Raw genomic sequence first — 72089 nt, 5'->3', positions numbered from 1 at the left:
ATTTGAACCGTTTTTTCTTTTTTTTTTTTTTTGAAATCCCTTGTCAACAGCACTCAACACTTCACGTGAATAAAGAGCTTGTTGTATTTCACAGAAACGATGTTTTCTAAACCCATGTTGACTGTGTCTCAATAGACCGTTTCCTTCGTGGTAACTCATAATGTTAGAACACAATATATGTTCCAAAATCCTGCTGCATATCGACGTTAACGATATGGGCCTGTAATTTAGTGGATTACTCCTACTTCTTGAATATTAGTGTGACCTGTGCAACTTTCCAGTGTATGGGTACGGATCTTTGTCGAGCGAACGGTTGTATATGATTGTTAAGTATGGAGCTAATGCATCAGCAAACTCCGAAAGGAACCTAATTGGTATACAGTCTGGACCAGAGGACTTGCTTTTTTAAGTAACCTAAGTTGCTTCACTACTCCGAGGATATTTACTTCTACGTTACTCATGTTGGCAGCCATTCTCGATTCGAATTCTGGAGTATTTACTTCGTCTTCTTTTGTGAGGGCATTTCGGAAAGCTGTGTTTACTAACTCTGCTTTGGCAGCACTGGCTTCGCTAGTACCTCCATTGCAATCCCGCAGAGAATGCACTGATTGTTTCTTGCGCTAACATACTACACTTACGAACAGATTCTATTTGGATTTTCTGCCAGGTTTCGAGACAAAGTTTCGTTATGGAAACTGACCATCTTTTACAGAAGCTCGAAATTTAGCGTGGACTTCAATGCGAGATGCTTATAACAATCTTGGGGATTTTGAGTCTTTTTAAATTTGGCATGTTTGTTTCGTTGTTTCTGCAACAATGTTCTAACCCGTTTCTTTACCAAGGAGGATCAGCTTCGTCGTTTGCTAATTTATTTGGTCTAAATCTCTCAATTGCCGCCGATACTGTTTCTTTGAATTCAAGCCACATCTGGTTTACACTTATATTATTAACTTGGAATGAGTGGAGATTGTCTCTCAGGAAGGCGTCAAGTGAATTTTTATCTGCTTTTTTGAATAGATATATTATTGGTTTATTTTTGGACTATTAGGGGGTTACAATATTCAATCTCGCTACGGGAACCCTATCTTCACTAATCCCTGTATCCGTTTTGATGCTCGTTATTAACACAGGATTATTTGTTGCTAAGATGTCAAGTGTGTTTTCACAAACGGATACGATTCACGTGGGCCTATGAACTAACTACTCGAAATAATTTTCAGTGAATGCATTTAGCACAATTTCGGCTGATATTTTATGCGTACCTCCGGAATTAAACATGTATTTTCGCCAACATATCGAGGGTACCACCAACTGTTACCGTATGAGGCTGGTGCGAGTTTGAAATCAAACTCAAGTTTTCTTTGAACCTTTCAGCAACTGCATCATCTAAATTGGGAGGTCGGTAAAAGGATCCTATTGTTATTTTATTCCGGTTGCCAACAATGACCTCTGCCCATATTAATTCACAGGAAGTATTTACTTCAGTTTCGCGACAAGTTAAACTACTTCTAACAGAAACAAACACACCACCGCCAACAGTGTGTAGCTTATCCTTTCAGAACACCGTTAGGTTCTTCGCAAAAATTTCGGCTGAGCGTATATCCGGCTTTTGCCAGCTTTCAGTGCCTATAACGGTTTGAGCATCAGTGCTTTCTATTAGCGCTTGGAGCTCTGGTACTTTCTCAACACAGCTACGACAGTTTACAACTGTTATACCAATGGTTCCCCCATCTACGTTGTTCCTGTGTTCGGCCTGCCCCTTTGTGCCTTAAGCCCTTCTTGTTATTTCCCGAGATCCTCTAACCTTAAAAACAGCCCAGCCCACGCCACACAGTCGCTGCTACCCGTGTAGCAGCCTCCTGCGTATAGTGGACACCTGACCCAGTCAGCGGAACCCGAAACCCAACAACACTTTGGCACATGTCGAGGGATCTGCAGCCTCTACGGTCGCAGAACCGTCTGAGCTTCTGATTCAGACCCTCCACTCGGCTCTGTACCTCAGGTTCGCAAGCGGTCCTGTCGATTATGCTGCAAACGGTCAGCTCCGCATTGCTCTTGCAAGCAAGACTGGCCGCGTTTAACACTTCTGTTAGCCGCTCGAAATCAGAGAGAATCTCTTGTGATCCATAGTGACACACATCATTGGTACCGACACCCACCTGCAGTTGGCTGCATCCTTTGCTCTTCATGGCATCCGGGAGGACCCTTTCCACATCTGGAATGACTCCACTCGGTATGCACTCGGACATTGGTTTTCTTTCCCTTCTTGGCAGCCAAGTCCCTAAGGGGCCCCATAACGCGCATAAAGTTGGAGCTCCGAACTACCGATAATCCCACCCTCTGTGATTGCCCGGATTTGCAGGCTGAGTGGTTTCAATTATTAAACAAATTAGCAATAATTAATTACAGTCGTAATAAGCATAATGACCACAGTTTTGTTTCGAAATTATGTTTTAACCACCAGATAATTTCATAATCCATAAGAAGCTGATGCCTCTCGTCCACAGACGTAACGATAACCATGGTTCACTGCTGAAAGCTGCTGCCCGCTGCGGGTTTCTTACATAATATGGGCGCGTAATGAAGCGCTGTGCCACAAGGTCATTCTTATTTTTTTACTTTATTTTTATGTTTTTCATAGAATTGCTCTTACAAAAAATGGCTCTGAGCACTATTGGACTTAACATCTGAGATCATAAATCCCGTAGAACTTAGAACTTCTTAAACCTAACTAACCTAAGAACACCACATACATCCATGCCTGAGGCAAGATTCGAACGTGTAACCCTAACGGTCGCGCGGTTCCAAACTGAAGCGCCAGGAACCGCTCGGTCACTGCGGCCTGCAATTGCTCTTACAGTGCATGGTGATTCAGTTAATTGTGCAACTGGCGAAGATGATAACAGAAAACACGCAGCGACACATTCAATGTAAATGATGAAGTTCCTAGAGATTTCATATATATAGTTATCCTTCACTGCTTCAGCGTTTACTAAGGAATTGGCATCGGAATGAAAAACAGTTTGAGTCACTCCAGTTTATCTTCCTTTCCCAGTATTGTATAATCATGATAGATCTAACGATAAATATGTGATACACGAGAATTGGTAGAATGTAAGACATATCTTGGTAGTGTATGATATTTGCTAATGATTTGGACAAATGCACAGGCTGCGCATTTAGTAACAGAAAGTGACTGTCGGACAGTATTATCACAGCTACAGTCCACCTGTAATGTAAATGAGTCGTGTGAACAAGGACCGACGCTGTAAATTTACCAATACTTTTCTGGATTCTAATATGGTACGAAACTTGTGGGAAGGTTACTGCTTAAACAAGACAATTTTGCATAACTCGGCACACGCAGTACTCTAAAAACTTTTACGCGTGTGGTGCGACACTATACTCCAATCACAAAAGATTACCGTTTCATTCGTATTTCCACTTCTTCTGCTGCAGGGCGACAGTACAATTTGTTATGAAAATTTTGCACTTACGTCTTTTTACTATACAGCGGAAAAACACTGCAGTTGGCAGTCAAAACACCGTCTTTAACAACACAACCACCTTTAACCAACTCTGTTGTGCGTTACAACCATTCAGCTTAATATTTCCCAATTGGAAATTCTAACGTGAATAGCTGTAATTAAAACTACACTCCTGGAAATTGAAATAAGAACACCGTGAATTCATTGTCCCAGGAAGGGGAAACTTTATTGACACATTCCTTGGGTCAGATACATCACATGATCACACTGACAGAACCACAGGCATATAGACACAGGCAACAGAGCATGCACAATGTCGGCACTAGTACAGTGTATATCCACCTTTCGCAGCAATGCAGGCTGCTATTCTCCCATGGAGACGATCGTAGAGATGCTGGATGTAGTCCTGTGGAAAGGCTTGCCATGCCATTTCCACCTGGAGCCTCAGTTGGACCAGCGTTCGTGCTGGACGTGCAGACCGGGTGAGACGACGCTTCATCCAGTCCCAAACATGCTCAATGGGGGACAGATCCGGAGATCTTGCTGGCCAGGGTAGTTGACTTACACCTTCTAGAGCACGTTAGGTGGCACGGGATACATGCGGACGTGCATTGTCCTGTTGGAACAGCAAGTTCCCTTGCCGGTCTAGGAATGGTAGAACGATGGGTTCGCTGACGGTTTGGATGTACCGTGCACTATTCAGTGTCCCCTCGACGATCACCAGTGGTGTACGGCCAGTGTAGGAGATCGCTCCCCACACCATGATGCCGGGTGTTGGCCCTGTGTGCCTCAGTCGCATGCAGTCCTGATTGTGGCGCTCACCTGCACGGCGCCAAACACGCATACGACCATCATTGGCACCAAGGCAGAAGCGACTCTCATCGCTGAAGACGACACGTCTCCATTCGTCCCTCCATTCACGCCTGTCGCGACACCACAGGAGGCGGGCTGCACGATGTTGGGGCGTGAGCGGAAGACGGCCTAACGGTGTGCGGGACCGTAGCCCAGCTTCATGGAGACGGTTGCGAATGGTCCTCGCCGATACCCCAGGAGCAACAGTGTCCCTAATTTGCTGGGAAGTGGCGGTGCGGTCCCCTACGGCACTGCGTAGAATCCTACGGTCTTGGCGTGCATCTGTGCGTCGCTGCGGTCCGGTCCCAGGTCGACGGGCACGTGCACCTTCCGCAGACCACTGGCGACAACATCGATGTACTGTGGAGACCTCACGCCCCACGTGTTGAGCAATTCGGCGGTACGTCCACCCGGCCTCCCGCATGCCCACTATACGCCCTCGCTCAAAGTCCGTCAACTGCACATACGGTTCACGTCCACGCTGTCGCGGCATGCTACCAGTGTTAAAGACTGCGATGAAGCTCCGTATGCCACGGCAAACTGGCTGACACTGACGGCGGCGGTGCACAAATGCTGCGCAGCTAGCGCCATTCGACGGCCAACACCGCGGTTCCTGGTGTGTCCGCTGTGCCGTGCGTGTGATCATTGCTTGTACAGCCCTCTCGCAGTGTCCGGAGCAAGTATGGTGGGTCTTACACACCGGTGTCAATGTGTTCTTTTTTCCATTTCCAGGAGTGTATCTTCACTTCTAGGTCGTCGTTTGTAGAATGATTAGTATAAATTTTAGAGTACGGTACGTTTCCTGTGTGAAAGAAAAAATGGAATTATTGTTACTTTTTACTCAGAACTTGCATTGTATATAAATTTTATTTACCACCTACTTAGATTCATGGCTTTACCTCAGACTATTCCTAAGCCGTGACGTCTATTTGTAGGTGATGATGTAGATATACAGCATTCTCAAAGGGAAAACATCAAATAAATGAGATGAAACACGTGGTCTCCACACACACACACACACACACACACACACACACACACACACATACACACAATGAACAGCTTCAATTATCCTGAAACTATATTCATTAAATGTAAAGATCGAATAGAAAGCCATTTACATATATGATTCTATTAAATATTACATGCTTTTTAACTCGTCGGCAAAAAGTCAAATAATAATTTCTCGGAGAGTGGCAACAATTTTAGATCGATCCTATTTACGGCAAAGTTAAATTCAGTTTTCGACACACATATTATAGTTGGATGTCAATTAAGCTCGAAGCTCACATTTTGCTAACGGGTGTGGTCAGTTATTCACATAAACAACTGAGACGAACAGTGTAAAAGAAGCCTCAAATACTTCCTGCGCGGCTGCATGCGGGTTCCGCATGTCACTTGCGAGAATCTCCACTCGGGTTTAACGCTCTGAAATGATTACCATTGCTCTTCTTGGTCACGGAGTCTATGTGACGGCTTGACTTTCATCCTCCAAAGCGATAACATTGAAGGCACGGCACACGCAACAATAAATGACAGTTGCCGATCGCTGAAGTCATATCCGCGGAAACGCATCCCTTCAGTCGAAGCGTGTCGGGAAGTGTTCCCGTCGCTGTGCCCGAGGCGAAGAGGAAGCCGTACTACGTGCCGTGGCACGAGCACGGAAAGATAAGTGATGTGTTGCGCACGGTATCAGGTAAGAGACGTAGCAGTGGAAAGCGCATTGATTACAAGTTGCAGAATTTGGATGCTGTGTTTACCCCCCCACTTTCATGACAGGCCTTTAATATGGACTCAGCAGCTTTGCAAGTTTCATTCAACGATATTACTTATTATGAGAGACAGAGATACTGAAGCACAGTGTAGTCGTTATTTCTTTGCTTGAAATGCGGGGCGGTTTGCGTGGTTTTGTTTGCTATGCTGTTCGTAAATACACGAAATGTAAAAGACATTATATATGACTATCAAAATTCCCTTAGTGTTGATACACATTTCGAAGTGCTAGAGTTTAATCACTGTAGCTTCCATTTTGTATCTATTTTGCGTTTCATTAATACTTTGCTGAACTGACGTGAACTTATAGCGCGTGCTACTCAACCGTTGTACGTTCCTGTTGGTAATTCGTTGTCGTACGTCGTAGCCAGTCTGATTTTCAATTCCTACTGTGTACTATCACCAGTCGCTTTGGTTTTTTTTCCGACTACATCTGCATTTACGAAATTGGGGCTAAAAATTGCTCCGAGTGAAAGATAGTACAAATCAACTTCGTGTATGAAACACAGAAAGTTACGAAGAAGCAGTGTTGCTCTTTATCCACATCCGATTAATTATTCACCTTGTTCACTTCCTACCATTTTTCACGGGAACTCTAGCAATAAAAAGGTCATACGCAGGGTAAGTGCACCTTTACCTTTTCTTATGCAACGGTAGTTTGACGTGTGAGATGCACATGTGGTTGACTTGTAATCTTTGTTAATGTCTATATCAGCAGACACTGGTTGTAATATCATTTGCCTAACATCAGTAATATTACAACGTTCGCAGCAAATATGAGTAAGAAATACTTTTTGTGTTTCATTTATTCCTAAATTTCAGTTTTATAGATAAAGTGAAGAAGGTTCTACATCCAAAAATGGGCCATACGATCAAGTCTGAACGTAATGGGTTGGGTATCCATGACCAAAAACTTAACATTAACTTTATAACCATAGTCAGCTTAACATTAACTTTATAACCATAGTCAGGAATGCGATCTCTCCATCCCCTCTACCCAATAGCGATTAAACAAAAATGCGTTACGCAAATTGATACACCTCACATCATCATTTTCCTTTCAAGAATTAGGCTATCGCCCCTTCCAAACCTAACAAACAGAATCATTTCAATCTTTTCTGAAGTCCTCCAACAACTCTTTTCCCATTATAATTGTAGTTCACGATTTTCTGTAGAACCTGGCATTCTCATGAGGTTTTGTATCTATTTTTCAAGATCCATTTGATTTTCATGTTGAAAATATTTCATTCTGTTCCATGATTTCCAATCACGTCACTGTTCTTTCTTTTCATGGTCTCCAAAGTTTCATTTACATAGTGTAACAAAGTAATCACCATCATCCAGCATCATTAATATCCTTAGATCTTTGTCACACTTTAACAAAGTAATCACTATCATCCATCATCATTAATATCCTTTGGGCCTTTGTCACCCTTTTAGCGTGGGGTCGGCCTTGATACCATTGATTTGGCGATGTTAGGGTTAGTGGGTGGCTGGATGCACTTCCTCTTGTACCCCATACTCCCCGTGATGGAATTGGTGTACCTCAGATGTATGTGTCTAGTGTTAGCCATGAAATAGTGCGAACGTTTTGAAATGTCTGCGAGTAGTGTATCTGAAACGTATGGCGTGGGGGGGGTGGGGTGGGAAGAGCCCAGTATCCACCTGGTGGGATGTGGAAAACCGCCTAGAAACCACATCCAGGCTGACTGGCCGTCGTCGGTAATCTGCCGGGGGGCTACGATCCAGAGCCGGGGCGCCTATGTGAGTCCAGGAAGCAGCGCATTAACGCCCTTGACTAATCTGGCAGGTCTAACGAAGTAATTACCATCACATTATAAAATTTCGTACTGGTTTCTTTTTGCACTTTAGGGGTCACTTTTCTGTTACTGGTTCCAAACACAGTTCGAAGGTGCATTAATTTGAAAACAAAATTTTCAGTATCGTCGCCTAAGTAAGATGTTTGAAACACTGGTTCTAAAAGCGAACTATCTAAGACACTTTCTGTCACACTGGATATTTTATTCGGAATGTCATTATTTTTGTTTCATAGCTAGAAACATTTATATTGCAAACTCATAGGCAGCTGTGATACGGGATATGCATGTAAATCATACTTAAGCTGAACTGCAAATCTAAAGTCTAGTGGCGGAACATATTCACCTTTTAAAAATATCATAACATGGAAATAAACTGCAGTGGTGCATCGGAATCTACTACTAGACCTCGTTAAAGGTTCAAAGCACACACCGTTTGAAGCGTTACTCCCCCTGGACAGATGTCGGCATTGTGCACTTTGTGTGAAGGTACAAGGCTCACAGCAAACTTGCAGTAGTCCATCAAAATCTAATACTGGTCTCCCAGGAAAGGTTCAAAGCACAGACTGTTTGAAGCGTTACTGCCCCTGGACAGAAGTCGGCATTGTGCATTTTATATTCAACCCCGATGAAATTTCTGTGTCTCATCGTCAATGTGATGGTTCAAGGGTTACAGTAATCCTGCAGTGCTGCTTCGGAATTTAATTCTGGTCTCAAAGGAAAGGTTCAAAGCACATATTGTTTGAGGCGTTACGACCCCTGAACAGAACTCGGAATTGTGCCTTTTGTATTCAATCCCGATGCAATTTCTGTGTTTCATCATCAATGTGAAGGTCCAAGGGTTACACTTAACTTGAAGTGGTGCATCGTAATCTACTGCTGCTCTCACAGGAAAGGTTCCAGCACGGACTGCTTGAAGAGTCTCTCGCCCTGGACAGAGGTCGTCATTGTGCCCTTTCTGCGATTTTTGTGTTTCATCGTTAATGCAAATGTCCAAGAGTTACAGTAAACCTCCAGTTGTGCTCCGTAGTCTACTGCTGGTGTCACGGGAAGGGTTCCAAAACAGACTGTTTGAGGCGCTTCTTCCCCTGGACACAAGTCGGCACTGTGCCTTTTATTTCATTCCGATGCAATTTCTGTGTTTCATTGTCAACGTGAAGGACAGACCAATGGTTACAGTAACCTGCCGTGGTGCATCGGAATCTATTACTGGTCTCCCAGGAAAGATACCTACTCAGATTGTTTGAAGCGTTACTCCCCTTGGACATAAGTCGGCATTCAGCCTTTTGTATTCAATCCAATGCAATCTCTGTAATTCATTATCAGTGTGATGCACCAATGTTTACAGTAACCTGCTGTGGTTCATCAGATTCCAATACTAGTCTCACAAGAAATGTGTAGTGGCTTGGCAAGACAGCCTAGCCACTAGGAGGTAGCCGAAAGGCACGCGTTTAAGCTCACGCAGGCTGACGTGAGGTCTGGAACAGGTAAAGTAATTATACTATTAAGAAAGGTACGTAGCTGCTGGAATACTTAACTTTAATCCATAATTAGTGAACATGGATCTGACGGTACAGGCATCACAAGATTAGCAGCAAATGATAATGGCGCCTTGCTAGAGCGTAGCAAATGACGTAGCTGAAGGCTATGCTAACTATTGCCTCGGCAAATGAGAGCGTAATTTGTCAGTGAACCATCGCTAGCAAAGTCGGCTGTACAACTGGGGCGAGTGCTAGGAAGTCTCTCTAGACCTGCCGTGTGGCGGCGCTCGGTCTGCAATCACTGACAGTGGCGACACGCGGGTCCGACGCATACTAACGGACCGCGCCCGATTTAAAGGCTACCACCTAGCAAGTGTGGTGTCTGGCGGTGACACCACAAAATATTCCATCTCAGATTGTTTGAGGCGTTACCCCCCTGGACAGAAGTCGAAATTGTGCCATTTTTATTCAATCCTGATACAGTTTCTGTTTTTCATCGGCAATGTAAAGGTCCAAGGGATACAGTTAATCTTTCATGGTGTATCGGAATGTAATACTGGTCTCACAGGAATGATTCAAACACAGAATTTTAGAGGCGTGACTCCCCCTGGCAGAAGTCGCCATTGTGCTTTTTTTATTCAATTCCGATGCAAATTCTGTGTTTCATCGTCAATGTGAACGACCAAGGGTTACAGTAATCCTGCAGTGGTGCATCGGAATTTAATACTGGTTTCAAAGTAAAGGTTCAAAGCACAGATTTTTTGGGGTGTTTCTTCCACCTGAACAGAACTCGGCATTTTGCTTTTTGTATTCAATCCCGATGCAATTTCAATGTCTTATCGTCAATGTAGATGCCGAAGGATTACTGTAAACTTGCAGTGGTGCATCGTAATGTGCTGCTAGACTCCGAGGAAAAGTTCCAGCACAGACCGTTTGAAGCGTTTCTCCCCCTGGACCGAAGTCAGCATTGGGCATTTGTATTCAATCCCGATGCAATAGCTGTGTTTCATCATCATGTACTATACCTGCCGAGATGCATCAGAATCGTATAATATACTCCCAGGGAAGGTTCAGATCACAGTTTGTTTGAAGCGTTACTCCCCCTGTACAGTAGTCGGCATTGTGCCTTCTTTATTTAATCCAGATGCAATTTCTGTGTTTCAACGTCAATGTGAATGTCCAAGATTTTCAGTAAACCTGCAGTGGTGCATCGGAATCTACTATTGGATTATCAAGAAAGGTACATAGCACAGACTGATTGAAACATTACTCCCCACTGGACAGAAATTGGCATTGTGACTTTAGTATTCAATCCCGATGCAATTCCTATGTTTCATCGTCAATGTTATGGTCGAAGGGTTACAGAAATGCTGTAGTGGTGCATCGGAATCTAATACTGGTCTCCCAGGAAAGATTCGAACACAGACTGTTTGAGGCGATACCCCCCATGGACAAAAGTTGGCGTTGTGCCCTTTTTATTCAATCCCGAAGCAAATTCTGTGTTTCACCATCAATGTGAAGGTCAAAGGGTTACAGTAAACCTGCAGTGGTAAATCGGAATCTACTACTGGACTCCCAGGAAGTGTTCAAAGCACAGACTGTTTGGAGCGTTACTCCCACTGGGCAGAAGTCGTCACTGTGCCTTTTGTATTCAGTCCGATGCAATATCTGTGATTCAATGTCAGTGTGAAGCACCAGGGCGCACAACTACAGTGGTCATTAGCGCCCTGACTAAGTAATGAATGCACTGCGAGGCACAAGGTTAAAACAGCAACTAAAAAGGACAAAACTATGAGAGACAAAAGATTGATAGAAAACAGTTTAATCAAATGTCCTTAGACAGGTCTATCAGGTGGATAAAACTAAGAATGCGAGGAGATGCTCCTGGGTCATCCGCTAAAATGGCATCCAGAGTACATGGCAATGTGGCGTACAGTCAGCAAGTGCTCACACGGGCAGAACCGCGCCGGCGCAGCCGTCAGCAGACGGCGATGGCTGAACCGGCAGTGTTGCATCGGAATCTATTGCTGGACTCCCAGGAATGGTTCCAAAGCACAGAACTTTAGAGACGTTATTATCTTTGGAAAGAAGCCGACATTGTGCCTTTTGTTTCAATCCTGATGCAATTTCTATGTTTCATAGTCAATGTGAAAGTCCACGGGTTACATTAAACCCGCAGTGGTGATTCCCAATTTAATACTGGTCTCCCAGAAAAGTTGACAATACAGACTGTTTGAAGCGTTACTCGCCATAGACAGAAATCGGCGTTGTGTCTTTTTTATTTAATCCCTACGCAATTTTAGCGTTCCACCGTCAATATAATGGTCCAAGGGTTACAGTAAATCTATAGCGGTGCATTGCAACCTACCATTGCACTCCCAGGAATGGTTCAAACACAGACTGTTTGAGGCGTTTCTCCACCTGGACAGAGGTCGGCATTATGCAATTTGTTTTTAATCCTGATGCAACTTCTGTGTTTCATCGTCAATGTGAAGGTCCAAGGGTTAAAGAATACCGGCCGTGGTGTATTGGAATCTGAAATTGGTCTCCCAGGAAAGTTTCCAACACAGTCTGTTTGATGCTCTATTCCCCCTGGACATAAGTCGGCATTTTGACATTTGTATTCAATCTCGTTACAATTTCTTGTTACTTTGTCAATGTGATGGTCCAAGGATTACAGTAAACCAGCCGTGGTCTATCGGTATGTTATACTGGTCTCCCAGGAAAGGTTCAAGGAACAGACTGTTTGAAGCGTTACTAGCCAATCACAGAATTTGACATTGTGCATTTTGTATTCAATCCCGATGCCATTTCTGTGTGTCACCGTATGTGTGTGGTCCAAGGATTGCAGTAAACGAGCCGCAATGCATCGGAATTAAATACCGGATCTCCAGGAAAGTTCAAAGCATAGACTGCGTGAGACGTTACTCTCCCTGAATAGAATTCGGCATTGTGCCTTTTTTATTATATACCGATGCAATTTTGCGTTTCATTGTCAATGTGAAGGTCCAAAGGTTACAGCAAACCTGCCGTGGAGGATCTAAATCTAATACTGGTCTTCCTGGAAAGTTTCCAACACAACCTGTTTTAAACGATACCCCACCTGGGCAGAAGTCGGCATTACGACTTTTGTATTCAATCCCGATGCAATTTCTGTGTTTCATCGACAATGTAAAGGTCCAAGGCATACAGAAAACCTACACTGGTGCATCGTAATCTAATACTGGACTCCCAGGAAAGTTTCAATAACAGACTGTTTGAGATTTTAACCCCCTGGACAGACGTCGGCATTGTGCCTTTTGTATTCAGTCACGATGCAATATCTGTGATTCATTATCAATGTGTAGATTCGAGTGTTACAGTGAGCCAGCAACCGTCTATCGGAATCTATTACTAGATTCCCATGAGAGGTTCTAACCACAAACTGTTTGACACCTTACTCCTCTTGACAGGAGTTGGCATTGTTACTCTTGTATTCAATCCCGTTGCCATTTCTGTATTTCATCGTCAATGTAAAGGTCCAAGGGTTAAAAAATACCAGCAGTGGTGCATCGGAATCTAACACTGGACTCACAGGAATATTTCAATCACAGACTGTTTGAGGCCTTACTCCCCTGGACAGAAGTCGAAAATGTGCATTTTGTATTGAATACCGATGCAATTTCTGTGTTTCATCGTGTATGTAAAGGGCCACGTTTTACAGGAAACCTGCAGTGGTGCATCGGAAACTAATACTGTACTCCCATGAGAGTTTCAATCACAGACTGTTTGGGGCGCTACACCCCCTGGACAGAAGTCGGCATTGTGCCTTTTGTATTTAACCTCGTAGCAAGTTTCATCGTCAATATAAGGGTCGAAGGGTTACAGTGAGCCTCCAGTCTTGTATCAGAATCCATAACTGGATTCCCATGAAACGTTCAAACCACAGACTGAAGCCGTACTCCACGTGGACACAAGTTGTCATTGTTCCTTTTGTATTCAATCACGATGTAATTTCTGTCTTTCATCGTCAATGTAACGGTCCAAGGGTAACAGAAACCCTGCAGTGATGCATCAGAATCCAATACTGGAGTCTCAGATAAGTTTCAGTCCCATGCTGTTTGAGGTGTTGCTCCCCCTGGACAGAAGTCGGCATTGAGATTTTTGTATTCAATCACGATGCAATCTCGATGTTTCATCGTCAATGTAAAGTTCCAAGGATTACAATAATCACGCAGTGGTGCATAGGAAACTAACACAGGACTCCCACCGAAGTTTCAATCACAGACAGTTTGAGGCGTTGCTCCCCCTGGTCAGAAGCCGGCATTGTTCCGAGTGCATTTAATCACGATGTAATTTCTGTATTACATCGTCAACGTAAAGGTCCAAGGTTTACAGTGAGCTTCCAGCCGTGTATCAGAATCAATTCCTATATTGCCATGAAAGGTTCGAACCGCAGATTGTTTCAAGCCATACTCCCTCTGGAAACAAGGCGTCATTGTTCCTATGGTATTCAATCACGATGTACTTTCTGTGTTTCATCGTCTATGGAAACGTCCAAGGGTTATAGAAAACCTGCAGTGTTTCATCGGAATCTAATACTGGACTCCCAGGAATGATTCAATCACAAACTGTATGAGGCGGTCCTCTACCTGGACAGAAGTCGCCATTGTGCATTTTGTACTTAACCTCGATGCAATCTCTGTGTTTCATCATCAATGTAAAGGTAAAAGGGTTACAGTAAACCTGCACTAGTGAATCGGAAACTAATACTGGACTCCCAGGAAAGTTTGAATCACACACTTTTGGGGCGATACTCCCCCCGGATAGAAGTCGTACTTTTTCCACTTGTATTCAATTCTGATGCAATTTCTGTGTTTCATACACAATGTAAAGGTCCATGGCATACAGAAAATCTGCACTGGTACATCGGAATCTAATACTGGACTCCCAGGAAAGCTTCAATCACAGACTGTTTGAGGCCTTACTCCCCCTAGACATGAGTTCTCATTGTTCTTCCCGTATTCAGTCCCGATACAATTTCTATGTTTTATCGTCAACGTGAGAGTCCAAGGGTTGCAGAAAACCTACAGTCGTGCATCGGAATCTAATACTGGACTCCCAGGAAAGTTTCAATTACTAACTGTTTGAGGCGTTACTCCCCCTGGAAAGAAGACGGCATTGTGCCATTTGTATTTAATCCCAATGGAATCTCTGTGTTTCATCGACAATGTAAAGGTCCAAGGGTTACAAAAAACCTGTAGTGGTGCACCGGTAAAGTACTACTGGATTCCCAGGAAAGTTTTAATCATAGACTGTTTCAGGCGTTACTCCCCCTGGATAGAAGTCGGCAGTGTGCATTTTGTAGTCATCCCGACGCAATTTCTGCGTTTCATCGTGAATGTAAAGGTAAACCTTCATTGGTGCATCGGAAACTAATGATGGACTCCCGGAAAGTTTCAATCACAGACTGTTTGAGGCGTTACACCCTCTGGATAGAAGTCAGCATTGTTCCGCTTGTATTCAATCCTGATGCAATTTCTGTGCTTCATCGTCAATGTGAAGGTCCAACGGATAACAGAAAACCTGCAGTGGTGCACCGGAATCTATTACAGGATTCCCAGGAAAGTTTCAATCACAGACTGTTTGAGGCGTTACTCCCCCTGGACAGAAGTCGGCATTGCTCCTCTTGTATTCAATTCCGATAGAAATTTTGTGTTTCATCGTCAATGTTAAGGTCCAAGGCTTACAGAAAAACTGCAGTGGTGCATCGGAAACGAATACTGGACTCAAAGGAATGTTTCAATCACAGACTGTCCCAGGCGTTACTCCCCCCGGACAGAAGGGGGCATTGTGATTTTTATATTCAATCACGATGCAATCTCTGTGTTTCATCGTCAATGTAAAGGTCCAAGGATTACAATAAACGAGCAGTGGTGCAAAGGAAACTAACACAGGACTCCCACGAAAGTTTCAATCAGAGACTGTTTGAGGCGTTACTCCACTTGACAGGAAACGGCAATATTCCTCTTGCAATCAATCACGATGCAATATAGGGTTACAGTAAACCTGCACTAGTGAATCGGAAACTAATACTGGACTCCCGGTAAAGTTTCAGTCATGGAATTTTGGGGCGATACTCCCACCGGACAGAAGTCGTCATTGTTTCTGTTGTATTCAATTTCGATGCGATTTCTGTGATTCATAGACAATATAAAGGTCCAAGGCATACAGAAAATCTGCACTGGTGCATCAGAATCTAATACTGGACTCCCAGGAAAGATTCCATCACAGACTGTTTGTGGCCTTAGTCCCCATTGTTCTTCCTGTATTCAGTCCCGATACAATTTCTATGTTTCATCCTCAACGTGAAAGTCAAAGGGTTGCAGAATACCTGCAGTGGTGCCTCGGAATCTAATATTGAACTTCCAGGAAAGTTTCAATCACAGACTGTTTGAGGCGTTATTCCCCCTGAACGGAAGGCGGCATTGTTCCAATTGTTTTCAATCCCGATGCAAAATCTGTGTTTCATCGTTAATGTAGATGTCCAAGGCTTATAGAAAACCTTCAGTGGTTCAACGGGATCTAATACTGGACTCCCTGGAATGTTTCAATCACAGTCATTTGAGGTTTTACTCCCCCTGCACAGAAGTCTTCATTGTGCCTTTTCAATTCAATCCCGATTCAATCTCTGTGTTTCATTGTCAATGTAAAGTTTCAAGGGTTACAGAAAACTGGCAGTGTTGCATCGGAAACAAAAACTGGACTCCCAGGAAAGTTTCAATCGCAGAATGTTTGAGGCGATACTCCCTTGGCCAGAAATCGGCAATGAGCCTTTTTTATTCAATCCCGATCCAACTAATGAGTTGCATCATAAATGTACACTCTTGGAAATTGAAATAAGAACACCGTGAATTCATTGTCCCAGGAATGGGAAACTTTATTGACACATTCCTGGGGTCAGATACATCACATGATCACACTGACAGAACCACAGGCACATAGACACAGGCAACAGAGCATGCACAACGTCGGCACTAGTACAGTGTACATCCACCTTTCGCAGCAATGCAGGCTGCTATTCTCCCATGGAGACGATCATAGAGATGCTGGATGTAGTCCTGTGGAACGGCTTGCCATGCCATTTCCACCTGGCGCCTCAGTTGGACCAGCGTTCGTGCTGGACGTGCAGACCGCGTGAGACGACGCTTCATCCAGTCCCAAACATGCTCAATGGGGGACAGATCCGGAGACCTTGCTGGCCAGGGTAGTTGACTTACACCTTCTAGAGCACGTTGGGTGGCACGGGATACATGCGGACGTGCATTGTCCTGTTGGAACAGCAAGTTCCCTTGCCGGTCTAGGAATGGTAGAACGATGGGTTCGATGACGGTTTGGATGTACCGTGCACTATTCAGTGTCCCCTCGACGATCACCAGTGGTGTACGGCCAGTGTATTAGATCGCTCCCCACACCATGATGCCGGGTGTTGGCCCTGTGTGCCTCGGTCGTATGCAGTCTTGATTGTGGCGCTCACCTGCACGGCGCCAAACACGCATACGACCATCATTGCACCAAGGCAGAAGCGACTCTCATCGCTGAAGACGACACATCTCCATTCGTCCCTCCATTCACGCCTGTCGCGACGCCACTGGAGGCGGGCTGCACGATGTTGGGGCGTGAGCGGAAGACGGCCTAACGGTGTGCGGGACCGTAGCCCAGCTTCATGGAGACGGTTGCGAATGGTCCTCGCCGATACCCCAGGAGCAACAGTGTCCCTAATTTGCTGGGAAGTGGCGGTGCGGTCCCCTACGGCACTGCGTAGGATCCTACGGTCTTGGCGTGCATCCGTGCGTCGCTGCGGTCCGGTCCCAGGTCGACGGGCACGTGCACCTTCCGCCGACCACTGGCGACAACATCGATATACTGTGGAGACCTCACGCCCCACGTGTTGAGCAATTCGGCGGTACGTCCACCCGGCCTCCCGCATGCCCACTATACGCCCTCGCTCAAAGTCCGTCAACTGCACATACGGTTCACGTCCACGCTGTCGCGGCATGCTACCAGTGTTAAAGACTGCGATGGAGCTCCGTATGCCACGGCAAACTGGCTGACACTGACGGCGGCGGTGCACAAATGCTGTGCAGCTAGCGCCATTCGACGGCCAACACCGCGGTTCCTGGTGTGTCCGCTGTGCCGTGCGTGTAATCATTGCTTGTACAGCCCTCTCGCAGTGTCCGGAGCAAGTATGGTGGGTCTGACACACCGGTGTCAATGTGTTCTTTTTTCCATTTCCAGGAGTGTATAAGTCCAGGGGTTACAGAAAACCTGCAGTGCTGCAACGGAATCTAGTACTGGACTCCCAGGAATGTTTCAGTCACAGACGGTTTGAGGCGTTACTCCCCCTGCAAAGCAGTCGACATTGTTCCACTTGTATTCAATCCCGATTATATTTCTGTGTTTCATCGTCTATGTAAAGGTCCAAGGGTTACAGAAGACTTGCAGTGGCGCATCGGAATCAAACGCAGGACTCCCAGGAAAGTTCCAGCCACAGACTATTTGATGCGTTACTCCCCCTTGATGGAAGAGGGCATTGTGCCTTTTGTATTCAATCCCGATGCAATCTCTGTGTTTCATTGTCAATGTAAAGGTCCAAGGCTTACAGAAAACCTGCAGTGGTGCATCAGAATCTAATACTAGACCCAAAGGAATGTTTCAATCACAGACTGTAGAGGCGTTAATCCCCCTGGACAGAAGTTGGCATGGTGCCATTTGTATTCAGCCCAAATGCAATTTCTGTGTTTCATCGTCAATGTAAGGGTCCAAGAGCTACAGAAAGCATGAAGTGGTGCATCGAAATCAAACACTGGACTCCCAGGAATGTTTCAATCAGAGACTGTTTGAGGCGATACTGCCCCTAGACAGATGTCGACAATGTGCATTTTGTATTGAATCCCGATGCAATTTCTGTGTTTCATCGTGAATGTAATGGGCCGCGTTTTACAGGAAACCAGCAGTGGTGCATCGCAAACCGGAAACTGATGCTGGACTCCAAAGAATGTTTCAATCACAAACTGTTTTAGGCGTTACGCCCCCCCCCCCCCCCTGGACAGAAGTAGGCTTTGTTCCCTCTGTACGCAATCTCGATGACATTTCTGTGTTTCATCGCCAATGTAAACGTGAAACGGTTACAGCAAACCTGCAGTGGTGCATCGAAATCTAATACAGGACTCCCAGGGAAGTTTCGCTCACAGACTCTTTGAGGCGTTGCTCCCCCTGGATAGAAGTCGATAATGTGCATTTTGTATTGAATCCCGATGCAATTTCTGTAATTCATCGCGTATGTAAACGGCCAAATTTCACAGGTACCTGCAGTGGTGCATCGGAAACTAATACTGGACTCCCACGAAAGTTTCAATCACAGACTGTTTGGGGCGCCAATCCCCCTGGACAGAAGTCGGCATTGTGCCTTTTGTATTCAATCCCGATGAAATATCTGAGTTTCACCGACAATATAAATGTCCAAGGGTTACAAAAAAACCTGTAGTGGTGCACCGGAAACTACTACTAGACTCCCAGGAAAGTTTTAATCATAGAATATTTCAGACGTTACTCCCCCTGGACAGAAGTCGGCAATGTAAATTTTGTATTCATCCCGATGCAATTTCTGTGTTTCATCGGGAATGTAAAGGTCCACGGGTTACAGTAAACCTGCATTGGTGCATCGGTAATTAATGATGGACTCCCGGAAAGTTTCAAACACAGACTGTTTGAGACGTTGCACCCCCTGGATAGAAGTCAGCATTGTTCCTCTTGTATTCAGTCCCAATGCAATTTTTGTGTTTCATCGTCAATACGAAGGTCCAACGGTTACACAAAACCGGCAGTGGTGCATTGGTATCTAATACTGCATTCCCAGTAAATTTTCAAACACACACTGCTTGAAACGTAACACCACTTGGACAGAAGTCATCATTTTCCTCCTGTATTCAATCCCGATACATATACTGTGTTCCATCGTAGACGAGAAGGCCCAAGGGTTATAGAAAACCGGCAGTGTTGAATCGGAATCACATCTAGTCTGCCAGGAACGTTTCTATCACAGACTGTTTGAGGCGTTACTCCCTCTGGACAGAAGTCGGCATTGTGCCTTTTGTGTTCAATCCCGATCAAATATCTGTGTTCCATCGTCAATGTAAAAGTCCAAGGGTTACAGAAGCCCTGCAGTGGTGCATCGGAATCTAAGACTGGACTCCGAGGAACGTTTTTATCACAGCCTGTTTGAGGCGTTACTCCCCCTGCACGGAAGTCGGCATTGTGGCTTTTGTTATCAATCCCGATGCAATTTCAGTGTTTCATCGTCTACGTAAATGTCTAAGGTTTACAGAAAATCCTGCAGTGGAGCATCGGAATCTAATAATAGACTCCCAGAAAAGCTTCAATCACAGATTGTTTGAGACGTTACTCCCCCTCGACAGGGGTCGGCATTGTGCCTTTTGTATTCAATCCCAATGAAATATCCGGGTTTCATCGTCAATGTAAACGTCCAAGGATTTCAGTGAGCCTCCAGTCGTGTATCAGAATCAATTACTGGATTCCCATGAAAGGTGCAAATCACAGACTGTTTGAAGCCATACTCCACTTGGACACAAGTTGTCAATGTTCCTCTTGTATTGAGTCACGATGCAGTTTTCGTGTTTCATCGTCAATGTAATGGTGCAAGGGTTACAGAAAACCTGCAGTGGTGCTTTGTAAACTAATACTGGACTCACAGGAATTTTCCAGATTGTTTGAACCCTTACTCCTTCTGGACAGAAGTCGTCATTGCTTCTTTTCTAATCAATCCCAATGCAGTTTCTGTGTTTCATCGTCATTGTGAAGGTCCAAGCGTTTCAGAAAACCTGCAGTGGTGCATCGGAAAGTAATACTGGACTGCCAGGAACGTTTCAGTCACAAACTGTTTGGGGCATTAATCCCCCTGGACAGAAGACGGCATTGAGCCTCTTCTATTCAGTCCCGATGCAATCTCTGTGTTTCATCGTCAATGTAAATGTACGACGGTTACAAAAAACCTGAAGTATCGCATCGGAACCTAATACTGGACTACTGGGAAAGTTTCAATCACAGACTGTTTGAGATGTTACTCCAACAGGGCAGATGTCGGCAATGTTCCTCTGGTATTCTTTCCCGTATCAATTTGTGTGTTTCATCGTCAATTTGAATGCCCAAGGTTACAGGAAACCTGAACTGGTGCATCGGAATCTCATATTGGACTCCCAGGAATGCTACAAAAACAGACTGTTTGAGGCATTACTCCCGCTGGACAGAATTCGGTAGTATGCCTTTTGTATTCAATCCCGATGCAATCTCTGTGTTTCATCGTTAATGTAAATGTCCGAGGGTTACAGTGAACCTCTAGTTGTGCGTCGAAATCTATTACTGGATTCCCATGAAAGGTTCAAACCACAGACCGTTTGAAGCCTTACCCCCCTCGAAAGAAGTCGTCACTGTACCCCTTGTATTGAATCCCAATGCAATTTCTATGTTTCATCGCAAAGTAAAGGTCCAAAGGTTACAGTGAGCGTCCAGTCGTGTATCGAAATCTATTACTGGGTTCCCATGAAAGGTTCAAACCACAGACTGTTTGAAGCCTTACTCCCCCTCGACAGAAGTCGTCATTGTTCCTCTTGTATTCAATCCCGATGCAATTTCTGTGTTTCATCGTCGATGTGAAGGTCCAAGAGTTACAGAAAACATGCAGTGGTGCAGCGGAAACTAACACTGGACTCCCAGGAAAGTTTCAGTCACAGACTGTTTGAGGCGTTACTCCCCCTGGACAAAACTCGTCATTCTTCCTCTTGTATACCATCCCGATGCCAGATCTGTGTTTCATAATCATTGTTAAGGTCCAAGGGTTACAGAAAACTTGCAGTGGTGCATCGGAAACTAATATTGGAATCCCAAGACAGTTTCAATCACAGGCTGTTTGAGGCGTTACTGCCCCTGGGCAGAAGTTGCCATTGTTCCTCTTGTATTCAATCCAGATCCAATTTCTATGTTTCATCGGCAGTGTAAACGTCCAAGTGCTACAATGAGCATCCAGTCGTATATCGGAATCTAGTAATGGATTCACATCAAAGGTATTTCTATGTTTCATCGCCAATGTAAAGGTCCAAGAATTACAGTGAGCCTCCACTCGTGTATTGGCAACTGTTACTGGGTTCCCAAGAAATGTCCAAACCACAGACTGAAGCCTTACTACCCTGGACAGAAGTCGTCATTGTTCCTCTTGTATTCAATCCCGATGGAATTTCTGTGTTTCATCCTCAATGTGAAAGTCCATGAGTTACAGAAATCCTGCAGGTTTGCATCGGAAACAAATATTGTACTCCCACGAAAGGTTCAATCACAAACTCTTTGAGGCGTTACGCCCCCTCGACAGAAGTCGTCATTTTTCCTCTTGTTTTCAATCCCGAAACAATTTCTGTAATTCATCGTCAATGTGAGGGTCCAAGGTTTACAGAAAACCTGTAGTGATGCATCGGAATCCACTATTGGACTCCAAGGAAAGTTACAATTACAGATTGTTTGAGTCGTTACAGTGAGTCGTTACAGTGAGTCTCGAGACGTGTATCGGAATATGTTACTGGATTTCCCTGAAAGTATATATACGAAGATATTAACTTGTTCTCGAAAGAAGAGTTACTGTTGAGGACCGTGATGACTAACAGAAAACCTCAGCTGCCGACAGGTGTTGTTGATATACCTCGATGTGGACAGCTGAAAATGTATGCCCCGATCGGGACTCGAATTCGGGATCTCCTGCCTACAGGGTAGACGCTCTATCCACCTGAGCCACCGATGTCACAGATGAAAAGCGCGACTGCAGGGCCTTGTCCCTTGCAAGCTCGCCGTGAGACTCACATTCATAATTGTCCACAATACTACATATGTATTGTTCCTAATAGACATTTGCCCACCCACTCATTACTCGCGCACGCTGTAACGATTCCTGTAAGAGTTTGGGCAATCTGTGAGCATTGTTCCTCTTGTATTCAATCCCGATGCCATTTCTGTGTTTCATCGTCAATATAAAGATCCAAGGGTTCCAGTGTGGTTCCAGTCGTGTATCGGAATTTATTACTGGATTCCCATGAAAGGTTCAAACCACAGACTGTCTGAAGCTTTACTCCCCCTGGATAGAAGTCATAATTGTTCCTGCTGTATTCAACCCGACGGAATGTCTGTGTTTCATTGTCAATGTGGAGGTCCGAGGGGTACAGAGAACCTGCAGTGGTGCATCGGAAACTAAAACTGGACTCTCAGGTAAGTTTCAATCACAAACTGTTTGAGGCGTTACGCCCCCTGGACAGAAGTCGTCATTGTTCCTCTTGTATTCAATCCCGAAGAAAATTCTGTGTTTCATCGTCAATGTGAAGGTCCAAGAAAGGTTCAGAAGCACAGTCTGTTCGAAGCATTCCCCCTTAAGAACAGAAGTGGGCCTTGTGCATTTTGTGTTCAATCCTGATGCAATTTCTGTGCTTCATCGTCATTGTGAAGGTCCAAGAGTTACAGTGAGCTAGTATTGGTACATCGGAATGTACTACTGGACTCCCAGGAATGGTTCCAAGCACAGACTATTTGAAGCGTTACTCCTTCTGGACACAAGTCGGCATTGTGTCTTTAGTATTCAATTCCGATGCAATTTCTGTGTTTCATCGTCAGTGTGAAGGACCAAGGGTTACAGTAAACTTGCAGTGGTGCATCGAAATCTAGTACTGGACTGTCAGGAAATGTTCAAAAGCAGAGAATGTTTGAAGCGTTACGTCCCCTGGACAGAAGTCGGCATTGTGCCTTTTGTATTCAATAACAATGCCGTTTGTGTGTTTCATCGTCAATGTGATGGTCCAAGGGTTACAGTAAAAATGTTGTGGTACATCGAAATCTATTATCGGTCTCCCAGGAAAGGTTTGAATCACAGACGTTTTGAAGCGTTACTCCTCTTGTCGGAAGTCAGCCTTGTGCATTTTGTATTCAATCCTGATGCAATTTCTGGGCTTCTTCGTCATTGTGAAGGTCCAAGGTTTACAGTGAGCCAGTAGTGGTACTTCGAAATCTACAACTGGACTCCCAGGAAAGGTTCCAAGCACAGACCGTTTGAAGTGTTACTCCACCTGGAAAAAATTCGGTTTTGTTGTGTTTTGTATTCAATCCCGGTATAATTGCTGTGTTTCATCGTCAATGTGAAGGTCCAAGGGTTGCAGAAAACCTGCAGTGGTGTATCGGAAGCTGATGCTGGATTTCCAGGAAAGTTTCAGTCAAAGACTGTTTGAGGCGATACACCCTCTGAACAGAAGTCGTCATTGTTCCTCTTGTACTCAATCCCGATGCAATATCTGTGTTTCGTCATCAATGTTAAGGTCGCAGGGGTACAGAAAAACAGCAGTGGTGCATTGTAAACTAATAGTGGACTTCCAGGAATATTTTAACCCAGATAACCCTGACGTCCTTCTGGAAGGACGACGTTACTCACTGTTGAAATTATTTATTTTTGCGAATAACGCATTGTTGCAACGGACTGTGACGCATTGTTATATGAAGTAGGCAGAGCCAGTTGCGCGGTGCGACAGTCAGTTTGACGGTGTCGTTAATAGTGAGTGAGAAACTGTGTCTTTAAGATAGGGCCGATTTTACCATGGACGAACTGACTGACCTCGTCATCGATGGGTATGTATATTTTCTTTCATATTGCGTCAATAATTCTGAAACTTGTCATATAATATCTTAAAGAATTAACCTATATTATTTATGGGCTTATATTACGACTGAAAGTTTTCGTCAGTTGTAATTCAGTTATGTTTCCAACCGTCCTTCCAGAAGGACGTCAGGATAATATGTTTTCATTTTGTATTCACAGAAAACGAAGTACACTGATGGAACTTTTGGACATGTTAGAATCAAAAGATGAAGAAATACCTAACACTGGTGTGAATGTAACATTACACCCTCCTCTAAATTTAACTGATGACGTAACAGATGAAGATTCTGGTGCTGAAGAAAATCCAAGTGTAGATAAATTACCAGCAAGTCAGCTCAATGATACTGCGCTTTGTGATTTGGCCATATTTATCAATGGTTATGCTGTCAATGCAACAAGGAAACAATTCTTCACCTCTGATGTTGTTCCAGGACCCTCCAGCAGTACAAAAACAGCAACAATAACAACAACAACCACAAACAAACCAGCAAGGCTATCGAAGAGTAAAGTTCTAAACCTCAAGAAATATAACTGGAAGAGGGGTGAAATTGTTAATCCAACACCTGTATGGCCTCTAATGTTCACAGTTGGAATGAAGAAAAGGCGAACACCACTTGAATATTTCCAACAGTTTTTTGATAACGAAGTGCTTCTAATGATGGTCACATGCACAAATCAGTACGCAGCCAAGAGAAATAGACTAGGTGATTGTTCAGAAGATGAGATGTTGGTGTTTATTGCAATACTTCTGCTAAGTGGATATGTAACAGTGTCACGCAGAAAGATGTACTGACAATCAGATAAAGACAGTCACAACGACCTCGTAACAAATGCCATGTCCAGAGATCGATTTACTTCATCTTTTCCAATTTGCATGTGTGCAACAATGACAATTTAGATAAATCAGACCGTTTTGGGAAAATCCGCCCATAACTCTGTATGCTGAATGATAGATTCGAACAATTTGGGCCTCACGTGCGGCATCATTCTGTCGATGAATCGATGGTCCCACACTTCGGAAATCACGGGTGCAAACAATTCATAAAAGGGAAATCAATCCGATACGGATTCAAATTTAGGTGTGGAGGCACAAGTGGTGGATATATTATTTGGCTCGAACCCTACCAAGGAGCTGGCACGTGTAGTAAGGATTATGAAACGAAAGGTATGGGGTACGGTGTGGTAATGACTTATGTTGACCAGTTACTTCCACGTGTTCCATATCGAATATACTTTGATAACCTCTTCACCAGCGTTGAACTTCTACATGACCTAAAAGAGAGGGCCGTGGAAGTAACCGGAACAATAAGAGGAAACAGAGTTAAGAATTGTACTCTATCACCTGTCGAAAAAATGATTAAAGAAAATAGAGGACCATATGAAGTTTGTTCTGACTCAGCATCCGGGATTTCCATTGCATGTTGGAATGATAACAATGTTGTTACTGTAGCCACCAACTTTGACAGAGTGCAACCACTACGCTCTGTAGCAAGATTTTCCAGGGAACAAAAGAAAAAGATTAGCGTGCCTCAACCTAACTTATTACACTCCTACAATACTCATATGGGAGGCATAGATCGAGCTGACCACAATGTATCCCTATATAGATGCTCTATAAGAGAGAAAAAGTGGTATTTCCCGATCATTGCACATTTCATAGACATTGAAGAGCAAAATGCCTTGGATCTTTACAAGCACAACGAAGAACCCATAGATCATCTGACATTTCGTCGTTGAATTGTCACTGCAATTCTTGAAACTCACAAAAGAGTCACTACAAGCAGAGGACGTCCTAGTAAGAGGGCAAAACTAGATTCTAGACATGATGGAAGAGAACATTATGTTGCTGCGTTACCAACGGATGAGGTAACAAAAAACAAAAAGCAGCTGAAATGTCGAAGTTGATACTAAAAAACTACTACTATGTGCATAAAATGTGATGAACCACTTCATGTTTGTTGCTTTTCACTTATCATGCTAGTGCATAAAATATGTGTATAGGTTATTTTCGTTGTTTTTTGTATTTGTTAGCTGTTTTAGCTTCTAATTCAAATTTATTTATGTTTATTTGAAAGTATAAAAACCGAAACAAGTAAATTGCGCAATGTCATATACTTTAAAAACATGTTCCCTTATTGTCCTAACGTCCTTCTGGACGGACGCCCATTTTTGGAAATAATAAATAAAAATAAATACTCAAAAGTGTTTTTACTTTCTTCCTTACAACCTTGTGAATGAATGTAGATAAGATATAACTCAATTTTGAAAAAAAAAAAATCAGGACCATCTGGGTTAAGTCTGCATTGAAGCTTTTGTATTTAATTCCGATGCAATTTCTGTGAGTCATCGTCAATGGGAAGGACCAAGGGATACAGTAAACCTGCTGATGTGCATCGGAATCTAAAACTGGTCCCACAGGAAAGGCTCAAAACATAGACCCTAAGAAAAGTTAGTCTTGTTGTAATTATATCGACATTGCGCCTTTTGTATTTAATTCCGATGCAATTTTTCTGTTTCATCGTTAAAGTGTTGGTCCAAGTGATACAGTAATCCTGCAGTTGTGAATCGGAATCTAAAACTGGTGACTCAGGAAAGGCTGAAACCTAAGACACTAAGATAAATCAGTCTTCTTGTACCTAAGTCGGCATTGTGCCTTTTGTATTTAATTCCGATGCAATTTTTGTGTTTCAGTGTCAAAGTGTAGCCCCAAGGGATACAGGAAACCTCAAGTGAAGCATCGGATCTATAACTGGTGACACAGGAAAGGCTCAAAACGTAGACACCAAGAATAGTCAGTCTTCTTGTACATAAGTCGGCATTGTGGCTTTTGTATTTCATTCCGATGCAACTTTTGTATTTCATCGTCAAAGTGTAGGTCCAAGAGATACAGTAAACCTGCAGTTCTGCATCGGAACCCAAAACTGGTGACTCAGGAAAGGCTTAAATCTTAGACACGAAGAAAAGTCAGTCTTCTTGTACTTAAGTCGGCATTGTGCCTTTGTATTTAATTCCGATGCAAGTTTTGTATTTCATCGTCAAAGTGTAGGTCCAAGGGATACAGTAAACCTGCAGTTCTGCATAGGAACCCAAAACTGGTGACTCAGGAAAGGCTTAAATCTTAGACACGAAGAAAAGTCAGTCTTCTTGTACTTAAGTCGGCATTGTGCCTTTGTATTTGACGATGAAACACAAAAATTGCTTCGGAATTAAAGTGTAGGTCCAAGGGATACAGGAAACCCGAAGTGGAGCATCGGAACTATAACTGGTGACACAGGAAAGGCTCCACGCATAGACACTAAGAAAAGTCAGACTTCTTGTACTTAAGTCGGTATTTTGCATTTTGTATTTAATTCCGATGCAATTTTTGTGTTTTTATCGTCAATGTGAAGGTCCAAGAGATACAGTAAACATGCAGTTGAGCATCGGAATCGAAAACTGGTGACACAGGAAAGGCTCAAATGATAGACAGTAAGAAGACTCACTAGTCTTGTACTTAAGACGGCATTGTGCCTTTTGTATTTAATTCCGATGCAATTTTTGTGTTTCATCGTCAAAGTGAAGGTCCAAGGGATACAGTAAACCTGAAGTGTAGCATCGGAATCTAAAACTGGTCTCACAGGAAAGGCTCATAACATCAACAGTAAGAAGACTCAGTCTTCTTGTAATTAAGTAGGCATTGTGACTATTGTATTCAATTCGGATGCAGTTGCACTGTTTGATAGTCAATGTGAAGGTCCAAGGGATACAGTAAACCTGCAATTGTGCGTCGGAATCTAAAACTGGTGACACAGGAAAGCCTCAAATCATAAACACTAAGAAAAGTCGGTCTTCTTGTACTCAAGTTGGCATTGTGGATTTTGTAATTATTTCCGATGCAATTTCTGTGTTTCATCGTCGATGTGAAGATCCAAGGGATACAGTAAACCTGAAGTGAAGCATCGGAATCTAAAACTGGTGACACAGGAAAGGCTCAAAACATAGACAGCAAGAAGACTCTTTCTTCTTGTATTTAAGTCGCCATTGTGCCAATAGTGTTTAATTCCGATGCAAACTTTGTGTTTCATCGTCTAAGTGAATGTCCAAGGGAGACAGTAAACCAGAAGTGAAGCATCGGAATCTATAACTGGACTCACAGGAATGGCTCAAACATAGACAGTAAGTAGACTCAGTCTCCTTGTACTTAAGTGAACATTGTGACTTATGTATTTAATTTCGATTTAATTTCTGTGTTTCATCCTCAATGTGAAGGTCCAAGGGATACAGTAAACCTGCTGTTGTGCATCGGAATCTAAAACTGGTCTCACAGGAAAGGCTCAAACCATAGACGGTAAGAAGACTCAGTCTTCTTGTAATTTAGTTGGCATAGTCCATTTTGTGTTTAATGCCGATACAATTTCTGTGTTTCATCGTCAAAGTGAATGTCCAAGGGACACAGTAAACCTTCAGTTGTGCATCGGAATCTAAAAATGGTGGCACAAGAAAGTCTCAAAACATAGAAACTAAGAAAAGTCAGTCTTTTTGTACTTAAGTTGGCATTGTGAGCTTTGTATTTAATTGCAATGCAATATTTGTGTTTCACTGTCAGAGTGAAAGTCCAAGGGATACAGTAAACCTGAAGTGAAATATCAGAATGTGAAACTGGTCTCACAGGAAAATGTCAAAGCATAGACAGTAAGAAGACTACGTCTCCTTGTACATAAGTCGGCACTGTGCCTTTTGTATTAAATTCCGATGCTATTTCTATGTTTCATCGTCAATGCGAAGGTCCAAGGGATACAGTAACCCTGCAGTGATACATCGGAATGTAAAACTGGTGACACAGGAAAGGCTCAAAACATAGACACTAGGAAAAGTTAGTCCTCTTGTACTTATGTCGGCATTTTGCCTTTTGTATTTAATTCCGATGCAATTTTTGTGTTTCATCGTCAAAGCGAAGGTCCAAGGGATACAGTTATCCTGAAGTGAAGCATCTGAACATAAATCTGGTTTAACAGGAAAGGCTCAAAGCATAGACGGTAAGAAGACTCAGTCTTCATGTAGTTAAGTCGGCATTGTGCCTTTTGTTTTAAATTCCGATGCCATTTTTGTGCTCTATCGTCAAAGTGAATGTCCAAGGGACACATTAATCTCGAAGTGAAGCATCGGATTCTGAGTCTTCTTACCGTCTATAATTTGAGCCTTTCCTGTGAGACCAGATTTAGTCTTCTTGTACTGAAGTCGGCATTGTGCCTTTTGCATTTAATTCCGATGCAATTTTTGAGTTTCATCCTCAAAGTGTGGTCCACGGGGGACAGTAAGCCTGAAGTGTAGCATCGGAATATTAATCTGGCCCCACAGGAAAGGGTCAAAACATAGACAGTAAGAAGACTCAGTCTTCTTGTACTTAAGTGGGCATTGTACCTTTTGTATTAAACTTCGATGCAATTACTGTGCTTCATCGTCAGTGTGAAGGTCCAAGGGATACAGTGAACCTGCAGTTGTGCATTGGAATCTAAAACTGGTGACACAGGAAAGGCTCAAAACATAGGCACTAAGAAAAGTCGGTCTTCTTGTACTTAAGTCGGTTTTTTGCACTTAGTATTCAATTCCGATGCAATTTATGTGTTTCATCGTCAAAGTGAAGGTCAAAGGAATACAGTAAACCTGAAGTGAATCATCAGAATCTGAAAGTGGTCTTGCAGGAAAGGCTCAAAACATAGACGGTAAGAAAACTATGCATTTTTGTACTTAAGTCGGCATTGTGCGTTTTGTACTTAGTACCGATGCGATTTCTCTGTTTCATCGTCAATGTGAAGTTTCAAGAGATACAGTAAACCTGCAGATGTGCGTCGGAATCTAAAACTGGTGACACAGGAATGTCTCAAAACAAAGACACTAAGGAAAGTCAGTCTTCTTGTAAGTTAGTCGGCATTGTGCCTTTTGATTTAATTCCGATGCAATATTTGTGTTACATCGTCAAAGTGAAGGTTTAAGGGATACAGTAAATCTGAAGTGAAGTGTCGGATACTAAAACTGGTCTCACAGGAAAATGTCAAATCATAGACAGTAAGAAAACTCAGTCTTCTTGTACCTATGTTGGCATTGTGCCTTTTGTATTTATTTCCAATGCAATTTCTGTGTTTCCTCGTCAATGTGAAGGTCCAAGGGATATAGTAAACCTGCAGTTGTGCATCGGATTGTAAAGCTGGTGACACCGGAAAGGCTCAAAAACATAGACACTAAGGAAAGGCAGTCACCTTGTACTTAAGTTGGCATTGTGCCTTTTGTATTTAATTGCGATGCAATTGCTGTGTTTCATCGTCAAAGTGAGTGTCCAAGGTATACAGTAAACCTGAATTGAAGCATCAGAATCTAAAACTGGTCGCACAAGAAAGGCTCAAAGCATAGACAGTAAGAAGACTCAGTCTTCTTGTAATTAAGACAGCATTGTGCGTTTTGTATTTAATGCCGATACAATTTCTGTGTTTCATCGTCAAAGCGAAGGTCCAAGGGATACAGTAAACCTGCAGTTGTTCATCGGAATCTAAAACAGGTGACACAAGAATGGCTCAAATCATAGACACTAAGGAAAGTCAGTCTTATTGTACATAAGTCGGCATTGTGACTTTTGTATTTAATTCCGATACAATTTTTGCGTTACATCGTCAAAATGAATCTCCAAGAGATACAGTAAACCTGCATTTGTGCATCGGAATCAAAGACTGGCTTCACAGGAAAGGCTCAAAACATAGAAACTAAGTGGGGTCAATCTTCTTGTACTTAAATCGGCATAGTGCCATTTGTATTTAATTCCGATGCAATTTCTGTGTTTCATAGTCAATGTGAAGGTCCAAGGGATACAGTAAACTGGAAGTGAAGCATCGGAATCTAAATTTGGTGACACAGGAAAGGCTAAAAACAAAGATACTAAGAAAAGTCAGTCTTCTTGTACTTAAGTCGACATTGTGCCTTTAGTACTTAATTCCGATGCAATTTTGGGGTTTCATTGTCAAAGTGAAGGTCCAAGGGATATAGTATACCTGATGTGAAGCATCGGAATCTAAAACAGGTGACACAGGAAAGGTTCAAAACATAGACAGTAAGAAGACTCAGCCTTCTTGTACATAAGGCGGCATTGTGTGTTTTAAGTTTAATTCCGATGCAATTTCCGTGTTTCATCGTCAAGGTGAGGGTCCAAGGGATACAGTTAACCTGAAGTGAAACATCGGAATATAAAACTGGTATCACAGGAAAGGCTCAAAACATAGGCAGTAAGAAGACTTAGTCTTCATGTATTTAAGTCGGCATTGTGCCTATTGTAAACGTCCAAGTGTTACAATGAGCATCCAGTCGTATATCGGAATCTAGTAATGGATTCACATCAAAGGTATTTCTATGTTTCATCGCCAATGTAAAGGTCCAAGAATTACAGTGAGCCTCCACTCGTGTATTGGCAACTGTTACTGGGTTCCCAAGAAATGTCCAAACCACAGACTGAAGCCTTACTACCCTGGACAGAAGTCGTCATTGTTCCTCTTGTATTCAATCCCGATGGAATTTCTGTGTTTCATCCTCAATGTGAAAGTCCATGAGTTACAGAAATCCTGCAGGTTTGCATCGGAAACAAATATTGTACTCCCACGAAAGGTTCAATCACAAACTCTTTGAGGCGTTACGCCCCCTCGACAGAAGTCGTCATTTTTCCTCTTGTTTTCAATCCCGAAACAATTTCTGTAATTCATCGTCAATGTGAGGGTCCAAGGTTTACAGAAAACCTGTAGTGATGCATCGGAATCCACTATTGGACTCCAAGGAAAGTTACAATTACAGATTGTTTGAGTCGTTACAGTGAGTCGTTACAGTGAGTCTCGAGACGTGTATCGGAATATGTTACTGGATTTCCCTGAAAGTATATATACGAAGATATTAACTTGTTCTCGAAAGAAGAGTTACTGTTGAGGACCGTGATGACTAACAGAAAACCTCAGCTGCCGACAGGTGTTGTTCATATACCTCGATGTGGACAGCTGAAAATGTATGCCCCGATCGGGACTCGAATTCGGGATCTCCTGCCTACAGGGTAGACGCTCTATCCACCTGAGCCACCGATGTCACAGATGAAAAGCGCGACTGCAGGGCCTTGTCCCTTGCAAGCTCGCCGTGAGACTCACATTCATAATTGTCCACAATACTACATATGTATTGTTCCTAATAGACATTTGCCCACCCACTCATTACTCGCGCACGCTGTAACGATTCCCGTAAGAGTTTGGGCAATCTGTGAGCATTGTTCCTCTTGTATTCAATCCCGATGCCATTTCTGTGTTTCATCGTCAATATAAAGATCCAAGGGTTCCAGTGTGGTTCCAGTCGTGTATCGGAATTTATTACTGGATTCCCATGAAAGGTTCAAACCACAGACTGTCTGAAGCTTTACTCCCCCTGGATAGAAGTCATAATTGTTCCTGCTGTATTCAACCCGACGGAATGTCTGTGTTTCATTGTCAATGTGGAGGTCCGAGGGGTACAGAGAACCTGCAGTGGTGCATCGGAAACTAAAACTGGACTCCCAGGTAAGTTTCAATCACAAACTGTTTGAGGCGTTACGCCCCCTGGATAGAAGTCGTCATTGTTCCTCTTGTATTCAATCCCGAAGAAAATTCTGTGTTTCATCGTCAACGTGAAGGTCCAAGAAAGGTTCAGAAGCACAGTCTGTTCGAAGCATTCCCCCTTAAGAACAGAAGTGGGCCTTGTGCATTTTGTGTTCAATCCTGATGCAATTTCTGTGCTTCATCGTCATTGTGAAGGTCCAAGAGTTACAGTGAGCTAGTATTGGTACATCGGAATGTACTACTGGACTCCCAGGAATGGTTCCAAGCACAGACTATTTGAAGCGTTACTCCTTCTGGACACAAGTCGGCATTGTGTCTTTAGTATTCAATTCCGATGCAATTTCTGTGTTTCATCGTCAGTGTGAAGGACCAAGGGTTACAGTAAACTTGCAGTGGTGCATCGAAATCTAGTACTGGACTGTCAGGAAATGTTCAAAAGCAGAGAATGTTTGAAGCGTTACGTCCCCTGGACAGAAGTCGGCATTGTGCCTTTTGTATTCAATAACAATGCCGTTTGTGTGTTTCATCGTCAATGTGATGGTCCAAGGGTTACAGTAAAAATGTTGTGGTACATCGAAATCTATTATCGGTCTCCCAGGAAAGGTTTGAATCACAGACGTTTTGAAGCGTTACTCCTCTTGTCGGAAGTCAGCCTTGTGCATTTTGTATTCAATCCTGATGCAATTTCTGGGCTTCTTCGTCATTGTGAAGGTCCAAGGTTTACAGTGAGCCAGTAGTGGTACTTCGAAATCTACAACTGGACTCCCAGGAAAGGTTCCAAGCACAGACCGTTTGAAGTGTTACTCCACCTGGAAAAAATTCGGTTTTGTTGTGTTTTGTATTCAATCCCGGTATAATTGCTGTGTTTCATCGTCAATGTGAAGGTCCAAGGGTTGCAGAAAACCTGCAGTGGTGTATCGGAAGCTGATGCTGGATTTCCAGGAAAGTTTCAGTCAAAGACTGTTTGAGGCGATACACCCTCTGAACAGAAGTCGTCATTGTTCCTCTTGTACTCAATCCCGATGCAATATCTGTGTTTCGTCATCAATGTTAAGGTCGCAGGGGTACAGAAAAACAGCAGTGGTGCATTGTAAACTAATAGTGGACTTCCAGGAATATTTTAACCCAGATAACCCTGACGTCCTTCTGGAAGGACGACGTTACTCACTGTTGAAATTATTTATTTTTGCGAATAACGCATTGTTGCAACGGACTGTGACGCATTGTTATATGAAGTAGGCAGAGCCAGTTGCGCGGTGCGACAGTCAGTTTGACGGTGTCGTTAATAGTGAGTGAGAAACTGTGTCTTTAAGATAGGGCCGATTTTACCATGGACGAACTGACTGACCTCGTCATCGATGGGTATGTATATTTTCTTTCATATTGCGTCAATAATTCTGAAACTTGTCATATAATATCTTAAAGAATTAACCTATATTATTTATGGGCTTATATTACGACTGAAAGTTTTCGTCAGTTGTAATTCAGTTATGTTTCCAACCGTCCTTCCAGAAGGACGTCAGGATAATATGTTTTCATTTTGTATTCACAGAAAACGAAGTACACTGATGGAACTTTTGGACATGTTAGAATCAAAAGATGAAGAAATACCTAACACTGGTGTGAATGTAACATTACACCCTCCTCTAAATTTAACTGATGACGTAACAGATGAAGATTCTGGTGCTGAAGAAAATCCAAGTGTAGATAAATTACCAGCAAGTCAGCTCAATGATACTGTGCTTTGTGATTTGGCCATATTTATCAATGGTTATGCTGTCAATGCAACAAGGAAACAATCCTTCACCTCTGATGTTGTTCCAGGACCCTCCAGCAGTACAAAAACAGCAACAATAACAACAACAACCACAAACAAACCAGCAAGGCTATCGAAGAGTAAAGTTCTAAACCTCAAGAAATATAACTGGAAAAGGGGTGAAATTATTAATCCAACACCTGTATGGCCTCTAATGTTCACAGTTGGAATGAAGAAAAGGCGAACACCACTTGAATATTTCCAACAGTTTTTTGATAACGAAGTGCTTCTAATGATGGTCACATGCACAAATCAATACGCAGCCAAGAGAAATTGACTAGGTGATTGTTCAGAAGATGAGATGTTGGTGTTTATTGAAATAATTCTGCTAAGTGGATATGTAACAGTGTCACGCAGAAAGATGTACTGACAATCAGATAAAGACAGTCACAACAACCTCGTAACAAATGCCATGTCCAGAGATCGATTTACTTCATCTTTTCCAATTTGCATGTGTGCAACAATGACAATTTAGATAAATCAGACCGTTTTGGGAAAATCCGCCCATAACTCTGTATGCTGAATGATAGATTCGAACAATTTGGGCCTCACGTGCGGCATCATTCTGTCGATGAATCGATGGTCCCACACTTCGGAAATCACGGGTGCAAACAATTCATAAAAGGGAAATCAATCCGATACGGATTCAAATTTAGGTGTGGAGGCACAAGTGGTGGATATATTATTTGGCTCGAACCCTACCAAGGAGCTGGCACGTGTAGTAAGGATTATGAAACGAAAGGTATGGGGTACGGTGTGGTAATGACTTATGTTGACCAGTTACTTCCACGTGTTCCATATCGAATATACTTTGATAACCTCTTCACCAGCGTTGAACTTCTACATGACCTAAAAGAGAGGGCCGTGGAAGTAACAGGAACAATAAGAGGAAACAGAGTTAAGAATTGTACTCTATCACCTGTCGAAAAAATGATTAAAGAAAATAGAGGACCATATGAAGTTTGTTCTGACTCAGCATCCGGGATTTCCATTGCATGTTGGAATGATAACAATGTTGTTACTGTAGCCACCAACTTTGACAGAGTGCAACCACTACGCTCTGTAGCAAGATTTTCCAGGGAACAAAAGAAAAAGATTAGCGTGCCTCAACCTAACTTATTACACTCCTACAATACTCATATGGGAGGCATAGATCGAGCTGACCACAATGTATCCCTATATAGATGCTCTATAAGAGAGAAAAAGTGGTATTTCCCGATCATTGCACATTTCATAGACATTGAAGAGCAAAATGCCTTGGATCTTTACAAGCACAACGAAGAACCCATAGATCATCTGACATTTCGTCGTTGAATTGTCACTGCAATTCTTGAAACTCACAAAAGAGTCACTACAAGCAGAGGACGTCCTAGTAAGAGGGCAAAACTAGATTCTAGACATGATGGAAGAGAACATTATGTTGCTGCGTTACCAACGGATGAGGTAACAAAAAACAAAAAGCAGCTGAAATGTCGAAGTTGATACTAAAAAACTACTACTATGTGCATAAAATGTGATGAACCACTTCATGTTTGTTGCTTTTGACTTATCATACTAGTGCATAAAATATGTGTATAGGTTATTTTCGTTGTTTTTTGTATTTGTTAGCTGTTTTAGCCTCTAATTCAAATTTATTTATGTTTATTTGAAAGTATAAAAACCGAAACAAGTAAATTGCGCAATGTCATATACTTTAAAAACATGTTCCCTTATTGTCCTAACGTCCTTCTGGACGGACGCCCATTTTTGGAAATAATAAATAAAAATAAATACTCAAAATTGTTTTTACTTTCTTCCTTACAACCTTGTGAATGAATGTAGATAAGATATAACTCAATTTTGAAAAAAAAAAAAATCAGGACCATCTGGGTTAAGTCTGCATTGAAGCTTTTGTATTTAATTCCGATGCAATTTCTGTGATTCATCGTCAATGGGAAGGACCAAGGGATACAGTAAACCTGCTGATGTGCATCGGAATCTAAAACTGGTCTCACAGGAAAGGCTCAAAACATAGACCCTAAGAAAAGTCAGTCTTGTTGTAATTATATCGACATTGCGCCTTTTGTATTTAATTCCGATGCAATTTTTCTGTTTCATCGTTAAAGTGTTGGTCCAAGTGATACAGTAATCCTGCAGTTGTGAATCGGAATCTAAAACTGGTGACTCAGGAAAGGCTGAAACCTAAGACACTAAGATAAATCAGTCTTCTTGTACCTAAGTCGGCATTGTGCCTTTTGTATTTAATTCCGATGCAATTTTTGTGTTTCATTGTCAAAGTGTAGCCCCAAGGGATACAGTAAACCTGAAGTGTAGCATCGGAATCTAAAACTGGTCTCACAGGAAAGGCTCATAACATCAACAGTAAGAAGACTCAGTCTTCTTGTAATTAAGTAGGCATTGTGACTATTGTATTCAATTCGGATGCAGTTGCACTGTTTGATAGTCAATGTGAAGGTCCAAGGGATACAGTAAACCTGCAATTGTGCGTCGGAATCTAAAACTGGTGACACAGGAAAGCCTCAAATCATAAACACTAAGAAAAGTCGGTCTTCTTGTACTCAAGTTGGCATTGTGGATTTTGCAATTATTTCCGATGCAATTTCTGTGTTTCATCGTCAGTGTGAAGATCCAAGGGATACAGTAAACCTGAAGTGAAGCATCGGAATCTAAAACTGGTGACACAGGAAAGGCTCAAAACATAGACAGCAAGAAGACTCTTTCTTCTTGTATTTAAGTCGCCATTGTGCCAATAGTGTTTAATTCCGATGCAAACTTTGTGTTTCATCGTCTAAGTGAATGTCCAAGGGAGACAGTAAACCAGAAGTGAAGCATCGGAATCTATAACTGGTCTCACAGGAATGGCTCAAACATAGACAGTAAGTAGACTCAGTCTCCTTGTACTTAAGTGAACATTGTGACTTATGTATTTAATTTCGATTTAATTTCTGTGTTTCATCCTCAATGTGAAGGTCCAAGGGATACAGTAAACCTGCTGTTGTGCATCGGAATCTAAAACTGGTCTCACAGGAAAGGCTCAAACCATAGACGGTAAGAAGACTCAGTCTTCTTGTAATTTAGTTGGCATAGTCCATTTTGTGTTTAATGCCGATACAATTTCTGTGTTTCATCGTCAAAGTGAATGTCCAAGGGACACAGTAAACCTTCAGTTGTGCATCAGAATCTAAAAATGGTGGCACAAGAAAGTCTCAAAACATAGAAACTAAGAAAAGTCAGTCTTTTTGTACTTAAGTTGGCATTGTGAGCTTTGTATTTAATTGCAATGCAATATTTGTGTTTCACTGTCAGAGTGAAAGTCCAAGGGATAGAGTAAACCTGAAGTGAAATATCAGAATGTGAAACTGGTCTCACAGGAAAATGTCAAAGCATTGAGAGTAAGAAGACTACGTCTCCTTGTACATAAGTCGGCACTGTGCCTTTTGTATTAAATTCCGATGCGATTTCTATGTTTCATCGTCAATGCGAAGGTCCAAGGGATACAGTAAACCTGCAGTGATGCATCGGAATGTAAAACTGGTGACACAGGAAAGGCTTAAAACATAGACACTAGGAAAAGTTAGTCCTCTTGTACTTATGTCGGCATTTTGCCTTTTGTATTTAATTCCGATGCAATTTTTGTGTTTCATCGTCAAAGCGAAGGTCCAAGGGATACAGTTATCCTGAAGTGAAGCATCTGAACATAAATCTGGTTTAACAGGAAAGGCTCAAAGCATAGACGGTAAGAAGACTCAGTCTTCTTGTACTTAAGTGGGCATTGTACCTTTTGTATTAAACTTCGATGCAATTACTGTGCTTCATCGTCAGTGTGAAGGTCCAAGGGATACAGTGAACCTGCAGTTGTGCATTGGAATCTAAAACTGGTGACACAGGAAAGGCTCAAAACATAGGCACTAAGAAAAGTCGGTCTTCTTGTACTTAAGTCGGTTTTTTGCACTTAGTATTCAATTCCGATGCAATTTATGTGTTTCATCGTCAAAGTGAAGGTCAAAGGAATACAGTAAACCTGAAGTGAATCATCAGAATCTAAAAGTGGTCTTACAGGAAAGGCTCAAAACATAGACGGTAAGAAAACTTTGCATTTTTGTACTTAAGTCGGCATTGTGCGTTTTGTACTTAGTACCGATGCAATTTCTCTGTTTCATTGTCAATGTGAAGTTTCAAGAGATACAGTAAACCTGCAGATGTGCGTCGGAATCTAAAACTGGTGACACAGGAATGTCTCAAAACAAAGACACTAAGGAAAGTCAGACTTCTTGTAAGTTAGTCGGCATTGTGCCTTTTGATTTAATTCCGATGCAATATTTGTGTTACATCGTCAAAGTGAAGGTTTAAGGGATACAGTAAATCTGAAGTGAAGTGTCGGATACTAAAACTGGTCTCACAGGAAAATGTCAAATCATAGACAGTAAGAAGACTCAGTCTTCTTGTACCTATGTTGGCATTGTGCCTTTTGTATTTATGTCCAATGCAATTTCTGTGTTTCCTCGTCAATGTGAAGGTCCAAGGGATATAGTAAACCTGCAGTTGTGCATCGGATTGTAAAACTGGTGACACCGGAAAGGCTCAAAAACATAGACACTAAGGAAAGGCAGTCACCTTGTACTTAAGTTGGCATTGTGCCTTTTGTATTTAATTGCGATGCAATTGCTGTGTTTCATCGTCAAAGTGAATGTCCAAGGTATACAGTAAACCTGAATTGAAGCATCAGAATCTAAAACTGGTCGCACAAGAGAGGCTCAAAGCATAGACAGTAAGAAGACTCAGTCTTCTTGTAATTAAGACAGCATTGTGCGTTTTGTATTTAATGCCGATACAATTTCTGTGTTTCATCGTCAAAGCGAAGGTCCAAGGGATACAGTAAACCTGCAGTTGTTCATCGGAATCTAAAACAGGTGACACAAGAATGGCTCAAATCATAGACACTAAGGAAAGTCAGTCTTATTGTACATAAGTCGGCATTGTGACTTTTGTATTTAATTCCGATACAATTTTTGCGTTACATCGTCAAAATGAAGCACCAAGAGATACAGTAAACCTGCAATTGTGCATCGGAATCTAAAACTGGTCTCCCAAAAGGCTCAAAGCTTTGATGGCAAGAAAACTCAGTTTTCTTGTACTTAAGTCGTCATTGTCCGTTTTGTATTTAATCCCTGATGCAATTTCTGTGTTTCATCGTCAATGTTAACTTTCAAGGGATACAGTAAACCTGCAGTTGTGCATCGGAATCTAAGACTGGCTACACAGGAAAGGCTCAAAGCATAGAAACTAAGTGAGGTCAATCTTCTTGTACTTAAATCGGCATAGTGCCATTTGTATTTAATTCCGATGCAATTTCCGTGTTTCATCGTCAAGGTGAAGCTCCAAGGGATACAGTTAACCTGAAGTGAAACATCGGAATATAAAACTGGTATCACAGGAAAGGCTCAAAACATAGGCAGTTAGAAGACTTAGTCTTCATGTATTTAAGTCGGCATTGTGCCTATTGTTTTAAATTCCGATGCAATTTTTGTGCTCCATCGTCAAAGTGAATGTCCAAGGGATACATTAATCCTGAAGTGAAGCATCGGAATCTAAATCTGGTCTCACAGGAAAGGCTCAAATTATAGACGGTAAGAAGACTCAGTCTTCTTGTACTTAAGTGGGCATTGTACCTTTTGTATTAAACTCCGATGCAATTACTGTGTTTCATCGTTAATGTGAAGGTCCAAGGGATGCAGTAAACCTGCAGTTGTCCATCGGAATGTAAAACTGGTGACACAGGAAAATCTCAGAACATAGACACTTAGAAATGTCAGTCTTCTTGTACTTATGTCGGCATTGTGCCTTTTGTATTTAATTCCGATACAATTTTTGTGTTTCATCGTCAAAGTGAAGGTCCAACGGATACAGTGAACCTGCAGTTGAGCATTGGAATCTAAAACTGGTGACACAGGAATGGCTCAAAGCATAGGCACTAAGAAAAGTCGGTCTTCTTGTACTTAAGTCGGTTTTGTGCATTTAGTATTCAATTCCGATGCAATTTATGTGTTTCATCGTCAAAGTGAAGGTCCAAGGAATACAATAAACCTGACGTGACGCATCGGAATCTAAAACTGGTCTCACAGGAAAGGCTCAAAGCATAGACAGTAAGAAGATTCAGTCTTCTTGTACTTAAGTCGGCAATGTGCCTTATGAATTTAATGCCGATGCAGTTTCTGTGTTTCATTGTCATAGTGAACGTCCGAGTGAAAAGTAAACCTGCAGTTGTTCATCGGAATCTAAAACTGGTGACACAGGAAACGCTCAAATCATAGACAGTAAGAAAAGTCAGTCTTCTTGTACTTCAGTTGGCATTTTACTTTTGTATTTAATTCGGATGCAATTTTTGCGTTTCATCGTCAAAGTGAAGGTCCAAGGAATACAGAAACCTGCAGTTGTTTATTTGAATCTAAAACCGGTGACTCAGGAAGTCCTCAAAACATAGACACTAAGAAAAGTCAGTCTTCTTGTTTTTAAGACGACATTGTGCTTTTGTATTTATTTCCGATTCTATTCTTGTGTTTCATCGTCAAACGGAAGGTCCAAGGGATACAGTAAACCTGAAGTGAAGCATCGGAATCTAGAACTGGTCTCACAGGAAAGGCTCATAACATAGACGGTAAGAAAACTCAGTCTTATTGTACTTCAGTCGGCTTTGTGCCTTTTGTATTTAATTCCGATGCAATGTCTGTGTTTCATCGTTTAAATGAATGTACAAGTGATACAGAAAACCTGCAGTTTTTCATCGGAGTCTAATATTGGTGACACAGGAATGGCTCAAAGCAGAGACAGTAAGAAGACTCAGTCTTTTTGTATTTAAGCTGCATTGTGACTTTCGTATTTAATTCGAAGCAATTTTTGTGTTTCATCGTCAATGTGAACGCCCAAGGGGTACAGAAAACCTGCAGTTGTGCATCGGAATCTAACAGTGGTGACCCAGAAAGGCTCAAAACATAGACACTAAGAAAAGTCAGTCCTCTTGTACTTAAGTCGACATTGTGCCTTGTGTACTTAATTCCGGTGCAATTTTGGGGTTTCATCGTCAAAGAGAAGGTCCAAGGGATATAGTATACCCGAAGTGAAGCATCGGAATCTAAAACAGGTGACACAGGAAAGGCTCAAACATAGACACTAAGAAAAGTCAGTCTTCCTGTACTTAAGTTGGCATGTTGCACTTTGTATTTAATTCCGATTCTATTCTTGCGTTTCATCATCAAACTGAAGGTCCAAGGGATACAGTAAACCAGATGTGAAGCATCGGAATCTAAACTGGTCTCACAGGAAAGGCTCAAAACATGGACAGTAAGAAGACTCAGTCTTTTTGTATTTAAGTCGGCATTGTGCAATTTCTATTTCATTCCGATGCAATTCTTGTTTTTCATCTTCAAAGTGAAGGTCCTAGGGATACAGTAAACCTGCATTTGTTCATCGCAATCTAAAACTGGTGACACAGGAAAGGCTCAAATCATAGACACTAAGAATAGTCAGTCTACTTGTGCTTAAGCCGGCATTGTGCATTTTGTATTTAATTCCAATGCAATCGTTGCGTTTCATTGTCAAAGAGAAGGTCCATGGGATGCAGTATACCTGCAGTTGTGCATCGCAATCTAATACTGGTGACGCAGAAATGGCTCAAAACATAGACACTAAGGATAGGCAGTCTTCTTGTACTTAAGTCTGCATTGTGCCTTTTGCATTTAATTCAGATGCAATTTTTGTTTTTCAACGTCAAAGTGAAGGTCCAAGGGATACAGTAAACCTGAAGTAAAGCATCGGAATCTAAAACTGGTCTCTCCGGAAAGGCTCAGAACATAGACGGTAAGAAACTCAGTCTTCTTGTCCTTAAGTCGGCATTGTACCTTTTGTATTGAATTACGATTCAATATCTGGGTGTAATCGTCAATGTGAAGGTCCAAGGGATACAGTAAACCTGCAGTTCTTCATCGGAATCTAATACTGGTGACACCGGAAAGGCTCAAAACATAAACGGCAAGAAGATTCAGTCTTTTTGTACTTAAGTCGGCATTGTGCCTTTTGTATTTAATACCGATGCAATTTCTGTGTTTCATCGTCAATGTGAAGTTTCAAGGGATACATTATACCTGCAGTTGTGCATTGGAATGTAAAACTGGTGACACAGGAAAGGGTCAAAAATAAAAAAAACAGTAAGAAGACTCAGTTTTCTTGTACTTAAGTTGGCATTGTGCCTTTTGTAATGAATTCCGATGCAATTTCTGTCTTTCATCGTCAATGTGAAGGTACAAGGGATAAAGTACACCTGCAGTTGTGTATCGGAATCTAAAACAGGTGACACTGGAAAGGTTCAAAACATAGACAGTAAGAAGACTCAGTCTTCTTGTACTTATTTCGGCATTGTGCATTTTGCAATTATTTCCAATGCAATTTCAGTGTTTCATCGTGAATGTGAAGGTACAAGGGATACAGTAAACTTGAAGTTAAGCATCGGAATCTAAAACTGGTCTCACAGGTAAGGCTCAAATCATAGACGGTAAGAAGACTCAGCCTTCTTGCACTGAAGTGGGCATTGTGAATTTTATATTTAATTCCGTTGCAATTTCTGTGTTTCATCGTCAAAGTGAAGGTCCAAGGGATACAGTAAACCTGAAGTGAAGCATTGGAATCTAAAACTGGTATCACAGGATTGGCTCAAAACACAGACGGTGGAAAACTCAGTCTTCTTGTAGTTAGGTCGGCAATGTGCCTTTTGTTTTTAAATCTGGTGCCATTTCTGTATTTCATCGTCAATGTGGAGTTTCAAGAGATACAGTAAACCTGCAGTTATGCATCGGAAAATAAAGCTGGTGACACAGGAAAAGCTCAAAACATAGACACTAAAAATGAAAGTCTTCTAGTACTTAAGTCGGCATCGTGCCTTTTGTATTTAATTCCGAAACAATTTTTGTTTTTCATCGTCAATGTAAAGGTCCAAGGGATACAGTAAACCTAAAGTGAAGTATCTAACTATAAAACTGGTCTCACAGGAAAGGCTCAAAACATAGGTTATAAAAAGACTCAGTCTTCTTACCCTTAAGTCGGCGTTGTACCTTTTGTATTTAATTCCGAAACAATTCTTGTGTTTCATCGTCAAAGTGAATGTCCAAGGGATACAGTAAACCTGCAGTTGTGCATCGGAAACTAAAACTGGTGTCACAGGAAAGGCTCAAATCGTAGACACTAAGAAAAGTCAGTCTTCATGTACTTAAGTCGGCATAGTGCCTTTTGTAATTTATTCCGATACAAACTTTGCGTTTCATCGTCAAAGTGAAGGTCCAAGAGATACAGTAAACCAGCAGTCGTGCATCGGAATCTAAAATTGGTGACACAGGAAAGTCTCAATACATAGACACTAAGAAAAGTCAGTCTTCTTGTACTTATGTCTGCATTGTGCCTTTTGCATTTATTTCCGATGCTATTTTTCTGTTTCATCGTCAAAGTGAAGGTCCAGGGGATACAGTAATTCTAAAGTCAAGCATCGGAATCTAAAACTGGTCTCACATGTAAGCCTCAGAACATAGACAGTAAGAAGACTGAGTCTTCTTTGCACTCATGTCGGCATTGTGCCTTTTGTATTTAATTCTGATGCAATTTCTATGTTTCATCGTCAAAGTGAAGGTGCAAGGGATGCAGTAAACCTGCAGTTGTTCATCGGAAACTAAAGCTGGTGACACAGGAAAGGCTCAAATCATAGACACTAAGAAAAGTCAGTCTTCCAGTACATAAATCGGCATTGTGAATTTTGTATTTAATTCCGTTGCAATTGTTGTGTTACATCGTCAACGTGAAGGTGCAAGGGATACTGTAACCTGCAGTTGTGCATCGGAATCTAAAACAGGTGTCACAAGAAAGGCTCAAATCATAGGCGGTAAGAAAACTCAGTCTTCTTGTACTTAAGTCGGCATTGTGCCTCTTGTATTTAATTCTGATGCAATTTCTATGTTTCATCGTGAAAGTGTAGGTCCAAGGGATACAGTAAACCTGCAGTTGTTCATCGGAAACTAAAGCTGGTGACACAGGAAAGGCTCAAATCATAGACACTAAGATAAGTCAGTCTTCTTGTACATAATTCGGCATTGTGACTTTTGTATTTAATTCCGATGCAAATGTTGCGTGACATCGTCAAAGTGAAGGTGCAAGGGAAACCTGCAGTTGTGCATCGGAATCTAAAATTGGTCTCACGGGAAAGGCTCATATCCAAGACCGTAAGAAAACTCAGTCTTCTTGTACTTAAGTCGGCATAGTGCCTTTTGTATTTAATTCAGATGAAATTTCTGTCTTTCATCGTCAATGTGAAATTTCAAGGGATACAGTAAACTGGTAGTTGTGCATCGGAATCTAAAACTGGTGACACAGGAAGGGCTCAAAACATACATATTAAGGAAAGTCAGTTTTCTTGTACATAACTCGGCGTTGTGACGTTTGTATTTAATTCCGATGCAATTTTGTGTTTCATTATCAAAGTGAAGGTCCAAGGGATGCAGTAAACCTGCAGTTGTGCTACGGAATCTAAAGCTACTGACACAGGAAAAGCTCAAATCATACACTAAGAAAAGTCAGACTTCTTGTACATAAGTAGGCATTGTGCCCTTTGTATTTAATTCCGATGGAATTTTTGTGTTTCGTCGTCAAAGTGAAGCTCCCAAGGATACAATAAACCTGAAGTGAAGCATCGGAATATATTAAACTGGTATCACAGGATAGGCTAAAACATAGACGGTAAGAAAATTCAATCTTCTTGTACTTAAGTCGGCATCGTGCCTTTTGTATTTAAATCCGATGCAATTTCTGTGTTTCATCGTCAATGGGAAGTTTCAAGAGATACAGTAAACCAGTAGTTGCGCATCGGAACCTAAAGCTGGTAACACAGTAAAGGCTCAAAACATAGACACTAAAAAAGTCAGTCTTCTTTAACTTAAGTTGGCTTGTGCCTTTGGTATTTAATTTCCGAAACAATTTTGGCGTTTCATCGTCGAAGTGAAGGTCCAAGGAGTACAGTAAACCTGAAGTCAAGTATCGAAATATAAAACTGGTCTCACAGGAAAGGCTTAAAGCATAGACGATAAGAAGACTCAGTCTTCTTACCCTTAAGTCGGCATTGTGCCTTTTGTATTTAATTACGACACAATTTTTGTGTTTCATCGTCAAAGTGAATGTCCAAGGGATACAGTGAACCTGCAGTTGTGCATCGGAAACTAAAACTGGTGACAGAGGAAAGGCTCAAATCATAGACACTAAGATAAGTCAGTCTTCTTGCACTTAAGTCGGCATAGTGCCTTTTGTAATTAATTCCGATGCAAACTTTGCGTTTCATCGTCAAAGTGAAGGTCCAAGAGATACAGTAAACCAGCAGTCGTGCATCGGAATCTAAAAGTGTTGACACAGGAAAGGCTCAAATCATAGACACTAAGAAAAGTCAGTCTTCTTGTACATAAGTCGGCATTGTGACTTTTGTATTTAATTCCGATACAATTTTTGCGTTACATCGTCAAAATGAAGTTCCAAGAGATACAGTAAACCTGCATTTGTGCATCGGAATCTAAAACTGGTCTCACAAAAGGCTCAAATCTTTGATGGCAAGAAAACTCAGTCTTCTTGTACTTAAGTCGGCATTGTCCGTTTTGTATTTAATCCCTGATGCAATTTCTGTGTTTCATCGTCAATGTTAAGTTTCAAGGGATACAGTAAACCTGCAGTTGTGCAGCGGAATCTAAAACTGGTGACACAGGAAAGGCTCATAACATAGACGGTAAGAAGTCTCATTATTCATGTACTTAAGTCGGCATTGTGCGTCTTGTATTTAATTCCGATGCAAATTTTGTGTTTCATCGTCAAAGTGATGGTCCAAGGAATACAGTAAACCTGAAGTGAAGTATCGGAATCTAAAACTGGTATCACAGGATACGCTAAAACGTAGACGGTAAGAAAGGTCAGTCATCTTGTACTAATGTCGGCATTGTGCCCTTCGTATTCAAATCTGATGTACCTTCTGTATTTCATCGTCTATGCGAAGTCTTAAGAGATACAGTAAACTTGCAGTTGCGCATCGGAGTCTAAAGCTGGTGAAACAAGTAAAAAAAGACTGACTTTTCTTAGTGTCTATGTTTTGAGCCTTACCTAAGTCGGCATTGTGCCTTTTGTATTTAATTCCGAAACAATTTTTGTATTTCTTCGTCAAAGTGAAGGTCCAAGGGATAAAGTAAAACCTGACGTGAAGCATCGGAATCTAAAATTGGTATCACAGGAAAGGCTAAATACATAGACGATAAGAAGACTCAGTGTTCTTGTACTTAAGTCGGCATTGAGCGTCTTGTATTTAATTCCGATGCAATTTTTTTGTTTCATCGTAAAAGTGAAGGTCCAAGGAATACAGTAAACTTGAAGTGAAGCATCGGAATCTATAACTGGTATCACAGGATAGGATCAATGCATAGACGGTAAGAAGACTCGGTCTTCCTGTACTTAAGTCGGATTTTGCCTTTTGTATTTAATTCCGATGCTATGTTTGTGTTTCATAGTCAAAGTGAAGGTCCAAGGGATACGGTAAACCTAAAGTGAAGCATCGGAATCTAAAACTGGTCTCACAGGATATACTCAAACCATAGACAGTGAGATGACACCGTATTCTTGAACTTACGTCGGCATTGTGCATTTTGTATTTAATTCCGATGCAATTTCTGTGATTCATCGTCAAAGTAAAGGTCCAAGGGATACAGTAAACCGGCAGTTGTTCATTGGAATCTAATATTGGTGACACAGGAAAGGCCAAAATCGTAGACATTACGAAAAGTCTGTCTAATTGTACTTAAGTCGGCATTGTGCCTTTTGTATTTAATTCCGATGCAATTTTTCTGTTTTATCGTCAAAGTGAACGTCCAAGGGATACAGTGAACCTATAGTGAACCATCGGAATTTAAAACTGGTCTCACAGGAAAGGCCCAAACCATAGACAGTAAGATGACTCCGTCTTCTTGTACTTATTTCGAAAGTGTGCATGTTGTATTTAATTCCGATGCAATTTTTGTGTTTCATCGTCTAAGTGGAAGTCCAAGGGATACAGTAAACCTGTAGTTGAGCATCGGAATCTAAAACTGGTGACACAGGAAAGGCTCATAACATAGACATAAGAAAAGTCAGTCTTCTTGTACTTAAGTTTGCATTCTGCATTTGGTATTTAATTCCGATGGTAATTTTGTGTTTCATCGTAAAAGTGAAAGTACAAGGGAAACAGTAAACCTGAAGTGAAGCATCGGAATGTAAAACTGGTATCACAGGATGTGCTCAAAAAATAGACGGTAAGAAGACTCAGTCTTCTTCTACTTAAGTCGGCATTGTGCCTTTTGTATTTAATTCCGATGTAATTTTTGTGATTCATCGTTAAACTGAAGGTCCAAGGGATACAGTAAACCTGAGGAGAAGCATCGGAATCAAAAACTGGTCTCACAGGAATGGCTCAAAGCATACACCGTTGGAAGACTCAATCTTTTTGTTTTTAAGTTGGCATTGTGCCTTTTGTATCTAATTCCGACGTAAATTCTGTGTTTCGTCTTCAAAGTGATGGTCCAACGGATACAGTAAACCTGCAGTTATTCATCGGAATCCAATATTGGTGACAAAGGATAGGCTCAAATCATAGACACTAAGAGAAGTCAGTCTACTTGTACTTACGACGGCATTGTGCCTTTTGTATTTAATTCCGATGCAATTTCTGGGTTTCATCGTCAATGTGAAGGTCCAAGGGATACAGTAAACCTGAAGTGAAGCATCGGAATCTAAAACTGGTCCCACAGGAAAGGCTCAAAACACAGACGGTACGAAAACTGAGATTACTTGAACTTAAGCCGGAATTGTGCCTTTGGTATTAAATTCCCATGCAGTTTCTGTGTTTCATCGTCCAAGTGAAGGTCCAATGGATACAGTAAACCTGAGGTGTGGCATTAGAATCTAAAAGTGGGCTCACAGGAATGGTTCAAAGCATAGCCGGTAGAAGACTCTGTCTTCTTGTACTTAAGTAGGCATTGTGCATTTTGTATTTAATTCCGATGAAATTTCTGTGTTTCATCGTCAATGTGAAGGTCCAAGGGATACTGTAAACCAGCAGTTGTGCATCGGAAACTAAAACTGCTGACACAGGAACGGCTCAATCCATAGACACAAAGAAAATTCAGTCTTCTTGTACTTAAGTCAGCATTGTGCCTTTTGTATTTAGTTCGGAAGCAATTTTTGTGCTTTATCGTCAAAGTTAAGGTGTAAGGGATACAAAAAATCTGAAGTGTAGCATCGGAATCTAAAACTGGTATCACAGGAAAGGCTCAAAACATAGACGGTAAGAAGACTCAGTATTCTTGTACTTAAATCGGCATTGTTTATTTTGTATTTATTTCCGATGAAATTTTTGTGTTTCATTGTCAAAGTGAAGGTCGAAGGGATACAGTAAACCTGAAGTGAAGCACCGGAATCTAAATTTGGTATCACTGGAAAGGCTCAAAATATAGACGGTAAGTAGATTCAGTAATCTTGTACTTAAGTCTTCATTGTGCCTTTTGTATTTAATTCAGATGCAATTTTTGTGTTTCATAGTCAGAGAGAGGGTCCAAGGGATACAGTAAACCTGCAGTTGCGTATCGGAATCTAAAGCTGGTGACACAGGAATGGCTCATATCATACGCACTAAGAAAAGTCAGTTTTCTTGTACTTAAATCGGTATTCTGCATTTTGTAGTTAATTCCGTTGCAATTTTGGTGTTTCGTCGTCAAAGTGAAGGTCCAAGGGATACAGTACACCTGAAGTGAAGCATCGGAATCTAAAACTGGCATCACAGGATAAGCTCAAAACATAGACAGTGAGAAGACTCAGTCTTCTTGTACTTAATTCGGCATTGTGACTTTTGTATTTAATTCCGATGCAATTTTAGTGTTTCATCGTCTATGTGAAGGTCCAAGGGATACAGAAAACTAGCAGTTGTGCATCGGAATCTAAAACTATTGACACAGGAGAGGCTCAAAACATAGACACTGAGAAAAGTCAATCTTCTTGTCCTTAAGTCGGCATTGTGCATTTTGTATTTAATTCCGATGCAATTTTTGTGTTTCATCGTCAATGTGAAGGTCCAAAGGATACAGTAAACCTGATGTGAAGCATCGGAATCTAAAACTGGTCTCACAGGAAAGGCTCAAAACATAGACCGTAGGAAGACTCAGTGTTCTTGTACTTAAGACGGCATTGTGACTCTTCTGTTTAATTCTGATGTAATTTCTGTGTTTTATCTTCAAAGTGAACGTCCAAGGGATACAGTAAACCTGCAGTTATTCATCGGAATCTAAAACTGGTGACACAGGAAAGGCTCAACCCATAGACACTAAGAAAAATCAGTCTACTTGTACTTAAGTCGGCATTCTGCATTTGGTATTTAATTCCGATGCAAATTTTGTGTTTCATCGTCAAAGTGAAGGTCCAAGGGTTACAGTAAACCTGAAGTGAAGCATCGGAATGTAAAACTGGTATCACAGGATATGCTCAAAGCATAGATGGTAGGAAGGCTCAGTCTTTTTCTACTTAAGTCGGCATTGTGCCTTTTGTATTTAATTCCGATGGATTTTTTTTGTTTCATCGTCAAAGTGAAGGCCCAAGGGATACTGTAATTCTGAAGTGAAGCATCAGAATCTAAAACTGGTCTCACAGGAATGGCTCAAAACATAGACCGTAAGAAGACTCAGTCCTCTTGTACTTAAGTCGGCATTGTGCCTTTTGTATTTAATTCCGATGCAATTTTTGTGTTCCGTTGTCAAAGAGAAGGTCCAAGGGATACAGTAAACCTGCAGTTGCGCATCGGAATTTAAAACTGGTGCCACAGAAAAGGCTCATAACATAGACACTAAGAAAAGTCAGTCTTTTTGTGTTTAAGTTGGCATTCTGCATTTTGTATTTAATTCCGATGCAATTTTTGTGTTTCACCGTCAATATGAATGTCCAAGGGATATAGTAAACCTGAAGTGAAGCATCGGAATCTTAAACTGGTCTCACAGGAAAGTCTCAAATCATAGATGGTAAGAAGACTCAGTCTTCTGGAAACTTAAGTGGGCATTGTGACTTTCGTATTCAATTCCGATGCAATTTCGGTGTTTCAGCGTCATTGTGAAGGTCTAAGGGATACAGTAAACCTGCAGTTGTGCATCGGAATCTAAAACTACTGACACAGGAAAGGCTCAAAGCAAAGACACTGAGAAAAGTCAGTCTTCCTGTACCTAAGTCGGCTTTGGGCATTTTGAATTTAATACCGATGCAATTTTTGTGTTTCATCGTCAAGGTGAATATCCAAGAGATACAGTAAACCTGAAGTGAAGCATCGGAATCTAAATGTGGGCTCACAGGAAAGGCTCAAACCATAGACGGTAACAAATCTCAGTCTTCTTGTACTTAAGTCGGCATTGTGCCTTTTGTGTTTAATTCCGATAAATTGTTGTGGTTCATCGTAAAAGTGACGGTCGATGGGATACAGTAAACCTGAAGTGAAGCATCGGAATTTATAACTGGTAACACAGGAAAGGCTCAAAACATAACGGTAAGAAGACTCAGTATTCCTGTACATAAGTCGGCATTGTGCCGTTTGTATTTAATGCCGATGCAATTTGTGCGTTTCATCGTCAAAGTGAAGGTCCAAGGGATAAAGTAAACCTGCAGTTGTGCAGCGGAATCTAAAACTGGTGACACAGGAAAGGCTCAAATCATAGACACTAAGAAAAATCAGTCTACTTATACTTAAGTCGGTATTGTGCCTATTGTATTCAATTCCAATGCTATTTTTGAATATCATCGTCAAAGTGAAGGTGCAAAGGATACAGAAGACCTGCATTTGTTCATCGGAATGTAATCTGGTGACACAGGAAAGGCTCAAAACGTAGACACTAAGTAAAGTCAGTATTCTTGTACATAAGTCGGCATTGTGCCAATTGTATTTAATTCCGATGCAATCTTTGCGTTTCATCGTCAAAGTGAAGGTAAACGGGATACAGTAAACCTGCAGTTGTGCATCGGAATCATAAACTGGTGACACAGGAAAGGCTCAAAACATAGACACTAATAAAAGTCAGTCTTCTTGTACATAAGTCGCCATTGTACCTCTTGTATTTAATTCCGATGCAATTTTTGTGTTTCATCGTCAAAGTGAAGGTCCAAGGGGTACAATAAACCTGAAGTGAAGCATCGAAATCCGGAACTGGTCTCACAGGAAAGGCTCAAAACGTAGACGGTGAGAACACTCAGTCTTCTTGTACTTAACTCAGCATTGTGCCTTTTGTAATTGAATCCGACGCAATTACTGCGTTTCATCGTCAATGTGTAGTTTAAGAGATATAGTAAACCAGCATTTGTGCATCGGAATCTACAGCTGGTGACACAGGAAATGCTCAAAATATAGACACTAAGAAATATCAGTCATCTTGTACTTAATTCGGCATTGTGAATTTTGTATTTAATTCCGATGCAATATTTGTGTTCCATCGTCAAAGTGAATGTCCAAGGGATACAGTAAACCTGCAGTTGCGCATCGGAATTTAAAACTTGTGCCACAGAAAAGGCTCATAACATAGACACTAAGAAAAGTCAGTCTTTTTGTGTTTAAGTTGGCATTCTGCATTTTGTATTTAATTCCGATGCAATTTTTGTGTTTCATCGTCAAAGTGAATGTCCAAGGGATACAGAAAACCTGCAGTTGTGCATCGAAATCTAAATCTGGTGACACAGGATAGGCTCAAACATATACACCAAGAAATGTAAGTCTTCTTGTACTTAAGTCGGCATTGTGCCTTTTGTATTTAATTCCGAAGCTATTTTTGTGTTTCATCGTCAAAGTGAAGGCCCAAGGCAAACAGTAAACATAAAGTGAAGCATCCGAATCTAAAACTGATGTCACAGGAAAGGCTCAAAACAAAGACAGTAAAAAGACTCAGACCTCTTGTACTTATATCGGCATTGTGAATATTGTATTTAATTCCGATGCAACTTCTGTGATTCATCGTGAAAGTGGAGGTCCAAGGGGTACAGTAAATCTGCAGTTGCTCATTGGAATCTGATATTGGCGACACAGAAAAAGCTCAAATCATAGACATTAAGAAAATAGTCAGTCTTCTTGTACTTAAGTCGGCATTGTGCCTTTCGTATTTAATTCCGATGCAATTTTTGGGTATCGTCGTCAAAATGAATATCCAAGGGACACAGTAAACCTGCAGTTGTGCTTCGGAATCTAAAGCTGGTGACACTGCAAAGGCTCAAAGCATAGACACAAAGAAAAATCAGTCTACTTGTACGTAAGTCGGCATTGTGCCTCTTGTATTTAATGCCGATGCAATGTTTGTGATTCATCGTCAAAGTAAAGTTTCAAGGGATACGGTAAACTTGATGTGAAGCATCGGAATCTAAAACTGGTTTCACAGGAAAGGCTCAAAACGTAGACAGTAAGAAGAGTCAGTCTTCTTGTACTTAAGTCGGCATTGTTACTTTTGTATTTCATTCCAATACAATTTCTGTGTTTCATCGTCAATGTGAAGGTCAATGGGATACATTAAACCTGCAGTTGTGCATCGGAATCTGAAACCCTTGACACAGGAAAGGCTCAAAACATAGACACTAAGAAAAGTCAGTCTAATTGTACATAAGTCGGCATTGTGCCTTTTTTATTTAATTCCGATGCAAGTTTTGTGTTTCATTGTCAGATTGTAGGTCCAAGGGATACAGTAAACCTTAAGTGAAGCATCGGAATCTACAACTGGTCTCACAGGAGAGGCTTAAAACATAGCCAGCAGGAGCAGTCAGTCTTCTTGTACTTAAGTCGGCATTGTGTATTTTGTATTTATTTCCGATGCAATTTCTGTGTTTCATCGTCAATGAGAAGGTCCAAGGGATACAGTAAACCTGCAGTTGTGCATCGGAATCTAGAATTGATGACACAGGAAAGGCTTAAAACATAGACACAAAGAAAAGTCTGTCTTCTTGAACTTAAGTTAGCCTTCTGCCTTTTGTATTTAATTCCGATTCAATTTTTGGGTTTCATCGGCAACGTGAAGGTTCACGGGATACAGTAAATCTGCAGTTGTGCATCGGAATCTAAAACTAGTGACACAGGAAATGCTCCAACGAAGACACCAAGAAATGTCACTCATCTAGTACTAAAGTCGGCATTGTTCGATTTGTATTTGATTCCGATGCTATTTTTGTGTTTCATCGTCAAAGTGATGGTCCAAGGGGTCTGTAAACCTAATGTGAACATCCGAATCTACAAATGATCTCACAGGAAAAGCTCAAAACATAGACAGTAAAAAGACTCAGTCTTCTTGTACTTATACCGGCATTGTGCTTTTTGGATTTAATTCCGATGCAATATCTGTGTTTCATCGCAAAGTGGAGGTCCAAGGGATGTAGTGAATCTGCAGTTGCTCTACGGAACCTAATATTGGTGACAAAGGAAAGGCTCAAATCATAGACATTAAGAAAATAGACAGTCTTCTTGCAATTTTTGGGTTTCGTCGTCAAAGTGAAGGTCCAAGGGATACAGAAAACTTGCAGTTGTGCATCGGAATCTAAAACTGGTGACACAGGAAAGGCTCAATCACAGTCACCAAGAAATATCAGTTTGCTTGTACTTATGTCGGCATTGTGCCTTTTGTATTTATTTCCGATGCAATTTTTGTGTTTCATCGTCAAAGTGTATGTCCAAGGGAAAGAGTAAACCTGAAGTGAAGCATCGGAATCTAAAACTGGTCTCAAAGGAAAGGCTCAAAGCATAGACAGTAAGAAGACTCAGTCTTGTTGTACTTAAGCCGGAATCGTGCCTATTGTATTTAATTCCGGTGCAATTTATGTGTTTCATCGTCTATGTGACGGTCCAAGGGATACAAAAAAACCGCAGCTGTGCATCGGAATTTAAAACTGGTGACACAAGAAATGCTCAAATCGTAGACACTAGGAAAAGTCAGTCTTCTTGTACTTAAGTTGGCATTGAGACTTTCGTATTTAATTCCGATGCAATAATTGTGTTTCATCGTCAACATGATGCTCCAAGGGATCCAGCAACTCTGCAGTTGAGCATCGGAATCTAAAACTGGTGACACAGGAAAGGCTCAAAACATAGACACTAAGAAAAGTCACTCTTCTTGTACTTAAGTCGGCATTGTGCCATTTATATTTAATTCCGATACAATTTTTGTGTTTCATCGCCAAAGTGAAGGTGCAAGGATGCAGTAAACCTGATGTGATGCATCGTAATCTAAAACTGGTCTCACAGGAATGGCTCAAACAATAGACGGTAAGAAGACTCAGTCATGATGTACTTTCGTCGGCATTGTGCCTTTTGCATATAATTCCCATGCAATTACTGTGTTTAAAAGTCACTATTGTTGTACTTAAGACGGCATTGTGCCTTTTGTATTTGATTCCGATGTAATTTCTGTGTTTTATCGTCAAATTGAAGGTCCAAGTGATACAGTAAACCTGAAGTGAAGCATCGGAATCTAAAACTGGTCTCACAGGAAAGGCTCAAAGCATAGACACTAAGAAGCGGCAGTCTTCTTGTACTTAAGACGGCATTTTGCCTTTTCTATTTAATTCCGATGCAAATTTTGTGTTTCATCGACAATGTGATGGTCCAAGGGATACAGTAATCCTGTAGTGAAGCAATGGAATCTAAAACTGGTCTCACAGGATAGGCTCAAAACATAGACACTAAGAAAGGTCGGTCTTCTTGTAGGTAAGTCGGCATTATGCATTATGTATGTAATTCCAATGCAATTTTTGTGTTTCATCAACGAAGTGAAGGTCCAAGCGGTACAGTAAACCTGAAGTGAAGCAACGAAATCTAAAACTGGTCTCACAGGAAAGGCTCAAATCATAGATGGTAACAACAGTCAGTCCTCTTATACTTAAGTCGGCATTGGGCTTTTCGTATTTAATTCCGATGCAATTACTGTGTTTCATCGTCAATGTGAAGGTCCAAGGGATACAGTAAACGTGAAGAGAAGCATCGGAATCCAAAACTGGTCTCAACGGAAAGGCTCAAAACATAGTTGGTAAGAAGGCTCAGTCTTCCTGTACTTAAGTCGGCATTGTGCCAATTGTATTTAATTGCGATGCAATTTTTGTGTTTCATCGTGAAAGTGAAGGTCCAAGGGGTACTGTAACCGTGAAGTGAAGCATCGTAATCTAAAACTGGTCTCACAGGAGAGGCTCAAAGCATAGACGTTAAGAAGACTCAGTCATCTTCAACCTAAGTCGTCATTGTGCGTTTTGTATATATCTCCGATGCAAATTCTGTGCTTCAGCGACAAAGAGAAGGTCCAAGTGAAACAGGATCACTGAAGTGAAGCATCGGAATCTAAAACTGTTCTCACAGGAAAGGTTGAAAACACAGACACTGAGAAAAATCAGTCTTCTAGTACTTAAGTCGGCATTGTGCATTTTGTATTTAATTCTCATGTAATTTCTGTGTTTCATCGTCAAATTGAAGGTCCAAGTGATACAGTAAACCTGAAGTGAAGCATCGGAATCTAAGACTGGTCTCACAGAGAAAGGCTCAAAGCATAGACTCTAAGAAGCGGCAGTCTACTTGTACTTAAGTCGGCATTGAGGCTTTTATATTTAATTCTGATGCAATTATGTGTTGCATCGTCAAAGTGACGATCCAAGGGATACAGTGAACCTGCAGTGTAGCATCGGAATATAAAACTGGTCTCACAGGAAAGGTTCAAAAAATAGACACTAAGAAAAGTCAGTCTTCTTGTACTTAAGCCGGAATTGTGCCTATTGTATTTAATTCCGATGCAATTTTTGTGTTTCATCGTCAAAGTGAAGGTCCAAGGAATACAGTATACCTGAAGTGAAGCATCGGAATCTAAAACTGCTCTCACAGGATAGGCTCAAATCATAGACACTAAGAAAAGTCAGTCCTCTTGTACTTAAATTGGCATTGTGAATTTCGTATTTAATTCCGATGCAATTTCTGTGTTCTATCGTCAATGTGAAGGTCCAAGGGATACAGTGAACCTGCAGTGTAGCATCGGAATATAAAACTGGTCTCACAGGAAAGGTTCAAAAAATAGACACTAAGAAAAGTCAGTCTTCTTGTACTTAAGTCGGCATTGTGCCTTTTGTATTTAATTCCGATGAAATTTTTGTGTTTCATCGTCAAAGTGAAGGTCCAACGGATTCACTAAAAACGAAGTGAAGCATCGGAACCTAAAACTGGTCTCACCGGGAAGGCTCACAACATAGACAGTAAGAAGACACAGTCTTCTTTTACTTAAGCCGGCAATGTGACTGTTGTATTTACTTCTGGTGCAATTCCTGTGTTTCATCGTCAATGTGAAGATCCAAGGGATAAAAAAAAAAAAGCAGTTGTGCATTGGAATCTAAAACTGGTAACGCAAGAAATGCTCAAAACAAAGACACAAAGAAAAGTCAGTCTTCTTGCACTTAAGTCGGCATTGTGCATTTTGAATTTAATTCCGACGCCATTTATTTATTTCAACGTCAAAATGAAGGTCCTAGGGATACAGTTAACCTGAAATGAAGCATCGGAATCTAAAACTGGTCTCACAGGAAAGGCTCAAAGCATAGACGGTAACAACACTCAGTCCTCTTGTACTTAAGTCGGCATTGGGATTTTTGTATTTAATTCCGATGCAATTACTGTGTTTCATCGTCAATGTGAAGGTCCAAGGGATACAGTAAACATGAAGAGAAGCATCGGAATCCAAAACTGGTCTCAACGGAAAGGCTCAGAACATAGTTGGTAAGAAGGCTCAGTCTTCCTGTACTTAAGTCGGCATTGTATCTTTTGTATTTAATTGCGATGCAATTTTTGTGTTTCATCGTGAAAGTGAAGTTCCAAGGGGTACAGTAACCGTGAAGTGAAGCATGGTAATCTAAAACCGGTCTCATAGGAAACGCTCAAAGCATAGACGTTAAGAAGACTCAGTCATCTTCTACTTAAGCCGGTATTGTGCGTTTTGTATATATCTCCGATGCAATTTCTGTGCTTCAGCGACAAAGAGATGGTCCAAGTGATACAGGATCAATGAAGTGAAGCATCGGAATCTAAAACTGGTCTCACAAGAAAGGTTGAAAACATAGACACTAAGAAAAATCAGTCTTCTAGTTCTTAAGTCGGCATTGTGCATTTTGTATTTAATTCCGATGCAATTTTTGCGTTTCATCGTCAAAGGGAAGGTCCAAGGGATACAGTAAACCTGAAGTGAAGCATCGGAATCTGAAACTGGTCTCACAGGGTAAGCTCAAATCATAGACAGTAAAAAGACTCAGTCTTCTTGTACTTAAGGCGGCATTGTGCCTTTTGTATTTAATTCCGATGCAATTTCTGTGTTTTCGTTGTCAATGTGAAGGTCCAAGTGTTACAAAAAAACTGCAGTTGTGCATCGGAATCTGAAACGTGTGACACAGGAAATGCTCAAAACATACATACTAAGAAAAGTCAGTCTTCTTGCACGTAAGTCCGCATTGTGCATTTGTATTTAATTCCGATGCAATTTCTGTGTTCTATCGTCAATGTGAAGATCCAAGGGATACAGTAAACCTGAAGTGGTGAATCGGAATCTAAAACTGGGCTCACAGGACAGGCGCAAATCATAGACACTAAGAAATGTCAATCTTCTTGTACTTAGGTAGGCATTGTGCCTTTTGTATTTAATTCCGATGCGATTTTTGTGTTTCACCGTCAAGGTGAATTTCCAACCAATACAGTAAACCTGATGTGAAGCGTCGTAATCTAAAACTGTTCTCACAGGGAAGGCTCAAAACATAGACAGTAAGAAGACTCAGTCTTCGTGTACTTACGCCGGCATTGAGCCTTTTGTATTAAATTCCGATGCCATTTCTGTGTTTCAACGTCAAAGAGAATGTCCAAAGGATACAGTAGCCCAGAAGTGAAGCATCGGAAACTAAAACTGGTCTCACAGGAAAGGTTCTAAACATAGACACTAAGAATAATCAGTCATCTTGTACTTAAGTCGGCATTGTGCATTTTGTATTTAATTCCGATGCAATTTTTGTGTTTCATCCTCAGTGTGAAGGTCCAAGGGATACAGTAAACCTGCAGTTGTGCATCGGAATCTAAAACTCGTGACAAAGGAAATACTGGAACCATAGACACTAAGACAAATCAGTCAATGTGAAGGTCCAACGGTTACAAAAAAACTGCAGTTGTGCAACCGAATCTGAAACTTGTGACACAGGAAATGCTCAAAACATACACACTAAGAAAAGTCAGTCCACTTGCACGTAAGTCGGCATTGTGCATTTGTATTTAATTCCGATGCAATTTCTGTGTTCTATCGTCAATGTGAAGATCCAAGGGATACAGTAAACCTCAAGTGGTGAATCGGAATCTAAAACTGCGCTCACAGGAAAGGCTCAAATCATAGACACTAAGAAATGTCAGTCTGCTTGTACTTAGGTAGGCATTGTGCCTTTTGTATTTAATTCCGATGCGATTTTTGTGTTTCATCGTCAAGGTGAATTTCCAATGAATACAGTAAACCTGATGTGAAGCGTAGTAATCTTAAACTGGTCTCACAGGAAAGGCTCAAACCATAGACGGTAAGGAGACTCAGCCATCTTGTACTGAAGTCAGCATTGTGCATTTTGTATTTAATTCCGATGCAATCTTTGTGTTAAATCGTCAAAGTGAATGTCCAAGGGATACAGTAAACCTGAAGAGAAGCATCGGAATCTAAAACTGTTCTCACAGGGAGGGCTCAAAACATAGACAGTAAGAAGACTCAGTCATCGTGTACTTACGCCGGCATTGAGCCTTTTGTATTAAATTCCGATGCAATTTCTGTGTTTCAACATCTAACTGAATGTTGAAAGGAATACAGTAGCCCTGAAGTGAAGCATCGGAAATTAAAACTGGTCACACAGGAAAGGTTCTAAACATAGACCCTAAGAATAATCAGTCTTCTTGTACTTAAGTCGGCATTGTGCATTTTGTATTTAATTCCGATGCAATTTTCTTGTTTCACCCTCAATTTGAAGGTCCAAGGGATACAGTAAAACTGCAGTTCTGCATTGGAATCTAAAACTGGTGACACAGGAAAGGCTCAAACCATAGACTGTAGGAAGACGCAGTCTTCTTGTACTTAAGACATTACTGTTATTTTTGTTTTTAATTCCGATTCAATCTCTGTGTTTCTTCGTCAATGTGAAGGTCCAAGGGATACAGTAAACCTGCAGTTGTGTATCGGAATCTAAAACTCGTGACACAGGAAATACTGGAACCATAGACACTAAGACAAATCAGGCAATGTGAAGGTCCAAGGGTTACAAAAAAACTGCAGTTGTGCATCGGAATCTGAAACTTGTGACACAGGAAATGCTCAACACATACACACTAAGAAAAGTCAGTCTACCTGCACGTAAGTCGGTATTGTGCATTTGTATTTAATTCCGATGCAATTTCTGTGTTCTATCGACAATGTGAAGATCCAAGGGATACAGTAAACCTGAAGTGGTGAATCGGAATCTAAAACTGGGCTCACAGGAAAGGCTCAAATCATAGACACTAAGATATGTCAGTCTTCTTGTACTTAGGTAGTCATTGTGCCTATTGTATTTAATTCCGATGCGATTTTTGTGTTTCATCGTCAAGGTGAATTTCCAAGGAATACAGCAAACCTGATGTGAAGCGTCGTAATCTAAAACTGGTCTCACAGGAAAGGCTCAAACCATAGACGGTAAGGAGACTCAGCCATCTTGAACTGAAGTCGGCATTGTGCATTTTGTATTTAATTCCGATGCAATCTTTGTGTTACATCGTCAAAGTTAATGTCCAAGGGATACACTAAACCTGAAGTGAAGCATCGGAATGTAAAACTGTTCTCACAGGGAAGGCTCAAAACATAGACAGTAAGAAGACTCAGTTTTCTAGTACTTAAGTGGGCATTGTGCCTTTTGTATTTAATTCCGATGGAATATCTGTGTTTCATCATCAATGTGAGGGTCCAAGGAATACAAGAAACTGCAGTTGTGCATCGGAATCTAAAACTGGTGACACAGGACGTGCTCAAAACATTGACCCTAAGAAAAGTGAGTATTCTTGCACTTAAGTCGGAATTGTTCCTTTGAATTTAATTCCGATGCAATTTCTGTGTTTCATCGTCAATGAGGAGGTCCAAGGGATACAGAAAAACTGCAGTGGTGCACGGAATCTAAAACTGGGGACCCAGGAAGGGCTCAGATCATAGACACTAAGAAAAGTCAGTCTTCTTGTACTTAAGTCGGCATTGTGCATTTTGTACTTAAATCCGATGCAATCTTTGTATTTCATCGTCAAGGTGATGGTCGAAGGGATACAGTAAACCTGAAGTGAAGCATCGGAGTCTAAAACTATTCTCACAGTGAAAGCTCAAAGACATAGACAGTAAGAAGACTCGGTCTTTTTGTACTTAAACCGGCTTTGTGCCTTTTGTATTTATTTCCGATGCAATTTCTGTGATTTCGTCGTCAATGTGAAGGTCCAAGGGAGACGGTACACCTGAAGTGTAGAATCGGAATCTAAAACTGGTCTCACAGGAAAGGATCAAAGGATAGGCACTAAGAAACGTCAGTCTTCTTGGCCTTAAGTCGACATTGTGCCTTTTGTATTTAATTCCGATGCAATTTTTGTGTTTCATCGTCAGAGAGATTGACTGAAGAATACAGTAAACCTGAAGTGAAGCATCGGAATCTAAATGTGGTCTCACAGGAAAGGCTCAAATCATAGACGTTAAGAAGACTCAGTCTTCTTGTACTTATGTCGGCATTGTGCCTTTTGTATTTAATTCCGATGAATTATCTGTGTTTTCGTCGTCAATGTGAAGGTCCAAGGGTTACAAAAAAACTGCAGTAGTGCATCGGAATCATAAAACTGGTGACATAGGAAATGCTGAAAATATCGACACTAAGTAAAGTCAGTCTTCTTGCACTTAAGTCGGCATAGTGCCTTTTGTATTTAATTCCGATGCAGTTTCTGTGTTCTATCGTCAATGTGAAGGACCGAGGGATACCGTAAACCTGAAGTGAAGCAGCGGAATCTAAAACTGGTCTCACAGGAAAGGCTCAAATCATAGACAGTAAGAAAACTCAGTCTCCTTGTACATAAGTCAGCTATGTGCCTTTTGTATTTCATTCCGATGCAATTCCTGTGTTTCTTCGTCAATGTGAATGTCAACGGGATACAAAAAATTTGCAGTTGTGCATCGGAATCTAAAACTGAGGACACAGAAAATTCTCAAAACAAAGACGCTAAGAAAAGCTAGTCATCTTGTACTGAAGTCGGCATTGTGCCTTTTGTATTTAATTCCGATGCAATTATGATTTTTCTATATCAAAGTGAAGGTCCAAGGGATATAGTAAATGTGGAGGTGAAGCATCGGAATCTAAAACTGGTGACACAGGAAAGGCCCAAAACATAGACACTAAGAAAACTCAGTGTTCTTCTACTTAAGTCGGCATTGTGCCTTTTGTATATAATTCCGATGCAGTCTCTGGATTTCATCGTGAAAGTGAAGGGCCAAGGGATACACTTAATCTGAAATGAATCATCTGAATCTAAAACTGGTCTCACAGGGAAAGCTCAAAACATAGACAGTATGAAGACTCAGTAGTCTTGTTCTTAAGTGGGCAATGTGCCTTTGGTATTTAATTCCGATGCAATATCAGTGTTTCATCATCAATGGAAGTTCCAAGGGACACATGAAACTGCAGTTGTGCGTCGGAATGTAAAACTGGTGACACAGGAAATGCTCAAAACATAGACCCTAATAAATGTCTGTATTCTCGCACTTAAGTGGGCATTGTGCTCTTGAATTTAATTCCGATGCAATTTCTGTGTTTCATCGTCAATGTGCAGGACCAATGGATACAGGAAAACTGCAGTGGTGCACGGAATCTAAAACTGGTGACACAGGAAGGGCTCAAATCATAGACTTTAAAAGAAGTCAGCCTCTTTGCACTTAATTCGGCGTTGTGCCTTTTATATTTAACTCCGACGCAATTTCTGTCTTTCAACTTCAAAGTGAATGACCAAGGGATACAGTTACCCTGAAGTGAAGCATCGGAGGCTAAAACTGGTCTCACAGGAAAGGTTCAAAACATAAGTACAAGAAGACTGATCTTTTTTAGTGCCTAAGTCGGCATTGTGCATTTTGTATTTAATTCCGATGGAATATTTGTGTTTCATCGTCAAAGTGATGGTCCAAGGGATACAGTACCTGAAGTGAAGCTTCGGAATCTATAACTGTTTTTACAGGGAAGGCTAAAAACTTAGACAGCAAGAAGACTCAGTCTTCTTGTACTTAAGCCGGCATTGTGCCCTTTGTATTTAATTCCGATGCAATTTCTGTGTTTCATCTTCAAACTGAATGTCCAAGGGATAGAGTAAACCTGAAGTGATGCATCGGAATCTAAAAGTGGTCTCACTGGAAAGGCTCATAACACAGACACTAAGAAACGTCAGTCTCTCATGTACTTAAGTCGGCATTGTGCCTTTTGTATTTAATTCCGATGCAATTTCTGAGTTTCATCGTCAATATGTAGGTCCACGGGATACAGTAAATCTGCAGTTGTGCATCGGAATCTTAAACTATTGACACAGGAAATTCTCAAAGCAACGACAGCAAGAAAAGTTGGTCTTCTTGTACTGAAGTCTGCATTGTGCCTTTAGAATTTAATTCCGATGCAATAATGGTTTTTCATCGTCAAAGTCAAGGTCCAAGGGATATAGTAAACGAGGAAGTGAACTATCGGAATCTAAAACTGGTGACACAGGAAAGGCTCAAAACAGAGACACTAAGAAAAGTCAGTGTTCTTGTACTTAAGTCAGCATTGTGCCGTTTGTATTTAATTCCGATGCAGTTTCTGTGTTTCATCGTCAAAGTGAATGTCCAAGGGATACAGTAACTCTGTAGTGAAGCATCGGTATCTAAAACTGGTCTCACAGGAAGGGTTCAAAGCATACACACTAAGTAAATACAGTGTTTTTGTACTTAAGTCGGCATTGTGCAATTTGTATTTATTTCCGATGCGATTTATGTGTTTCATCGTCAAAGTGAATCTCAAAGGGATACAATAAACCTGAAATAAAGCATTGGATTCTAAAACTGGTCCCACAGGAAAGGCGCAAAACATAGACGGTAAGAGGACTCAGTCTTCTTGTACTTAAGTCGGCATTGTGCCTTTTGTATTTAATTCCGATGCAATTTTTGTGTTTCATCGTCAAAGTGAAGGTCCAAGGGATACAGTAAACCTGATATGATGAATCGGAATCTAAAACAGGTCTCACAGGAAAGGTTCAAAAAATAGACACTAAGAAAAATCAGTCTTCTTGTACTTAAGTAAGCAGTGTGGCTTTGATATTTAATTTCGATGCTATTTTTGTGTTTCATCTTCAGAGTGAAGGTCCAAGGGTACAGTAACCTGAAGTGAAACATCGGAATCTAAAACTGGTCTCACAGGGAAGGCTCAAACCATAGACAGTAAGAAGACTAACTTTTCTTGTACTTAAGTCGGCATTGTGCCTTTTTTATTTTATTCCGATACAATTACTGTGTTTCATCGTCAATGTGAAGGTCCAAGGGATACAGTAAACCAGCAGTTGTGCAACCGAATCTAAAACTGGCGGCACAGGAAAGGCTCAAAGCAAAGGTACTAACAAAAGTCAGTCTTCTTGTACTTAAGTCGGCATTGTGACTTTTGTATGAAATTCCGATGCAATTTTTGTGTTTCATGGTCAAAGTGTAAGTCCAAGGGATACAGTAAACCTTAAGTGAAGCATCGGATTCAAAAACTGGTCTCAGAGGAAATATTCAAAGCATAGAACCTAAGAAAAGTCAGTCGCCTTGAACTTAAATCGGCATTGTGCCTTTTGTATTTAATTCCGATGCAATATCTGTGTTTCATCGTCAATGTGAAGGTCAAAGGGATACAGTATACCTGAAGTGTATCATCGGAATATAAAACTGGTCTCACAGGAAAGGCTCAAAACATAGACGGTAAGAAGATTCAGTCTTCTTGTACTGAAGCCGGCATTGTGCCTTTTGTATTTAGTATCGATGCAATTTCTGCGTTTCATCATCAATGTGGAGGTCGAAGGGATACAGAAAAACCTGCAGCTGTGCATCGGAATCTGAAACTGATAACACAGGAAGGGCTCAAAACATAAACGCTAAGAAAAGACAGTCATCCTGTACTTAAGTCGGCATTGTGTCTTTTGTATTTAATTCCGATGCAATTTCTGTGTTTCATCGGCAATGTGATTTCCAAGGGATACAGTAAAGCAGCAGTTGTGCAACGGAATCTAAAACTGGCGACACAGGCAAGGCTCGAAACATAGACACTCAGAAAAGTTAGACTTCTTATACTTAGGTCGGCATTGTGACTTTTGTATTTAATTCCGATGCAATTATTGTGATTAATGGTAAAGTGAAGGTCCAATGGTTACAGGAAACCTGAAGTGAAGCAACAGAATCTGAAACTGGTATCACAGGAAAGGCTCAAATCATAGACACTAAGGAAAGTCAGTCTTCTTGAACTTATGTCGGCATTGTGCATATTGTATTTAATTCCGATGCAATTTCTGTGTTTCATCGTCAGTGTGTAGGTCCAAGGGATACAGTAAACCTGATATGAAGCATCGGAATCTAAAACTGGTTTCACACGAATGGCTCAGACATAGACGGTAACAAGACTCAGTCTTCTTGTACTTAAGTCGGAATTGTGATTTTTGTATTTAATTCCGATGTAATTCTGTGTTTCATCGTCAATGTGAAGGTCTAAGGGATACAGTAAACCCGAAGTGAAGTATCGGTATCTAAAATAGATCTCACAGGAATGGCTCAAAACATAGACACTAGAAAAAGTCAGACTTCTAGTACTTAAGTCGGCATTGTGCCTCTTGTATTTAAATCCGATGGAATTTCTGTGTTTCATCGTCAAAGTGATGGTCCAAGGGATACAGTAAACCTGATGTGATCCACGGAATCTAAAACTGGTCTCACAGGAAAAGTTCAAAAAATAGACACTAAGAAAAAACAGTCTTCTTGTACTTAAGTAGGCAGTGTGGCTTTTATATTTAATTCCGATGCTATTTTTGCGTTTCATCTTCAAAGTGAAGGTCCAAGGGATACAGTATACCTGAAGTGAAACATCGGTATTAAAAACTGGTCTCACAGGAAAGGCTCAAAATATAGACTGTAAGAAGACTCGGTCTTCTTGTACTTAAGTCGGCATTGTGCTTTTTGAATTTAATCCCGATGCAATTATTGTGTTTCATCGTCAAAGTGAAGGTCCAAAGGATACAGTATACCTCAAGAGAAGCATCGGAATCCGAAACTGGTCTCTCAGGAAAGGCTCAAAACATAGATGTTAAGAAGACTCAGTCTTCTTGTACTTAAGTGAGCTTTGTGCCTTTTGTATTTAATTACGATGTAATTTTTGTGTTTCATCGTCAAAGTGAAAGTTTAAGGGATACAGTATACTTCAAGAGAAGCATCGGAATCTAACTCTGGTCTCTCAGGAAAGGCTCAAAACATAGATTTTAAGAAGACTCAGTCTTCTTGTACTTCAGTCGGCATTGTGCCTTTTGTATTTAGTTCCGATGCAATTTCTGTGCTTCATCGTAAATGTGAAGCTCCAAGGGATACAGTAAATATGCAGTTGTGCATCGAAATCTAAATCTGGTGACACAGGAAAGGCTCAAAACAACGACACAAAGATAATTCTGTCTTCTTTTACATAAGTCGGCATTGTGCCCTTTGTATTTAATTCCGATGTAATTTTTGTGTATCATCGTGAAAGTGAAGGTCCAAGGGATACAGTAAACCTGATCTGATGCATCGGAATCTGAAACTGGTTTCACACGAAAGGCTCAGACATAGACGGTAACATGGCTCAGTCTTCTAGTACTTAAGTCGGCATTGTGCCTTTTGTATTTAATTACGATGCAATTTCTGTGCTTCATCGTAGATGTGAAAGTCCAAGAGATACAGTAAATATGCAGTTGTGCATCGAAATCTAAAACTGGTGTCACAGGAAAGGCTCAAAACAACGACACAAAGATAAGTCTGTCTTCTTTTACATAAGTCGACATTGTGCCCTTTGTATTTAATTTCGATGTAATTTTTGTGTTTCATCGTCAAAGTGAATGTCCAAGAGATACAGTAAACGAGTTAGTGAAGCATCGGAATCTAAACTTGTGACACAGGAAAGGCTCAATACCATAGGCACTAAGTAACGTCAGTCTTCTTGTACTTCAGTCGACATTGTGCCTTTTGTAATAAATCCTATGCAATTTCAGTGTTTCATCGACAATTTGAAGGTCCAACGGATACAGTAAACATGATGTGGTGCATCGCAATCTAAAACTGGTCTCACACAAAACGCTCAGATGTAGACGGTAACAAGACTCAGACTTCTTGTACTTAAATTGGCATTGTGCCTTTTGTATTTAATTCCGATGCAATTATTGTGTTTCATCGTAAATGTGAAAGTACAAGGGATACAGTAAATATGCAGTTGTGCATCGAAATCTAAAACTGGTGACACAGGAAAGGCTCAAAACAACGACAAAAAGATAAGTCTGTCTTCTTTTACATAAGTCGGCAATGTGGCCTTTGTATTTAATTCCGATGTAATTTTTGTGTTTCATCGTCAAAGTGAATGTCCAAGGGCTACAGTAAACGAGTAAGTGAAGCATCGGAATCTAAAACTTGTGATACGGGAAAGGCTCAAAACCATAGGCACTAAGTAACGTCAGTCTTCTTGTACTTCAGTCGACATTGTGCCTTTTGTATTAAATCCAATGCAATTTCAGTGTTTCATCGACAATGTAAAGGTCCAAGGGATACAATAAACCTGAAGTGAAGCTTCGGAAACGAAAACTGGTCTTACAGGAAAGGTTCATTACATAGACAGTAAGAAGACTCAGCCTTCTTGTACTTAAGACGGCATTGTGCATTTTGTACTTATTTCCGATGCAATTTCTGTGTTACATCGTTAAAGTGAAGGTCCAAGATATACAGTAAACATGAAGTGGAGCATCGGAATCGAAAACTGGTCTCACAGGAAATGCTCAAATCATAGACACTCAGAAAAATCAGTCTCCTTGTACTTAAGTCGGCATTGTGCCTTTTGCATTTAATTCCGATGCAATTTCAGTGTTTCATCGTCAAGGTGAAGGTCCAGTGGATGCAGTAAATCTGCAGTTGTGCATCGGATCCTAAAACTGGAGACACAGGAAAGGCTCAAAACACAGGCACTAAGAAAAGTCAGTCTACTGGTATTTAAGTCGGCATTGAGCCATTTGTATTTATTTCCAATGCAATTTTTGTGTTCCATCGTCAAAGTTAAGGGCCAAGGGATACAGTAAACCGGAAGTGAAGCATCGGATTCTAAAACTGGTGACACAGGAAAGGCTCAGAACATAGTCAGTAAGAAGACTCTGTCTACTTGTACGTAAAACATCATTGTGCCTTTTGTATTGAATTCCGATGCAATTTTTGTGTTTCATCGTCAAACGTAAGGTCCAAGGGATACAGTAAACCTGAAGTGAAGCAACAGAATCTAAAACTTGTCTTATAGGAAAGGCTCAAATCTTAGATACTAAGAAAATTCAGTCTTATTGTAAATAAGTCGGCTATGGGCCATTTGTATTTAAATCCGATGCAATTACAGTGTTTCATCATCAATGTGAAGGTCCAAGGGATACATAGAAACTGCAGTTGTGCATCGGAATCTAAAATTGGTGACACAGGAAGGGCTCAGAACATAGACACTAAGAAAAGTCAGTCTTCTAGTACTTAAGTCGGCATTGTGGCTTTTATATTTAATTCCGATGCCATTACTGTATTCCATCGTCAATGTGAAGGTCCAAGGGATACAGAAAAACTGCAGTGGTGCATCGGAATCAAAAACTGGTGACACAGGATAGGCCTAAAACATAGACACTAAGAAATTTGAGTAGTCTTGCTCTTAAGTCGGCATTGTGCCTCTTCTATTTATATCTGATGCAATTTCGGAGTTTCATCTCAATGTGCAGGTCCAAGGGATACAGTAAACCTTAAGTGAAGCTTCAGAATCAAAAACTGGTCTTACAGGGAAGCCTCAATTCATAGACAGAAAGAAGACTCAGTCTTCTTGTACTTAAATCATCATTGTGTCTTTTGTATTCAATTCCGATGTAATTTCTGTGTTTCATCGCCAATGTGAAGATTCAAGGGATACAGTAAACCTGAAGTGAAACATCGGTATCTAAAACTGGACTCACAGGATTGGCTCAAAACATAGATACTAGAAAAAGGCAATGTTATTGTACTTAAGTCGGCATTGTGCCATTTGTATTTAATTCCGATGCAATTTCTGTGTTACATCGTCATTGTGAAGGTCCAAGGGATACAGTAAACATGAAGTGAAGCATCGGAATCTAAAACTGGTCTCAAAGGAAAGGATCAAATCAAAGACATTAAGTCAACTCAGTCTCCTTGTCCTTAAGTCGGCAGTGTGCTTTTTGCATTAAATTCCGATGCAATGTCAGTGTTTCATCGTCAAGGTGAAGGTAGAAGGGATACAGTAAATCTGAAGTTGTGCATCGGATCCTAAAACTGGAGACGCAGGAAATGCTCAAAACACAGACACTAAGAAAAGTCAGTCTTCTTGTACTTCAGTCGGCATTGTCCCATTTGGATTTAATTCCGATGCAAATTTTGTGTTTCATCGTCAAAGTGAAGGTCCAAGGGATACAGTAAACCTGAAGTGAAGCATCGGAATCAAAAACTGGTCTCAAAGGAAAGGCTCAAATCAAAGACATAAAGAAAACTCAGTCTCCTTTTACTTAAGTCGGTATTGTGCCTTTTGCATTTAATTCCGATGCAATTTCAGTGTTTCATTGTCAGGGTGAAGGTAGAAGGGATACAGTAAATCTGCAGCAGAGCATCGGATCCTAAAACTGGAGACACAGGAAAGTCCTAAAACACAGACACTAAGGAATGTCAGTCTCCTCGTACTTTAGTCGGCAGTGTGCCATTTGTATTTAATTCCGATGCAATTTTTGTGTTTCATCGTCAAAGTGAGATCCAAGGGATACAGTAAACCGGAAGTGAAGCATCGGATATAAAACTGATGCCACAGGAAAGGCACAAAACATAGACATTAAGAAGAATCAGACTACTTGTACTTAAGTCAGCATTGTGCATTTGGATTGAATTCCGATGCACTTTTTGTGTTTCATCGTCAGAGTGAAGGACGAAGGGATACAGTAAACCTGAAGTTAAGCATCGGAATCTAACACTTGTCTCACAGGAAAGGCTCAAAGCATAGACACTAAGAAAATTCAGTCTTCTTGTAAATATGTCGGCATTATGCCTTTTGTATTTAATTCCGATGCAATTACTGAGTTTCATCGTCAATGTGAAGGTCCAAGGGATACAGTACAGCAGCTGTTGTGCAACGGAATCTAAAACTGGTGGCACAGGAATGGCTCAAAACATAGACACTGAGAAATGTCAGTCTTCTTGTACTTAAGTTATCATTGTGCCTTTTGTATTTAATTCTGATGCAATTTCAGTGTTTCATCGTCAATGTGAAGGTCCAAAGGATGCAGTAAACCTAACGTGTAGCTTCGGAATCAAAAACTGGCCTCACTGGAAAGGCTCAAAACAAAGACCGTAAGAAGACTCAGTCTTCTCGTACTTATGTCGGCATTGTGCCTTTGTATATAATTCCGATGCAATTTCTGTGTTTCTTCGTCAATGTGAAGGGCCAAGGATACAGTAAACCTCAAGTGAAGCATTGGAAACTACAGCTGCTGACACAGGAAAGGCTAAAGCATAGACAGTGAGAAGATTCAGTCTTCTTGTAATTAGCTCTGCATTGTGCGCGTTTGTGCTTAATTCCGATGCAATTTCGGTGTTTCATCGTCGATGTGAAGGTCCAAGGGATACAGTAAACCAGAGGTGAAGCATCGGAATCGAAAAGAGGTCTCACAGGAAAGGCTCGAACCATAGACGGTAAGAAGACTCAGTCTTCTTGTACTTAAGTCGGCACTGTGCTTTTTGTATTTAATTCCAATGCAATATCTGTGTTTCATCGTCAAAGAGAAGGCCCAAGCAATACAGTAAACCTGCAGTTCTGCATCAGGATCAAAAATTGGTCTCACAGGAAAGGCTCAAACCATAGGCACTAAGAATGGTCTGTCTTGTTGTACTTAAGCCGGCAATGTGTCTTTTGTATTTAATTCCGATGCAATTTCTGTGTTTCTTCGTCTTAGTGAAGGTCCAAGGGATACAGTAAAGCTGAAGTGAAGCATTGGAAAATACAACTGCTGACACAGGAATGGCTCAATCCATAGACAGTGAGAGGACTTAGTCTTCTTGTACTTAACTCGGCATTGTGCCCGATTGCATTTATTTCCGATGCAATTTCGGTGTTTTATCGTCAATGTGAAGGTCCAAGGTTTACAGTAAACCGGTTGTGAAGCATCGGAATCAAAAACTGGTCTCACAGGAAAGGCTCAAGTCATAGACGGTAACAAGACTCAGTCTTCTTGTACTGAAGTCGGCATTGTCCCTTTTGTATTTAATTCCGATGCAATTTTTTTGTTTCATCGTCAAAGTGAAGGCCCAAGTGATGCAGTAAACCTGAAGTGAAGCAACGGAATCTAAAGCTGGTGACACAGGAAATATTCAAAACATAGACACTCGGAAACGTCAGCCTTCTGGTACTAATGTCGGCATTGTGCCTATTGTATTTAATTCCGATGCAATTTCAGTGTTTCATCGATAATGTGAAGGTCCAAGAGATTCAGTAAACCTGCAGTTGTGCTTCGGAATCTAACACTGGTGACACAGGAAGGGCTCAAAACATAGACAGTGAGAAAAGTCAGTCTTTTTTTACTTAAGTCGGCAATGTGCCTTTTGTAGTAAATTCCGATGCAATATTTGTATTTCATCGTCAACGTGAAGGTCCAAGGGATACAGTAAACCTGAAGTGAAGCGTCGGAATATAAAACAGGTCTGACAGGAAAGGATCAAAACATGGATGGTAAGTTGACTCAGTGTTCTTGTCCTTAGGTCGGCATTGTGCCTTTTGTATTTATTTGCGATGCAATTTCTGTGTTTCATCATCAATGTGAAGGTCCAAGGGATACAGTAAACCTACAGTTGTGCATCGGAATCTAAAACTGGTGACACAGGAAAGGCTCAAAGCATAGGCACTATGAAAAGTCAGTCTTCTTGTACTTATGTCGAAATTGTGCCTTTTGAATTTAATTCCAATCTAATTGTTGTGTATCATCGTCAATGTGAAGGTCCAAGCGATGCAGTAAACCTACAGTTGTGCATCATAATCTAAACCTGGGGACCCAGAAAAGGCTCAAAACATAGACACTGAGAAAAGTCAGTCTCCTTGTACTTAAGGCGGCATTGTGCCTTTTGTACTTAATTCCGAT

Source organism: Schistocerca americana, unplaced genomic scaffold, assembly GCF_021461395.2.
Source record: "Schistocerca americana isolate TAMUIC-IGC-003095 unplaced genomic scaffold, iqSchAmer2.1 HiC_scaffold_14, whole genome shotgun sequence".
NCBI lineage: Eukaryota > Metazoa > Arthropoda > Insecta > Orthoptera > Acrididae > Schistocerca > Schistocerca americana.
Note: the sequence above shows the minus strand (reverse complement) of the source record.